Genomic DNA, 72089 nt, shown 5'->3' on the forward strand with positions numbered 1-72089 from the left:
CTCCGATACATTTCCACATGCCCGCTTCAAGTATTTATTACACTGATTTTACAAACCAATGAAAATGTTGGTTTTCTTTTGAAAAAAGAACCCGCGACTTCACGAGTTCTTTGCCAACATACGCTCACGCAGCAGTTAGTTCGAGGTGGAAGATGACCGCTAAAATAGGTGATAGTGCAGCTCTTGCTGCCCGCAATGATCCCGAGATTCCCGACACCGACAGGGATCACCCATGGCCATATCTCAAGGATATGTTTAAATTCACCGAAGTCAAGGGAGATTCTTATTGGCTGAAATGTCTTCTTTGCCTGCCACGGGGGAATGAAATTTCAGGAGGGCTGTGCAAAAAATCGAATGTGATTTTCATGCTCATCTCATCAGTAAAGACGCTCCTGTAATTAGAAGTATATCTCCAGCATGTGCGTTCAGTTCAGGGTTGCCAGGTTTTTACAACAAATCCTAACCAGTTGCTTCTCAAAACTAGTCCAAAACTAGTCCAAACGCATTTCCAGGAGGTTCCTCAATAAAACATTGCTTCCCGGGGTTAAAAAAAAACGATTATTGGAAGGGTTGCCTTGGTAAAATTCACATTTTAGGCCCTAAATATCAAGTTATTGGGATTGGGGTTTCTTCAACCGGTGGACATGAAAAACAACCACAGACTTGGCAACACTGGTTCAGGTGGAGCGTCAGTTACACAGATCCAGATTTCATTCCTTCAGGAAAGCGAATCATCTGTGCACTAAGGAAACCATCTCGCGTTCTCATCGTTTTTTCTTCGATCAGTGTTTAACTCTTCTTCGCGGACGCGATGAGTCAACGAAAGGTAAGAGCCGTATAATGGGTTTATCACAAGGAGGCACTCATGAGAGGTTCGTTAGCAGCCTCTCTACATGTTCTCTCTGTGATAGCCTACGGCTACAGAAAAAAAAAAAAGAATCTGCGATCTGGAGTGTATTTAAGTCGCCTCGCGTCTAACCCCCACCGTTTCACTTCTGCGGTCGCTGAGGCCCCGCATGAGGTGTTGGTTAGGGGCGATATGTGCGGCTTGACTATGAATACAGTGATGCACTGGAGTTTTCCACTTGCTCGCTCTCCCTGACTCGAGCGTATTAATCGGCAGATTTGCTTTTTCAAACTATGTTTGTCCACCGCGGCTTCGAACTCAGAGTAGGCTCTGGCTGGCACATGCAGTTCTCTCCCTCTGAGCGGACAGGAGAAATGCGCCTCCCCTTCCTCAGTGAGCAATTTAATGTGGTTACCCGCGTGGTGGACAAACTATCCCCCCCGTGAGCCGCTACCCTTCTTCATGGACCTCCACCAAGAGGTTTCGAGGTCCTGGAAGCAGCCTTAATCAACGCACGTCATGAACGGCGCGGGTTTCACCACCATTGCTGACATGGCGGACTGCTGTTACACTCTCTAGCCGAACGGATCGCGCCGAGTCTCGTCGAAGGCGTGTCGAGGCATGTCTAATCTCGACAAATTTACTTCACTTTATGGCAGCTCTTAACAAGAAAGCCTCTCGTCCTCAATCCCCATGCTCTAACATTGACTGTCTCGCAGCAAAGGCACCTTGAGCTTCATTTGAGCTATTTGTGCACACCCTCAGACACTCTGCACAATCCAGCCTTCAGAGTTTGAGGGACGGCACAAGAGGCTGACAAAGACGACCAGTTTATATCGACTCACAGCTGCCGCGTTCTCGCTAGCGGCATGGCCCGATGTTTATCTTGTCGGATTAAATCCTGCCGTGGATACGCTTCAGGATTATACCCTACGAAACGCAGTGAACGCATGCGCTTCCATTCCCGTTCGCCAGGGACTGTGCCCTCCATTAGAGAGCGCTGTTGGACTGCTAATGCACATCCAGCCCTCTCACTGCAGTCCCCACGCTCTAACACTGACTGCCTCGCAGCATCATTGGATCGAGCTATCACTTGAGCGCCCCCCTCAGACACTCTGCACAATCCAGCCTTCAGAGTTGAGGGACGGCACAAGAGGCTGAGTAAGACAGCCTGTTTATGACGGCTCACACAGCTGCTGTAATCACGCTAGAGGCGTGGCCCGATGTTCATTTTATTGGATTTAATTCTGACGCGGATTCTTCTTGTGGCTTTATCCTCCCTCAAGAGAGTTGCAGATTTACAGGCTTTTTCTGTTTCGCCCACGTACATGGATTTTGCACCAGGCTCTGTGAAGGTATTGCTGTGACCGAGGCCTAATTACGTCTCTAGGTCGCTTCGAACCCTGAGTATTTGCCCTGTCAGAGCGCTGAAGACTTATGTTGATCGAACAGCTCCATGGCGTGAGTCCGACCAGCTTTGTCTGTTAGGACACAAAATAGAGGCCATGCTGCCACAGAGCAGCGCATGTCACATTGGCTGATGGAGACTCTATCTTTAACCTATGAGGCGCACGGACTCGCTTCACCCTTAGGAGTTAGAGCTTATTCCACGAGAGCAGTGGCTTCATCACAAGCTTTCTCAGTGGTTCTTCTATATGATGTCTGTGCTGCAGCAGGATGTTCCTCACCGAGCACTTTTGTCAAGTTTTACAGTCTGGATGTGAGGATGGCTCCTGGCTCCCGGGTTCTGTCCGCTTGAGCAGATGCTTTCCTTGGATTCCAACTATCAGGTACGTCAGGCGTGATGGTATAGGGTTCCCATACCTGTGACGTCACCACAGCATCGAAGTGACCTATGAAAGGGAACATCTCGGTAACGTATGTAACCACGTTTCCCTGTATAGGGAACAAGATGCTGCGGTCCCGGCTGTTCCGTACCTTGATAGCATTTCTTCAGTTCATGATATCTGAGCGAAATAGCGCATGGCACTCAGGTATACGATGCATACGGTTACACGAGTTCCACCAATCAGATGCATCACTCTAGGATTGTGGGATTGTTCAGGATTGTGGATAATGAAGTACTTATCCAGGACATTGCAAATAAAAGGCATTTATCTCAAAACAAGGTTAGTGCCTCATGAAACTTTTGCGTTTATATCAGCATATACTATCGCTTAGTACAGCCGTAGCTGGTTTTACCCCAAATGTCAATGCAGAAATTGTATTGAATTTTTACTTCCGGCACCGGCTGTGGGCGGGACTGTGATGCTCCTATAGTGCTGCTATCATTATTCTTGTAACATTGATTCATTACCCTTTAGACACAACCACATATCATCCAAATCATCTCCGAGTGGATGGCAGCAAGGATCCAGGATCAAGAGATCATTCTTCATGGAGACTGTTCCACAGGAAGCAGTTTATCCTGGGTGAAAAACTAAACCTGGTTGTTTCAGCATCACTCAGGCAATACTAAATACATTTAAATTGATTTCAGTTGGTTATGTGTTTCAAATGGTGTGACGTCAAGCATGGTAAAATTAATTCTAGAAATTAATTCTAAATAGAAGTTGAAAACTTTTCAAGCGCCAATGCAGCCGTCCTCCAGACAGTATGTCTTATGCAAATACCCTAGCGCAGACGCAGGCAAATCGAGTGCATGCAATACCAGAAAACTAATGTGATTGGCTCTCACTATGAGAAGAGACAGTAATTCTGATCAGATATCAGTGTTGTTTTTTGCTTCTTTTTTTAATACATTTTTATTTATTAGTTTTAATTTTTTACAAAACACACAAAAAAAAAATTATATATATATATATATATATATATATATATATATATATATATATATATATATATATATATATAAATAAAAATAAAACTCTCTCCACAAAGCAAGATATAACACAAAATGCTTCATATTTGAGTTCACCTTCAGTAAGGTTACATCCCCCAGTAACCAAATCCTAGGGTCGGCGTCCAGAGCCTGTCCACAAACCCGAGAGGTTACTGCGATGATGTGAGTCCAGTATGGCTTCAAACGAGTACAACTCCATAGCATGTGCACAAGAGTTCCGACAGAGATGTTACAACTTTGACGTTGATCAGATATGTCATTTCCTAATTTACATAACCTATATGGCGTAAAATGTGTTCTATGGTAAATATTGAATTGAATTTGTCTGTGTTTAGAGGACACCAATTTTGTTTGTGCCAATTCCAATAATCTGTTCCAATTCTCCTCTGTGTAAAGTGCACCCAAGATCAGACTCCCACCTTGTTTTATTTGTATAATTGGCATAAGCCGGTAAGTTGTCATTTATGGTTTTATACACTGCAGATATTAAACCTTTAATTCTATTACATTTGGAGTTGAAAAGTAAAGATTCCTCGGGTGTATTTGGAAAATTATCTTTAGTTTGACTCTTGATCCAACTTCTAATTTGTAAATATTTGAAAAAGTTACTTTTATCTAGATCATAAATTTCTAACAATTGGCTGAAACTTAAAAAGACATTATTAGTATAAAGGTCACTAAACAATTTTTACTCCTTTTCTCAACCAGTTTTGTAAAATTCCATCCGCTAAGGCTGCTGGGATATTGGGATTGTTCATGAGAGGTGAATTTACCAATAATTTTATGTTTTGTCCAACTGTTACGTGCAGGGCCGTTTGAAGGAATTTGGGGGCCCCAAGCAAAACGGACATATAGGACATATGGCTATATAGAGGAAACATCAGCACTGAGAAGTGATGCATCTGTTGATGTTGAGGACGAAGTTGATGGTGTAGCTGGGAAAATAATTGAAACAAAAATCTGAAATTACCGGTGAAATACGTTTTACCATTTCACTGTTAGCATATTGAAAGAGGTTACTATTACCAGATCAGGGGTGCATTAAATGAACAACTAAGTTTCCTTTTTTAGTAAAAAATATTTTTATTTTTTAAATGCATAGAATGCAATGCATACATCAAGAATAAACATTTAATTATTAATAATTGTTTATCTGTCTGTACTTGTACTTTGAACAATGACAATAAAGTTGACAGATGAATTAAGTGCATTTAAGTGCCATTCAGGTGGGTTTTTAAATAAAGCATTTTCTGAGATGCACATTAAACACCAAACAATAATTTATCTTTTAATTATTGAAAATTAAGCAAACTTAACTTTTTGTTAAACAAAGGGCATTTACTATTAAAAATAAAAATTTGAAGAAATTTTGTGATTAAACCTTAAATTAAAAAAAAGTAGTAGGCTATGTACATTCTGCTGAACAATAGTAATACATCTCTGGCAAATACTTGTCTAAAACAGGACTTTTATTTTGACTGGTTGACGTACCTTTACAGCTCTGTGTTTGTGATGTGACTCTAATTTTACTCAAATCAAACGGTCAAATGCTCATGAAGTGACTGTCAGAGCAGTTCTGGAGATGTTGCTCATGTGTTCACGTCTTATTTAGTGAGACATCAGACGCGAGACTGAAATCACCGCGAGCGTCACGCGCGCTTCAGTGTGTTAATAAAGGAAGACGCGCTTCTGTTCCTCTCATTAACAGAGACACGCAGAACATGCAGGATTCATATTTAAACAGACTGTTCCGGCTTAATATTTACAGATATTAGTCCGTATCGTGGTTTGATGTAAGCGCAATGACCTATTTTTAATTAATTCATTCAAAATTTGGCAAATTACGTGTCATTCTGCTTTAAACTGTAAATTCGGTTTTTATGACTGGATTCCGTGATTCTTGCAATCGAAACAAGCCACGACGTTCTCTTTATGTTTGCCTGAGCCCTCAAATCAAAACAATGCTGACTCCTTGCAGTCAGCGATTTCTGATCTGCGTTTTCCTTATCCTGTTAAAAAAAACATATTACAGTAACCATATTCCTTCCGTTCGAAAAAAAAAAAAAGCAGAGATCACTTGGTTGGCTGGCTGCTGTCAGCGACTACTGAGAGGGGCCCCCTTGAGGGGGATCCCGATAACAGTGTCATCATTACACGTTACTGCATTGACGATCAAAGGGACGCTCACACAGTGTCGTTGCATTTTATTCTTAACCAGTCGTTGTCTTGGGGCCCCAGGTCAGCTCGGGGCCCCAAGCAATTGCTTGGTTTGCCTGCCTTGTCGTGACGGGCCTGGTTACGTGTAATTGCTGCCAGGCGTTAAATGTAGCAGAAATTATTGGGTTTTGAGTGATTGTTTTTAGTTTCTTTTTAGATTCCAAAAATGGTACGATTGTTATTGGATTGTCCTGTAATTCATGATGTTCGATTGACATCCATTTTACTTCATCTGCTCTGCAGTGAAACCACATCCACAGAGCGCGAAGTTGTGCAGCCAAATAATACAAGAGATTCAAGCCACCTTTGGAATAAGGCGCCTGTAATGTAAGGAGTTTGACTGTGCCACTGACAGTGTTTTGTTGTGCCACTGGAAGTAAGTAAGTGATTTATCTAATTCCTTAAAAAAGGATATAGGAACCTTCAGTGGTATACACTGGAATAAATAAATAAATTTGGGTAATAGATTCATTTTTATTGTATTAATCCTGCCAATCAGTGATAAAGGGAGATCCATCCATCTCAGTAATTCCTTTTTAGATTTAGTAAGCAAAGAGGCGTAATTTTCTTCATATATTTCATCACAGGTGCTACACATAGTGATTCCCAGGTGTTTGAAGCCCTCCGTACACCATTTAAATTTAACTGGAAGCAGACTTATGTAATGGTTTGACATGTTGATTGGGAAAGCTTCACTTTTAGAGTAATTAATTTTGTATCCCGATACAGCACTGTATTTTTTAAGATTAGTCAATAACGAGGGAAATGATGTGATAGGTTGAGATATAAATACTAATAAGTCGTCTGCATAGGGTGCGAGTTTATGCTCTTCCGTTCCAATTTTTATGCCGGTGATGGATATGTCTGATCGTAGGGCAATAGCCAGTGGCTCTATTGCAATTGAGAAGAGCGCGGGAGAGGAAGAACAGCCCTGACGACAGCCACGCGATAAGGAAAAGGCGTCCCACAGAACCCCATTTGTTAGGATCTGCGATCTGGGGGCGTCGAATAGGGTCCTGATGAAACACAGAAAATTTTCACCAAAATTCATGGTCCTCATGGTCTCAAGAAGAAAGTTTGGTTCTATCCTGTTTAACGCCTTCTCGGCGTCCATAGAGACGATCACGGCAGGGTGATCATGTTTTTTTGTGTGCTCTATAATATGAAATAGTCGCCTAACATTATCTGCACCTTGTCTGTTCTTGATAAAACCTGTTTGGTCTGTATTATTTTTGGGACTACTTTCTCTAAACGTTGTGCAATAATTTTCGATAAAATTTTATAATCAGAGTTAAGAAGGCTGAGGGGTCTATAATTGCTGCACTTTTGTGGATCCTTTCCAGGTTTTGAAAGTAGCGTAATAGTTGCCAACTCCAATGTTTTCGGGAGTGTTTCTTTTTGGAATGCTTCTCTAATCATGTTTGTTAGCGGCGTTAATATTTTTTCTGAGAAAGTTTTGAAGTATTCAATTGGGTACCCATCAGGTCCTGGGGCTCTATTATTTTGCAAGGACTTGATCGCTTGGTGAACCTCTTCTTCTAATATTGCTTCATCTAATAGATTCCTGTCTGTGACTGTGAGTTTAGGTATTGTTAATTTGTTAAGGAAGTCTTTGATATCAGTTTCCGTTGACTCTGTTTTATATAACGTTTCATAATATTTTTTGAATTCCAAGTTTATGTCCTTAGACTCTTCTAAATACTGATCGTCATCAGTTTTGATGCATTGTATGTATTTCCCTGTATCTTCTTGCTTTAGCTGCCAGGCAAGCAACTTGCTAGTTTTGTTACCAAACTCATAGTAATGATATTTAGTTCTCACCATGGCTGCTTCGGCTTTACTAGTACAAAGATTGTCATACAGAGTCCGTTTTTGTTTTAATGAACTAAGGGTTTTGGATTGTTTGGTTTGGGCATGTTGGATTTCAAGTATTTTTATTTCATGTTCTAGTTGCGGTAATTGGTCTGTCTTTTGTTAATTTTTATGGGATAAATATGAGATAATGTTACCTCTCATATATGCCTTAAGTGTTTCCCAAACAACTGAATGAGAAGCAGTATTTAAGTTAGTCTCCAAATATATATCTAACTTGTCGTTCATATAATTTACAAAATCGGGATCTTTAAGTAGGAATGTTTTAAATCTCCATCTATGGGCGGTAGGGCCTTCCTGGGGCATAGACACTTCCATCATTAGAGCATTGTGGTCTGATATGGTTGCAGCCAGATAAAGACATGTTTTAATGTGAGACAGTAATGTTTGTGAGGTCAAAAACAAGTCAATTCTAGAGTATGTATTGTGAACATTAGAGTAGAAAGAGAATTCCTTTTTACCCGGGTTTTGCAGTCTCCACACATCTTTTAACCCAAGTTCATTCATGCCTTGATACAATGCTGTTGCAGATTTTGACAAAGTAGTGTTCTTGGGGGCTGAGCGATCTAATGATGGGTTCAACACAAGATTGAAATCTCCACCCAGAATACATTGACCCTCTGCGGAAGCCAGTTTTATGGTTAATTTATTAAAGAAAATTGGATCATCTGTATTAGGGCCGTATATTGATGCCAGTGTCAACCTGTTCCTGTTAATTATACAGGAACAGGTATAACCTCGTTAACCTTAATGCTGCAAAATGAGTCTATTGCAGCAACACCCAGTCACCGGTATGACAGGATGTGCAAAAGTGTGTGTGTGTGTGTTTGTTTGTGTGTATACATAATGTATGTGTGCGTGTTAAATATATTTCTTTTAAATTTATAGCACAGTAATGAAGGCAGCAACATGTGGTAGATGGGACAGAACAAGAAAGACTTAATAATCTTTCATTGTGCTAATGTATTATAATACGGAAGGGTATGGCTCCTATACAGCGTGCAGCGCGTAAACACAACCAGTGCGCAGATTGATCGCTTGAAGCAACAAAGAGTCACAGCGTGTAGAATTACTTATAGAAATGTTCAAAACACCAAGGGAAGAGATATTGATGTTGTGTATTATGTGTGTGCAATATTTTGAGCCTTTTCTTTTAACAGTTTTAAATCTCAGTTATTGTGCGCTCTTGAAGAGAGTTTCATTGTTTTGACTATAGTAACTAGGGCTGGGATGATATGCTAATCTGCCAATTCAATACTATCCCGATACTTGTGTGCTGATTCAATATATATTTATAATTATATATATATAATTGAGTATTGTGATTATAGTTATATAACTATTGCAATTTGTGACTTATCCAAATTGTCTAAGGAGGTCTGTGAATGACTGAAGAAGACAGCAGTGAGGGAAGGAAGTAATCACCAGAATGTAAGTTCTTTGAGAATGTGTGCATTGTTTATTACAAGTTGAGTTTTCATTTAAATGTAGCAATGTACACAGTGAGTCAAAAGTTTTAAATATATTTTAAAAGTAACGTTTATTTCTATAATGCACAGCTATATTTTCAGCATTAATTACTCCAGTCTTCAGTGTCACATGATCTTCAGAAATCATTCTAAATTATGGTTTACTGCTCAATAAATTTTTCTGATTATTACTAGCGTTGAAAACAGTTGTGCTGCCCAAACCTTTTCTCTACACTACAGTTAAATTTTTTTTTTTTTTTTTGGGGGGGGGGGGGGATGCTAACAGCAAGGATGCATAAAATTGAATACCATTGGTAAAGAACACTTTTGTAATTTCACAAAAGATTACTTTTTTTCAATGTTTTGAACTTTGTTTTTATAAAATAATCATGAAGAAAAAAAGTGACTCTCCAGAAATGCTAAGTTTTCTTCCCCATCATTTCTAATATGGGGTACGTTTCCCTAAAACCAACTGTGGTCACAAGTTCCTTCGTTACCAATAGAGTTCAGTGGAACTAATGACTGTAGTAAGCTAACTGCAGATGTGATTCACATCATTCATGTACGTCATGAGCAGATTTACACTTTGATCATAGTGGCAATAATGTGATTAGGTGCATGTAAATGCACTGATTGATGATAATCAGCAATGTTTATGAAAAAGCAGCAAATCAGTATATGAAAAAGATCATGTGACACTGAAGATTGGAGTAAAGTTATTGAAAAATTCAGCTTTGCCTCATAATTATTTCAATAAATAAGTTTGAAAGTATATTTGAAAAAGAGTATGAAAACTGTTATTTCTTTCTTTTTTTTTACTTTTACAATATTAATTTTTTTTGTTGTTGTAATTTTGATCAAGTTAATTTAGCCTTGGTGAGCAGAAGAGACTTCTCTTGAAAACCATAAAGAAAAGATTGCAGATTTTTGACTGGTTGTGAACATACAAGTCCTTCTCAAAAAATTAGCATATTGTGATAAAGTTCATTATTTTCCATAATGTAATGATAAAAATTAAACTTTCATATATTTTTGATTCATTGCACACCAACTGAAATATTTCAGGTCTTTTATTGTTTTAATACTGATGATTTTGGCATACAGCTCATGAAAACCCAAAATTCCTGTCTCAAAAAATTAGCATATTTCATCCGATCAATAAAAGAAAAGTGTTTTTAATACAAAAAAAGTCAACCTTCAAATAATTATGTTCAGTTATGCACTCAATACTTGGTCGGGAATCCTTTTGCAGAAATGACTGCTTCAATGCGGCGTGGCATGGAGGCAATCAGCCTGTGGCACTGCTGAGGTGTTATGGAGGCCCAGGATGCTTCGATAGCGGCCTTAAGCTCATCCAGAGTGTTGGGTCTTGCTTCTCTCAACTTTCTCTTCACAATATCCCACAGATTCACTATGGGGTTCTGGTCAGGAGAGTTGGCAGGCCAATTGAGCACAGTTATTCCATGGTCAGTAAAGCATTTACCAGTGGTTTTAGCACTGTGAGCAGGTGCCAGGTCGTGCTGAAAAACGAAATCTTCATCTCCATAAAGCTTTTCAGCAGATGGAAGCATGAAGTGCTCCAAAATCTCCTGATAGCTAGCTGCATTTTGACCCTGCCCTTGATAAAACACAGTGGACCAACACCAGCAGCTGACATGGCTGACATTCATCCGAAAAAAGTACTTGGGAGCAACAGTCCAGTGTTGCTTCTCTGTAGCCCATTTCCTGCACACCTGTGCACGGTGGCTCTGGATGTTTCTACTCCAGACTCAGTCCACTGCTTCTGCAGGTCCCCCAAGGTCTGGAATCGGTCCTTCTCCACAACCTTCCTCAGGGTCCGGTCACCTCTTCTCGTTGTGCAGCGTTTTTTGCCACACTTTTTCCTTCCCACAGACTTCCCACTGAGGTGCCTTGATACAGCACTCTGGGAACAGCCTATTCGTTCAGAAATTTCTTTCTGTGTCTTACCCTCTCGCTTGAGGGTGTCAATGATGGCCTTCTGGACAGCAGTCAGGTCGGCAGTCTTACCCATGATTGCGGTTTTGAGTAATGAACCAGGCTGGGAGATTTTAAAAGCCTCAGGAATCTTTTGCAGGTGTTTAGAGTTTACTAGTTGATACAGATGATTAGGTTAATAGCTCGTTTAGAGAACCTTTTCATTATATGCTAATTTTTTGAGACAGGAATTTTGGGTTTTCATGAGCTGTATGCCAAAATCATCAGTATTAAAACATTAAAAGACCTGAAATATTTCAGGTTGGTGTGCAATGAATCTAAAATATATGAAAGTTTAATTTTTATCATTACATTATGGAAAATAATGAACTTTATCACAATATGCTAATTTTTTTTAGAAGGACCTGTACATAAGCAACATTAACAAGGTGATCCTCCCTTTCAGCTCAGAGAAGGATGTTGACCGTGCAGGCCCAGGATGAAGAAGAGGAGGAAGAACACATTTAACAATTTTCTCATAAACTTTCCATGTGTTATAATAAAAACAATGAACATGACTACAGTAATATGCTAAATGTTATTAAAAGATTCTAGTTTGCAAGAAATCTAAGTGTCTGACTCTACACTAGAGGAACTCTTTTCTGAAGAAGATCGGGTGCTGAGAAGGAGCATTGTTCTACAGCAAAACACTGCATCAAGCCTCCTGTCCTTCCCTCAGAAGAGCCTGTCTTCTGCTGCTGGGGTAAGAAACACACTCTTCCTCTTCTCTATCAGCTGTCCTGCACCTAACTCTGCCTCCTCAGCACTGTCTGAAAGAGTCATCTCCACAGTCAGTAATCAGAGATCACAGATTCTTCTGAGAAAGTCAATACGCTCATTTTCTTTAAAACTGTTTTCGTGTGGGACAAATAATACAGTAGAGATGCTAGAAATCTCTATATTGTTCATTTTTCATATCTTTACGCTTTATGAATGCTTTTTATCTGAGAAGCTCAAGAATTATGGTTCTTTGGAAATTGCTATATTGTTTAGGTTTATCCTCTGATAGTGAGCACAGAGCCCTGATCATGACATGCAAGAAAAAAAAGAAGTCATGTCCATGATTTACTAATTCGTTCCCTCGATGTACTAAAACGTGCAAGCTTACTTTTACATTTCATTGATTTGCTAAATCGTATGCACAATTTACTAATTCGTTCTCTTGATGTATAAATATTGTACATGATTTAGCAAATCGAGGGAATGAAATAGAAAATAGTGCGCATGAATTAGCTAAATTTTTTCCTGCATGCCATGTAATTAAAGCACATCACCACCAGACATTTATACCAGGAGCCTCATATACAACGCTCAAGAAACAGTTTTACTTTGTGCAGTATTTCTGTGCAGTATCTGCTGAATTGTTTCATATCTATTTATCATGTATTTTTTGCTGCACCAAATTATGTAGAGTTGTATCAATTATTATACTGATAATTATATATAATTTTCACTGATAACTTCATTAACTTTCCCCATCCTTAAGACAAACATTATCTGTTGTTTATATTGTGTAATCTATGAATTTATGTATTTAGTTTTCTGTGCTCATGACAATGTTTTTTTGGCTTAATATTTGTAGAAAGTAGTGCTGAATAAATGTTGATTTGTGAATGAATGCAGTGTGTTTTGTCTATTTTATATTAGAATGTAATGTTTTTGTATTTGCTTGCATTGAATGTATGTAATTAATGTATTTACAATGAATCCCTTATAATTAGATTACAATTAGATTTCGTAAGGTTTATTTTTTACACTAGAGATGGATTGAGTTTATTAGTTCTTTATGTATTTCAAGGTAATGGTGAGGTGAAAATATGTTGTTGCTACCAATATTATCCGGTAAGGTCACGTCCTCATAACGTGCCAGTTTGTTCGTTAGGAGGTTACTATTCACATTCCACGTTTGTGGGAATCACAAGTTACGTCGCTGGAACGTTATTTGGGACATCGCTGCAACGAATATGGTCTGGTCCAGTTACGTCGTCACGAGCTGGGCGTCACTTCTGAGCCTGTTCGCGACCCTGTTGATTCAGATCGGCACTTCGGAGCCTGTTCGCGACTCGGTTGATTCAGATCGGCACTTCGGAACCTGTTCGCGACTCGGTTGATTCAGATCGGCAATTCGGAGCATGTTCGCGATTCGGTTGATTTGGATCGGCACTTCGGCGCATGTTCGCGACTCTGTTGATTCGGATCGACACTTCGCCGCATGTTCGCGACTCGGTTGATTCAGATCGGCACTTCGGAGCCTGTTCGCGACTCGGTTGATTCAGATCGGCATTTCGGAGCATGTTCGCGATTCGGTTGATTTAGATCGGCACTTCGGCGCATGTTCGCAACTCGGTTGATTCAGATCGACACTTCGGCGCATGTTCGCGACTCGGTTGATTCAGATTGGCACTTCGGAGCCTGTTCGCGACTCGGTTGATTCAGATCGGCACTTCGGAGCCTGTTCGCGACTCGGTTGATTCAGATCGGCATTTCGGAGCATGTTCGCGATTCGGTTGATTTAGATCGGCACTTCGGCGCATGTTCGCAACTCGGTTGATTCAGATCGACACTTCGGCGCATGTTCGCGACTCGGTTGATTCAGATCGGCGCTTCGGAGCCTGTTCGCGACTCGGTTGATTCAAATCGGCGATTTGGAGCATTTTCGCGACTCTGTTGATTCAGATCGGCACCTCGGAGCATGTTTGAGATTTTTTTTTAATTCAGATCAGGACATCGAAGCAGGAAGTGTTTGTCAAACAGTTAATTGGTGATAAATGAATATTTGGACTTGAGGCTTTTTTTTTTTACCTGTCGATTCAGCATGGACATGGACCCACACACAAAGGTGGACACACTCTAGACTTAATCATCAGTAGGGCTCTAAACTTTTCATCCATTGTTATTAAGGACGTAGTGTCACGGATCGCAAGAGGCGAAGACTCAAGTGCAGGCAGATGGGAAGATTTTATTTATACGTCACCAAAATAAACAGAAACACAACTGAAACCAGAGGAGCGTTCAAAGTTACGAGACATAGAATGAAGTCAGATTCCCAGTGAAATGCTCTCAGACAGCAAATGCAATGAGTTTGCATCCTTCTTTTCTGAGAAGATCATCAATATCAGGAAGGCGATTAGCACATCCTCAAGTAATGCAGAGGTCAGACAGATTCAGCCACAATATAAAAAAAATACTGTCTATTTTTGAAGCAATTGATAGCAACATTCTGGAAGACACAGTGCAGCACCTAAAATCATCAACCTGTTATCTTGACACACTTCCCACATCTTTTTTCAACAGTGTGCTTAACTGCTTAGAAGCAGATCTCTTAGAAGTGGTGAACATTTCACTTCTTTCTGGGACATTTCCAAACTCCTTAAAAACTGCAGTTGCAGATATGCTCACTGAATATAAACCTAACAGAGCACTCAGATCATTAGGATCGAGTCAGTTAGAAATACCAAGGATTCACACAAAACAAGGGGAATCTGCTTTTTAGTTTCTATGCCGCTCGCAGTTGGAATCATCTTCCAGAAGAGACCAGATGTGCTAAAACACTAGTCACATTTAAATCTAGACTAAACACTAATCTATTTAGCTGTGCATTTATTGAATGAGCACTCTGCAATGTCTGAACTGATTGCACTATATTTTCACAGTTTTTTTTCCAAGTAAACAAATTTTGTAACTGTTTATAAATTCATTTTAAATTAAGTAAATTTTTAATCATTTTAAAAGTTTTAAAATTGCTTGGTTAATTTGTTTTATAATTTTCCTTTATGATTATTTTACTTTCTTTTATGTAAAGCACTTTGAATTACCATTGTGTATGAAATGTGCTATATATATAAACTTGCCTTGCCTTGCCTAGTGTGTTAGTGGGCATATATATATATATATATATATATATATATATATATATATATATATATATATATATATATATATATATATAAACACACACAAACACACACTACCGGTCAGAGTTTGGGATCAGAATGATTGTTTATGTTTTTTTACAAGAATTTATTTTACTCATCAAGACAGCATTTATTTGATAAAAAATACTGGAAAACATGTAATATTGTAAGATATTATTAACATTTTTCTATTTTAATATACATGAAAGTGTAATTTATTCATGTGATGTGCAGCTGTATTTTCAGCATCATTCCTTCAGTCTTCAGTGTCACATGATCTTCAGAAATCAGAATAATATGATGATTTATTATTAGAATTATCAACAATTTTGCTGATAAATATTATTTTGTAATCTGTGATACTTTTTTCAGGATTCGTTGATGAATAAAAAATTAAAAAGAAGAGCTTTTATTTAAAATATAAATATTTTCTAACAATATTCGCTACAGTTCAATAGTTTGGGCTGAGTAAATTTTTATCCTTTTTTTTTTATAAGAAATTGTATTCTTTATTAGATCTTAGAATCTTTTATTCAGGATGTGTTACATTGATGAGAAGTGATATCAAAGATTAATATTTTAGAAGAGATTTATATTTTGAATAAACGCTGATCTTTAAAATAATTATACATCAAAGAATCCTGAAAACATTATTGCAGATTCCAAAATAATATTTGGTAGCACAACTATTAATAATTGTATTAATAAATCACCATAATTTCATGATTTCTAAAGATCATGTAACACTGAAGACTGGAGGAATGATGCTGAAAATACAGCTGCACAAACACAGAAATAAATTATATTTTAAAGGATATTAAAATAGAAACCATTATTTTATTTTATTTTGATAATTTTGAATTATTACTGAAATACAACCTTTTTTTTGTTTCAAACAGTTCATTGAACAATAATAAATGAAGTACCTGAAGCTGACAATGAAGTAAATGTATAATAATTAGCAAAGATGATTAATTTAGCGTTGTAAACCCGCGTGTGAGCGAGGTGAAGACGCGCCTGAGGACCAAACACAGCACAACGGTAGGAAACTTCACTCCTCTCATTATTTCTCTTTTACTATAGAGATTTATTTTTAGATACGTGATCTAGGTCTTTCATATAGTTGTAGAGTTATTAGAGAAATAGAGTTATTTTTTACATTCTTTGGTTGAAGTTTTCAGATCGGCACTTCGGAGCCTGTTCGCGACTCGGTTGATTCAGATCGGCACTTCGGAGCCTGTTCGCGACTCGGTTGATTCAGATCGGCACTTCGGAGCCTGTTCGCGACTCGGTTGATTCAGATCGGCACTTCGGGGCCTGTTCGCGACTCGGTTGATTCATATCGGCACTTCGGAGCATGTTTGCGATTCGGTTGATTAAGATCAGCACTTCGGAGCCTGTTCGCGACTCGGTTGACTCAGGGCGACACTTCGGCGCATGTTCGCGACTCGGTTGATTCAGATCGGCACTTCGGAGCCTGTTCGCGACTCGGTTGATTCAGATCGGCGCTTCGGAGCATTTTCGCGACTCGGTTGATTCAGATCGGCACCTCGGAGCATGTTTGAGATTTTTTTTAAATTCAGATCAGGACATCGAAGCAGGAAGTGTTTGTCAAACAGTTAATTGGTGATAAATGAATATTTGGACTTGAGGCTTTTTTTTTTACCTGTCGATTCAGCATGGACATGGACCCACACACAAAGGTGGACACACTCTAGACTTAATCATCAGTAGGGCTCTAAACTTTTCATCCATTGTTATTAAGGACGTAGTGTCACGGATCGCAAGAGGCGAAGACTCAAGTGCAGGCAGATGGGAAGATTTTATTTATACGTCACCAAAATAAACAAAAACACAACTGAAACCAGAGGAGCGTTCAAAGTTAGGAGACATAGACTGAAGTCAGATTCCCAGTGAAATGCTCTCAGACAGCAAATGCAATGAGTTTGCATCCTTCTTTTCTGAGAAGATCATCAATATCAGGAAGGCGATTAGCACATCCTCAAGTAATGCAGAGGTCAGACAGATTCAGCCACAATATCAAAAAGATACTGTCTATTTTTGAAGCAATTGATAGCAACATTCTGGAAGACACAGGGCAGCACCTTAAATCATCAACCTGATGATTAAATTTATTATTAGAATTATCAACAATTTTGCTGATAAATATTATTTTGTAATCTGTGATACTTTTTTCAGGATTCGTTGATGAATAAAAAATTAAAAAGAAGAGCTTTTATTTAAAATATAAATATTTTCTAACAATATTCGCTACAGTTCAATAGTTTGGGCTGAGTAAATTTTTATCCTTTTTTTTTTATAAGAAATTGTATTCTTTATTAGATCTTAGAATCTTTTATTCAGGATGTGTTACATTGATGAGAAGTGATATCAAAGATTAATATTTTAGAAGAGATTTATATTTTGAATAAACGCTGATCTTTAAAATAATTATACATCAAAGAATCCTGAAAACATTATTGCAGATTCCAAAATAATATTTGGTAGCACAACTATTAATAATTGTATTAATAAATCACCATAATTTCATGATTTCTAAAGATCATGTAACACTGAAGACTGGAGGAATGATGCTGAAAATACAGCTGCACAAACACAGAAATAAATTATATTTTAAAGGATATTAAAATAGAAACCATTATTTTATTTTATTTTGATAATTTTGAATTATTACTGAAATACAACCTTTTTTTTGTTTCAAACAGTTCATTGAACAATAATAAATGAAGTACCTGAAGCTGACAATGAAGTAAATGTATAATAATTAGCAAAGATGATTAATTTAGCGTTGTAAACCCGCGTGTGAGCGAGGTGAAGACGCGCCTGAGGACCAAACACAGCACAACGGTAGGAAACTTCACTCCTCTCATTATTTCTCTTTTACTATAGAGATTTATTTTTAGATACGTGATCTAGGTCTTTCATATAGTTGTAGAGTTATTAGAGAAATAGAGTTATTTTTTACATTCTTTGGTTGAAGTTTTCAGATCGGCACTTCGGAGCCTGTTCGCGACTCGGTTGATTCAGATCGGCACTTCGGAGCCTGTTCGCGACTCGGTTGATTCAGATCGGCACTTCGGAGCCTGTTCGCGACTCGGTTGATTCAGATCGGCACTTCGGAGCATGTTTGCGATTCGGTTGATTAAGATCAGCACTTCGGAGCCTGTTCGCGACTCGGTTGATTCAGATCGGCACTTCGGGGCCTGTTCGCGACTCGGTTGATTCATATCGGCACTTCGGAGCATGTTTGCGATTCGGTTGATTAAGATCAGCACTTCGGAGCCTGTTCGCGACTCGGTTGATTCAGATCGGCGCTTCGGAGCATTTTCGCGACTCGGTTGATTCAGATCGACACTTCGGAGCCTGTTCGCGACTCGGTTGATTCAGATCGACACTTCGGCGCATGTTCGCGACTCGGTTGATTCAGATCGGCACTTCGGAGCCTGTTCGCGACTCGGTTGATTCAGATCGGCGCTTCGGAGCATTTTCGCGACTCGGTTGATTCAGATCGGCACCTCGGAGCATGTTTGAGATTTTTTTTAAATTCAGATCAGGACATCGAAGCAGGAAGTGTTTGTCAAACAGTTAATTGGTGATAAATGAATATTTGGACTTGAGGCTTTTTTTTTTACCTGTCGATTCAGCATGGACATGGACCCACACACAAAGGTGGACACACTCTAGACTTAATCATCAGTAGGGCTCTAAACTTTTCATCCATTGTTATTAAGGACGTAGTGTCACGGATCGCAAGAGGCGAAGACTCAAGTGCAGGCAGATGGGAAGATTTTATTTATACGTCACCAAAATAAACAAAAACACAACTGAAACCAGAGGAGCGTTCAAAGTTAGGAGACATAGACTGAAGTCAGATTCCCAGTGAAATGCTCTCAGACAGCAAATGCAATGAGTTTGCATCCTTCTTTTCTGAGAAGATCATCAATATCAGGAAGGCGATTAGCACATCCTCAAGTAATGCAGAGGTCAGACAGATTCAGCCACAATATCAAAAAGATACTGTCTATTTTTGAAGCAATTGATAGCAACATTCTGGAAGACACAGGGCAGCACCTTAAATCATCAACCTGCTATCTTGACACACTTCCCACATCTTTGTTCAACAGTGTGCTTAACTGCTTAGAAGCAGATCTCTTAGAAGTGGTGAACACTTCACTTCTTTCTGGGACATTTCCAAACTCCTTAAAAACTGCAGTTGCAGATATGCTCACTGAATATAAACCTAACAGACCACTCAGATCATTAGGATCGAGTCAGTTAGAAATACCAAGGGTTCACACAAAACAAGGGGAATCTGCTTTTAGTTTCTATGCCGCTAGCAGTTGGAATCATCTTCCAGAAGAGACCAGATGTGCTAAAACACTAGTCACATTTAAATCTAGACTTAAAACTCATCTGTTTAGCTGTGCATTTATTGAATGAGCACTCTGCAATGTCCGAACTGATTGCACTATATTTTCACTGTTTTTTTTTTTTTTTTCAAGGAAACAAATTTTGTAACTGTTTTTAAATTCATTTTAAATTAAGTAAATTTTTTAATCATTTTAAAAGTTTTAAAATTGCTTGGTTAATTTGTGTTATAATTTTTCTTTATGATTATTTTATTTTCTTTTATTTAAAGCACTTTGAATTACCATTGTGTATGAAATGTGCTATATATATAAACTTGCCTTGCCTTGCCTAGTGTGTTAGTGGGTATATATATATATATATATATATATATATATATATATATATATATATATATATATATATATATATATATATATAAACACACACACACACACAAACACACACTACCGGTCAGAGTTTGGGATCAGAATGATTATGTTTTTTTACAAGAATTTATTTTACTCATCAAGACAGCATTTATTTGATCAAAAATACTGGAAAACATGTAATATTGTAAGATATTATTAACATTTTTCTATTTTAATATACATGAAAGTGTAATTTATTCATGTGATGTGCAGCTGTATTTTCATCATTATTCCTCCAGTCTTCAGTGTCGCATGATCTTCAGAAATCAGAATAATATGATGATTTATTATTTATTATTTTGCTGATAAATATTATTTTGTAATCTGTCATACTTTTTTCAGGATTCTTTGATGAATAAAAAGTTAAAAAGAAGAGCTTTTATTTAAAATATAAATATTTTCTAACAATATTCACTACAGTTCAATAGTTTGGGCTCAGTAAATTTTTATACTTTCTTTTTTTTATAAGAAATTGTATTCTTTATTAGATCTTATAATCTTTTATTCAGGATGTGTTACATTGATGAGAAGTGATATCAAAGATTAATATTGTTAGAAGAGATTTATATTTTGAATAAACGCTGTTCTTTAAAAAAATTATACATCGAAGAATCCTGAAAACATTATCGCAGATTCCAAAATAATATTTGGTAGCACAACTATTAATAATTGAATTAATAAATCATCATAATTTCATGATTTCTAAAGATCATGTTACACTGAAGACTGGAGGAATGATGCTGAAAATACAGCTGCACAAACACAGAAATAAATTATATTTTAAAGGATATTAAAATAGAAACCATTATTTTATTTTATTTTGATAATTTTGAATTATTACTCAAATACAACCTTTTTTTGTTTCAAACAGTTCATTGAACAATAATAAATGAAGTACCTAAAGCTGACAATGAAGTAAATGTATAATAATTAGCAAAGATGATTAATTTAGTGTTGTAAACGCGCGTGTGAGCGAGGTGAAGACGCGCCTGAGGACCAAACACAGCACAACGGTAGGAAACTTCACTCCTCTCATTATTTCTCTTTTACTATAGCGATTTATTTTTAGATACATGATCTAGGTCTTTCATAGAATTGTAGAGTTATTAGAGAAATTGAGTTATTTTTTACATTCTTTGGTTGAAGTTTTCAGATCGGCACTTCGGAGCCTGTTTGCGACTCGGTTGATTCAGATCGGCATTTCGGCGCATGTTCGCGACTCGGTTGATTCAGATCGACACTTCGGCGCATGTTCGCGACTCGGTTGATTCACATCGGCACTTCGGAGCCTGTTCGCGACTCGGTTGATTCAGATCGGCACTTCGGAGCCTGTTCGCGACTCGGTTGATTCAGATCGGCGCTTTGGAGCATGTTCGCGACTCGGTTGATTCAGATCGGCGCTTTGGAGCATGTTCGCGACTCGGTTGATTCAGATCGGCACCTCGGAGCATGAAGTGTTTGTCAAACAGTTAATTGGTGATAAATGAATATTTGGACTTGAGGCTTTTTTTTTTACCTGTCGATTCAGCATGGGCATGGACCCACACACAAAGGTGAACACACTCTAGACTTAATCATCAGTAGGGCTCTAAACTTTTCATCCATTGTTATTAAGGACGTAGTGTCACGGATCGCAAGAGGCGAAGACTCAAGTGCAGGCAGATGGGAAGATTTTATTTATACGTCACCAAAATAAACAAAAACACAACTGAAACCAGAGGAACGTTCAAAGTTACGAGACATAGACTGAAGTCAGATTCCCAGTAAAATGCTCTCAGACAGCAAATGCAATGAGTTTGCATCCTTCTTTTCTGAGAAGATCATCAATATCAGGAAGGCGATTAGCACATCCTCAAGTAATGCAGAGGTCAGACAGATTCAGCCACAATATCAAAAAGATACTGTCTATTTTTGAAGCAATTGATAGCAACATTCTGGAAGACACAGTGCAGCACCTAAAATCATCAACCTGCTATCTTGACACACTTCCCACATCTTTTTTCAACAGTGTGCTTAACTGCTTAGAAGCAGATCTCTTAGAAGTGGTGAACATTTCACTTCTTTCTGGGACATTTCCAAACTCCTTAAAAACTGCAGTTGCAGATATGCTCACTGAATATAAACCTAACAGAGCACTCAGATCATTAGGATCGAGTAGTTAGAAATACCAAGGGTTCACACAAAACAAGGGGAATCTGCTTTTAGTTTCTATGCCGCTCGCAGTTGGAATCATCTTCCAGAAGAGACCAGATGTGCTAAAACACTAGTCACATTTAAATCTAGACTTAAAACTCATCTGTTTAGCTGTGCATTTATTGAATGAGCACTCTGCAATGTCCGAACTGATTGCACTATATTTTCACTGTTTTTTTTCCAAGTAAACAAATTTTGTAACTGTTTATAAATTCATTTTAAATTAAGTAAATTTTTAATCATTTTAAAAGTTTTAAAATTGCTTGGTTAATTTGTGTTATAATTTTCCTTTATGATTATTTTACTTTCTTTTATGTAAAGCACTTTGAATTACCATTGTGTATGAAACGTGCTATATATATAAACTTGCCTTGCCTTGCCTAGTGTGTTAGTGGGTATATATATATATATAAACACACACACACACACAAACACACACTACCGGTCAGAGTTTGGGATCAGAATGATTGTTTTTTTACAAGAATTTATTTTACTCATCAAGACAACATTTATTTGATCAAAAATACTGGAAAACATGTAATATTGTAAGATATTATTAACATTTTTCTATTTTAATATACATGAAAGTGTAATTTATTCATGTGATGTGCAGCTGTATTTTCAGCATCATTCCTCCAGTCTTCAGTGTCACATGATCTTCAGAAATCAGAATAATATGATGATTTATTATTAGAATTATCAACAGTTTTGCTGATAAATATTATTTTGTAATCTGTGATACTTTTTTCAGGATTCTTTGATGAATAAAAAGTTAAAAAGAAGAGCTTTTATTTAAAATATAAATATTTTCTAACAATATTCACTACAGTTCAATAGTTTGGGCTCAGTAAATTTTTATACTTTCTTTTTTTATAAGAAATTGTATTCTTTATTAGATCTTATAATCTTTTATTCAGGATGTGTTACATTGATGAGAAGTGATATCAAAGATTAATATTTTAGAAGAGATTTATATTTTGAATAAACGCTGTTCTTTAAAAAAATTATACATCGAAGAATTCTGAAAACATTATCGCAGATTACAAAATAATATTTGGTAGCACAACTATTAATAATTGTATTAATAAATCATCATAATTTCATGATTTCTAAAGATCATGTAACACTGAAGACTGGAGGAATGATGCTGAAAATACAGCTGCACAAACACAGAAATAAATTATATTTTAAAGGATATTAAAATAGAAACCATTATTTTATTTTATTTTGATAATTTTGAATTATTACTGAAATACAACCTTTTTTTGTTTCAAACAGTTCATTGAACAATAATAAATGAAGTACCTGAAGCTGACAATGAAGTAAATGTATAATAATTAGCAAAGATGATTAATTTAGCGTTGTAAACGCGCGTGTGAGCGAGGTGAAGACGCGCCTGAGGACCAAACACAGCACAACGGTAGGAAACTTCACTCCTCTCATTATTTCTCTTTTACTATAGCGATTTATTTTTAGATACGTGATCTAGGTCTTTCATATAGTTGTAGAGTTATTAGAGAAATAGAGTTATTTTTTACATTCTTTGGTTGAAGCTTTCAGATCGGCACTTCCCCAGATAGCAAAATTTCTCTGGCCCACCTCTGGGCCATATCCTTGCTCTGGTTCTGGCCCAGTTCTGGCTGGGTCCCCGGCCCAAAACTGGCCCATTTACTGAAAGCATACATAAACAGTTTCCTCTGGCCCAGAAGCGGCCCACACCCTGTAAAAAGACTTAGTGTTTTTATCTGGCCCAGGTCTGGCCCAAATACACTAAGACACTTCTGGCTGAGAGTCGGCTTGGTCCCCGGGCCAGATGTGGCCCAGAAACTGCCAAACATACTTAAATTTATCAGGAAAACACAAATACAACCATTTACATTTTTTAAGGGATTTTATTAAAATAACGAACAAATACATATTTTAGAACATATACATGAACAAATGCAAAACAAATGCAGAAACCCTTTCATGCCCACCCACCCCTCAACACAGACAGAGACACAAGTGCACTTTAGACAGCTGCCTTCTCCAAAAGCCGTCTCTTGCGCCCGCCCTCTCGATCGGCTGCTAGCTGGAGCCACCTTCTTATGGTCCCTTCAACCTCCATTTCAGCGGCATTAGCAGTTATGGGGTTTCTCCGAACTGCACCTTTTGAAATAAAGAAATACATGTTGTAAGGTCTCTATGAAATTTAAAATCCCTAGGAACAATTTCTCAATACTTTGGTTATCATTGCTCTTTTATACATAGATCTTTTATATGACTGGATGAGATTTTTTTTCTCTTTCACTCAAATGTAATCACTTCCAAACATACGTAAATACGTAAATACAGACCAGAAGACCAAATTCAAAGACCATAATATAAAACTGAATAAAACATTAATTTGCTATTTCTACAAGTATACCATTCAGAAATATATTCCAAATCTAAAATTACAAAAGAATTAAAGCCTTTCAATTTCATTACCATTTATACAAGCTTAGTAATAATATTGTACTGTAATATATGTTAACATGGACCATGTAACATACACCTACTGCAGTAAATTCTAATCAGTAGGGAGTTTTATAAATACATTTTATAAAATAAAAAATTGTGTTATGCTTCTCATTGCTCTGAGTAATGCACTTTTCATTATATTGACTTCCATTAACATGCACACAAATGTGGGAAACGGTAAATGCAAGCACAACATCATTTTGTTGCATTCTAAATTTACTTAATTTATATTATATATTTTACATTATTAATATAATATTAAGATTGATAAAATAATTTCCTATTAATATTAAGCATAATTTTGATATTTTGATCAGTATAATAATAATAATAATAATAACAATAATAATAAAGTAAAATGACAAAACTAATATTTATGGTAGTAATGGCAATTATTTATTTTAAAATTAATTAATATTTATATTATTTTAATTTATTTTATATATTATTTTGCATTATTAATAATTAATATAATATTCAGATTGATTAAATCATCTACTATTTATATGAAATATAATCTTTATATTTGTATTATTATTATTATTATTATTATTATTACAACAGTAAAACTACAAAGCTAATATTTATGGCAGTAATGAAAATTCTTTACTTATGTTTAATTTTAAAAATACTTAATATTGTACATTATAATTCATAATTAATATAATATTACAATTTATTAAATAAGCGACTAATAATATTAAATATCATTTTAATAGTTTAATCAGTACGATGTTGATGATGATGATGATAATAATAATACAGTAAAACTATGGTAGTAATGACAATTCTTTATTATTTGTTTAGTTTTAGAATTAATTAATAATTATATTGCTTCAATTTATTTTATACATTATTTTACATTATTATTTATAACATTCAGAGTGATTAAATAATCTATTAATATGAAATATAATTATTATTATTTTATTATTACAGTAAAAATACAAAACTAATATTTATGACAGTAATTAAGTTTACTGCTTATTAATAATATATTATTTTAAATTATTGTAAATAATTGTTATAATATTCAGATTGATTAAATACAAATTATTATAGAAAAAAAATTATAATAACAACTGCAAATGTGTTAGCAAGTAAACTGCATTTACTCGTACCCACTACAGAAATAGCTAACTTTGTATGTAAACATATATAGGCCTGGTTTCACAGACAGGGCTTAGACTAAGCCAGGATTAGTCCATAGTTCAATTAGGACATCTAAGTAATTTTTTTTATAAATGTGACTTAATAAAAAAATAATTGTTATGCAGCTTGAGACAAAACAAAGGCACTGATATATTTAAAGATCAGTCAGTACAAGTTTCTTTCAGTTGAAATAGCTCAGAATTACATTTTAGTCCGGGACTAGGCTTAAGACTTGTCTGTGAAATCGGGTATACTGTCTCCTTACCAATCACAACCTCTCTGAGTTGAAGAGTGGCCACTGAAGTCTTTCCATTGACTCCTCTCCAATTAAGGTTCTTCGCCAGAGAGTTGGCAATCAACCTCTTTAATATGCGCCAGGTGCAGTCGCGCACATCTGCCCCACCAATGAGCCCCAACCAGTTTATCTGAAATAGAATTAAAAAAAGAAAAAAATTCTCAATAAAACATTTTTGTATATCCATTGTTTAAATATGTATATTTCAACAATTAATTAAAGTACAAAAAATATATAATTAAAGAAAGGTTGTTATAAAAACGGTCAGGAAATTATCCAAAGATATTTGAAATTGGACAAAGATGTTTGTTTTGCTGTTTCCACCCCCTTTCTATTACTACAAGTGCCATTCCTGAAGGCACAGAGGTGCTGACATTGATCAAGTCCTGTGTCAACATGTGTACACATCGATGGTCTTCTGATTGTCACCTTTTGCACAGTGGGTGAAGCTGTAATCTGCTGAATAGTCACTTTGAATGTCTCACATTTGGTTTTTATACACATGGCCAAAGAAGGGATAAAAGAAGATTGTAACTGTTGCTCTGTCACTTTCCTCTGCTGCCTCCTTTCTTTGCTGGAGCTCTTCTTGGGGCTCTGCTTTCTCTCCCTCTTTTTCTCTAACTAGTGATTCAAGGTTAATAGTGAAGTTGCAATACAATATACTCCCTCAATGCTCTCCCACATATTTAGCTATTCTAACGGCACTTATTTCCAATGTTGGTATAAGTGGCAGTGCGTGGTAATAGACGAGAAATGCACAGTTTTATACCATTGTGCTGATAACGCTTCTTAGTCCTTTGGCTATCCTACAGCCTGAACCACTGTAGAGAAACCACCCTTACAGCCTGGGTCCTGGAGGGTTTAGCTCCAACCCTTATCAAACACATCTGAACACACTTATCAGTGTCTTCAGGATTACTGGAAGGCTATAGGCATGTGATATATACTAGGGTTGGAGCTAAACTCTGCAGGGATATCGGCGCTCCAGGAGCAAGTTTGCCCATACCTGGTATGGTAATATACATGGTCAATTGCATAACAATTTGGCACCCAAGAATTACGACAAGATTGATTCCAGAGAGCGTATCATTACAGCCCTAATTTATGTACCAGTTAAAACAAAACAAAAGATCAGTAACCGTGTAATTGTGCAAACAATTGTAAAAAAAAAAAAAAAAAAAAAGAAAGCATCTTACCAGTTTTTGCTTGTAATCTGGGCTCTGCTGAATCCTTTGCTCAAGGCTGAGCAGTCGTGGAAGGTCTTGCAGGGGCAGCAAACCTTCCTCAATGTCCAAAAGCTGTCCCTGGTCTTCCCGCAGCTGCAACAATCTGAGGATGGTGGTTTGCTGGTCCAGCACCATCTCTAATTTTGTTAAAACCTCCCTCAGCAGGGCTAAGTTAAAGACATTTACAATATTTTACAATTATAATACACACTACAAAACTGTACAATGTCATCCTCAGTCTTATTTAAAAAACGATAAACTTAAAAGTAAGATGACTGAGTGGAAATCACTGTAGGACCAACCTGGTTCTGATGATTGCTGGGGGGCAATTCGGAACGTCTGACAACTCCGCAGCGCTATAAAAGAATTTGTGAATTGAGGAAAAAGTCTTACAAATGAAATACTTACAAAAGAAAGTCAAATAAAAAGCGAAGGAATACACTCACGTGGGACATCGTCCATCGGCTGCCAATTTTGCAACATCTCTGTATATGACCCTTGTGGTGGTGGTGGTGGTGGTGCTGCTGCTGCTGGCAATGTGGTGATGGGAACAGGGGTGAAAGTGGTGTTTGGGATGACTACAGGGAGGTTTACAGTGGGGGCAGGTGGAAGAAGTTGCTTGGGGGGTGGGCCAGACTCCTCCTCTGAATCCAGTAAGCAACCTCCAGGTGGGCCAATTCGAACACTCTTCCTATTTTAAACAAAAAAATAATTAATCAAAATGAAATGTAAACTTCTAAATCGCCTTCTTAACTTCTTGCTAATTCTAAAAAATAAATCTGGAAAACAGGTCTTTAAATACAGCCTGAACGCATCAAGAAATAGCACCAGTGACATGCTGAACAAATATCTGTACATTTTACGCCTTGGTGGTTTCTGTCCAGACATTTCTGCGTCTGACTGGAGGTCTGACCAGGTCTCTGCCTCTTTAGCCTTCCTTCTGCCCTCTTCATAGCTGTCTGCAAAATTCAGTTGAATTTAACGTTTTCAAAATTTCTTCGGGATCACTCAATTAGATAAAACTTAGTACTTCAGTAGGCTAATCTTATGAATTACACATACAACATATCAACACAGTGCTGAGCCTAATAATGGTCTGTTAGGCTGCTGAGTGGACAATATAATCTAATAATGGACTACAGAATTCTATGATCCCACATTAAATAACAATTAACTTATGATCAAGAATAAATGAAGTTACAATAATGTGGAAGAAAAAGTGAAACCTAGCATGAAAATGTAAAATTTACCTGTTGAAAACATTGTTCGGACTTCCCAACTTCCCCAGTCACAGTTAGGAGGTGTCTTGTTTTTAATGGCCAGGTGAAGGGCCATACCCCTCAGTGAATTAGGCCAATAGCACTGGCCATTCTCCACCCAAATGGCTGGAACCAGCTCCACCTCATGTGACTCAACAAATTCGACAATTTTGAACATGTCTGTTTGGAAAAAAAAGAAACAAGTGTAGTATTTACAAGTATATACACAGGTGTCAACTTTTTTTTTGCACACATTCACTACATTGCCAAAAGTATTTGCTCACCCGCTTCCAGTGAACAGGTTTGACTACTTTAGTCATTTCCATTAATACAAATCTTAATGTTAAAGCTAATTTTATAGCAACAGTTTGGACAGGACCCTTTTCTATTATAATTTGACAATGCCTCTATGTATGAGGCAATCTTGGTGTTTGGTGATGAGTTTTTAGCTCAAGGTCTGCATTTAAAGTCACACCAGAAGTGTTCAGCTGCGATTAGGAGTTGGCTTTCTGCAGACCAGTCAAGTTCTTCCACAATGACTCAATCAATCATTTATTTTTTAAGATTTTTTTAAGCCTCATACACAGAGGCATTGTCATGTTATAATAGAAAAGGGTCATGTCCAAACTGTTACTATAAAATTAGAATATCATTATATGCTTTAACATTAAGATTTGTACTCAAGGATATTACTAAAGTAGTCAAACCTGTTCACTGGAAGAGGGTGAGCGAATACTTTTGGCAATATAGTGTATGTGTTTTTTATTTTTCTGCCCTGACACCCAGATGACACCCAAAAATGAAAATTTTCTGTTACTTTTTTCTTGAGCAAAACATTAAAGACGATTTTTAGCTGAAGATTTTTGTGTTCCTTGGTTATTCACAGAATGCAAGTCAAAGAATAACATCCCTTTTAGAATCAAAATAAAAACTATACAGGCAAACCAAGATTAATACCCATGTGTACGTCGTTATGCAACAAATTAGTAAATTTACAGCAGAATTAAATTTTCGGGTGAAATGTCCCATTAAAGCACAACTCCACTTCCAGAATAAAAATAAGTCCACCACTGAAGTACACTATAAAGAGAAAAATACTGGAATGTTTTCCTAAATAAAATTAATTTCTTTGCAACTGAAAATGACTATGCTGCACAACATTGCCAACCAGACAGGTCTTAATATCATTACCACCAAGACCCAAGTTATGTGCATCAGTCCAATTGGATCACAGTTGATGGCAGCTTGTGAGGAATTCACCTACCTGGAAAGTTCATTTGGCACTGACAATGCAGTTGGCAAGATATTAATACACATCTTGGGAAGGCTCATAGCACCTTTGCTAGACTCTGGCCGACCTGTAAGTTATGTACTGTAGAGCTATACAGAAGAACAGTGTGGTGGTTGAGATCAAATGCAGACGGTTGAGATGGCTTGGGCATTTATTAAGAATGGACCAGCACCACATCCCGAATGTGGCACTTAAAATGGACAGCACCTGGTAAGAGAAGACAAGGAAGACCAAAGATCACCTAGAGGAGGACAGTGACATCAGAGCTGGAAGAAATGCATCTCACCTGGAGCGAGCCACAATATGAGGTCAGATGATAGTGGCCTTATGTCCCTATCCTTATGGGAATAAAGAGGATTAAGTAAGTAAGTAATGTTATTTGCTGTACCACACCACCTAAGATGCAGATGAGTTTGTTTCTTCATGGAAATAGATTTGGTAAAGTGTAGCTTCACATCACATGCTCATTAATGGATACTTTGTAGAGAAACAAAGGATAAAAACATCAAAATAATCCACACCACTCCAGTCCAGTCCACCAATTAATATTTTGTGAAGCCAAAAGCAGCACGTTAGTCTATCATCAAGACATTTTTAACTTAAAACTGTTACTTTTGGATGAAATACAAGTCTATAATGAAATGTCAGGAGATAAATCTGCACAAATCAAGCACTGTTTACACGCAGAAACAGTCTAAAACAGTGGAGTTTATGACTTAAGCTGTTAGAAGCGTGCAACCTTTTTCTTCAAGACATTAACTGATGGACTGGATTGGTGTGGACTACTTGTGGATTGTGATGTTTTTATTAGCTGTTTGGACTCTCATTCTGACGGCACCCATTCACTGCAGGGCATCCATTGCTGAGACAATGATGCAGAGACACATTTCTCCAAATCCGTTCCCATGAAGAAACAAACTCGTTTACATTTTAGAAAGGGTGAGTACAATTTCAGAAAGCTGCTTAAAAAATATTGAACAAGTAAAACATGAAAGACATTAGAAGTAGATGTGATTATGAACAAAGCTTGATGAAAATTAAGTGAACTTTGTTCAGTTCAAATGAATTTTGCAAAGCCCTTTTAAGAAAAGGGGAGAGCACAGCTTAAAAAAAAAGCTGCACAATAAGAAACGGCTAAATGAAATCAGTGGCACAAGTGCAGCAATGGCACTGCAACAAATTTGTCTTGATTTGGCAACCTCACATACTTCTCAACATGGTCAAATAACTGAATGGTTTTCAGCCTCGATGAGATTTTTCCAACCAGGTAGATGCCCAAATCACTTGAACTCAGAGGATACTCAAAAAATGGTTCCATTAATTCATATTCTCTGAAGACAATATATATTTTGTCCTGACACTGAAGGATATTGTCAATCAAAGCAATGCAGCCACCAATCTTAACACATCTGTCTCCCTCGCTTGATGCATCTATTTTGGTACCACCTATGACAAGCTCCTGGAACTGAAGTACAGATATGTTCATCATAGAGGGTGGAAGTGGGCCAGAATCATGCTCCTTCTGCAACCTTTTCTTTCCATGTGAAGCTTCATCATTTCCTGTAAAAGGATCCATTTCAGAGATTCGCCGAATAACCTGGGCTAGTGGATGATGCGGGGTTCTTATCATCTTTTTCATCTTACCTAGATAATCCTCAAATGGAAATCCGGATATTAGGTCAAGATTTCCATGTATTCGAACATCCTCAGAAAGATGGGTTAATCCATGAAGATTGTAAGTGACAAATTCTGGACCATACAGTTTGCCAAAATGTGTCACAAATGACACAAGTAATGTGTGTGCAAAGTCATGAAGATCTGCAGACAATGAAGGACTTGCAAGGATGAAAATGGCAACTGATAACAACATGAAATTGTTGTAGACTGAACCCGACAGCACATTTTGGAGAACCACTGGCCCCGTGTACAACAAGAACTGTCGCAACTCTGTGGCTTTCCACCGGAGTCTTTCTAAAAGCCCTCTTGGTTTACGAGCGAAATCCGTAGGAATGAAACCTCTTAAGCCTACGAGTGCACTAGAGATAAGCTTCATCTGATGAGAAGACAAGCGGGATGGCAAAGGCCCTGATGCAATCCATAAATCCAACAGTCTCCGCACTACCCCAAGACAGACAAGGTGCATGTAATCATGAGGAAAGCATGACACCATGCCTATACCTACATCAGTTAATGGTGACTTTGTCACGTGATGATCTTCATCATTCAGCATTTTGAAAGACAGATCTGTCCGGAGTGCACTGTTGACTTCTGGAAAAGTCATTCTGTGTTTAAGATAAACACCTGTTTGAACACACTTGTCACATCCTGAGTAACCAGTATGACTTTTCGTTCCTTTAATGAAAGCTCTTGCTGGCGCATCACAGATGACAGAATTGACCTTCAAGAAGCACTGTTTCCCTTTGATGAAGAATCCTTTGCTTAGTTCTTGCAACTCACTGACAAGATCTTGTAAATATGCAACCAGACAACTTGGCTTTGAGACACCACAAAACAGAGCAATGACAACTGGCTTTTTCACAACACCCTGTAGCAAGCCAAGGATTGGCCAGAACTGTACTGAGGAACTCTTAAACAGAGGTAGTCCATCTACGTTCAGCTGCAATTTAAATTCATGCCTGTTTGGAATGTGAGACCAGATGCGATCCATGCTTTTTGCAAAAGCTTTCAAAATGCCGACATAGTGGTAGGTACCACCAGCAACAACTTGGATGCTGTAGGAGGTAGTGGTATGTAGAAGAGTTCTGGCATCCTTTGGTAGGAAAGGATGATGAACTCTCAAGATGGCCAGAAGTGCAGCCAAAGCTACTAAAGACACTCTGAAATGAACTGCCCAGTCGCACAAAGAGTCAGTTAGTGATGTACTGACATTTACTATGTCATCATCACTCTGCGAATCATCTTCACTGTCAAATTTATGTGATGCCTGACCCTGATCACCCTGATTCTGGTCCTCCTCTGTGATATTCACAGTGGCATTCTCTGCAGCTCCAGTGATCTGCATCTCATCAGGAAAGGAAGAAAATAAAGAACTCACCCTTTTCACTGCTCGTTTTCTAAGACTACGTCTATCCATGTTTTTACCTTTTTCTTTCTCCAACCTAAGGAAAAATACAAGTGAGAAATAAACATTAATCAACATTGACGTTAACTAAATCATACACTTGTTTTAAAAACACTCATTTATTCACTGTGTATTGTAAATATATTAAACCAGTGGTGCAACCAGTGTAAAGGTATATGCAAGCTCCATTATACTCAAATATTATGTGGAAGCTGATCATCAAGATACATCAAGATATTTACATTTATGCCTACATTTAATCATGACAGACACTTATCCAAACCAAGTTACAAATGAGCACAATAGAACCAAAACATGAACAAAATGTTAAGTAAGTGCTATGATATTTAAGTCAGGTAGCCTAGTTAATATTAAAAAAAAAAAAAAAGTATATATATATATATATATATATATATATATATATATATATATATATATATATATATATATATATATACACACACACATACATAAATACACACTGTATATGTTTTTAAAATGGCACAGATTTTTAAATACCTGAAAGTACACTCTTAATAGTCAGTGAAGCATTATAATGTGATATCTGGATAATCAAGTAATTTTAATAATGAAAGAACTTTAGTAATTATAATTAAAACTTGGAAACTGTATGAATGCAGAAATTTTAACTAAATTTAGAACTGATGGTGGTTCTTTGTTGATCATTCAGTGTTTCTGTAAAAAAGGGGGGGGGGCTAGCAATAATACTGATAAGATGATAATAATAATAATAATAATAATAATAATAATAATAATAATAATACGAATTCTACTAATAAGAACAGTAATGGATTCATGAATATTAATCAGGTTGTCTGCATTCGGTCAAACTGATTTGCTCTGTAGGTGAGCACCAGCCAATGAGATTCCGCTTGCGCATTAGTTCCGCCCACTACTAAGGAACTCCGTTATTTCTACAGAAAAATACAACAAAGAATATAATTCTGCATGTAATTAGACTCTCTCGCTCGTCCTCTCTCTCAATCTCTCAATTTGCGCGTGTAAGAAAAAGCTACGGCGAGTGGTCCGTCTTCACACTAGAGCTCACCGTACGTCAAACACAGGTGCACTGCGCGTGAATTGAGCTGAACTGAGAAATTGCACAGATTTCTCGACGAGATAAAAATCAGAAGTACACAATCAGAATGTTAAGCGCAGAATTTACACTTTATCTTCAACTCACACGCTGGCGAGTAAATCTAATAATATATTAGTCAATGGCTAATATTAGATATCATTTAGTCGCCAGAGTCAAGATATAGTCGCATATGCTAGTGCTTTACTCGCAAAGGGATGTCCCTGAGAAGAATCAACAGCACATTACGCATAACAGTTCCAAATGATTGAATGCATACAAATATTTACGGCTCATCTGCTTGCCTGCATCACCAATGGAAATATAGCTACAAAATTTGCTTTTTTAATTTCCTTTTAATGCGTTCAAATGAAGTATTGTTGTTTTTTTATAGTGAACTTATTTAAATACTGTAACGGGTGCTGTAAACTTGCAGTTTATTCACATAATTTTGTTTTTATTCTTTTAACGCTCGTGCTGCAGTTCTATGCCCTCCACCGCTTCGCACCAAGTTAGCGTTGAAAACTATATGATGTACACTTATGCAGTCAAAGTTCACTAAACCACTCAAGTAAGTTAATATTAAACCATAAATACTTTAAGGCAACACATATGTTTATTGTTGGCTTAAATCTAGTTAAATTATGCCTATATCTGGCCTGACTTTTTTTTTTTTTTTTTTTACATCCAACATAACGTTAGCTAAGCTAACGTTAATAACTGTACTAATAACTGTACTAGACGGAAGGAAAAATACAGAAAAATATACTTACTAAAGTGTGTATTTTATTTCTATGTCAAAAGATATTTAAGAATTCCTGCAACGCTAAAATGTGTTGACTAATTAACGTTACCCTAACAAATTGGAGAGTTCCGGTTTAGCTAACAATTTGTTGACAAATTTATTAACCGTTTTGATTGTGCTATATATATTACAAGACTATAGAATACCCTTAATAGTCTTAAAGAGACTTTGGTATTTCACATCTTACAAAATTAAATAATGCTCCACTTACCAGTTCAGGCGTCGAAGTGAGGTCCCTTTTCCCGCTCTGTGGGATTAGAATTGATGACGAAAGTCGTCTTGTGGCCGTTTCAAAGCAAGTGAGCCGACTGTCGCTCCACAGAATCGGGCCGTGTGCTTGATAGATATCCGTCTGCCGCATAATATTTATAAATGGCGCCAAACAGCGTGACGGCTGGTCTGTCAGTTCCAGTCGGGCAGCGTATGTCCATCCACAAAGACAATGCAATGTGCATGTTTATGTACCCTTTTTTAATTGTTTTTGTTGTTTCTGTAAATATTATTCTGTTATTATAATATTTAATAATAATTATTATTATTTTATCATGATTTTATCATCATCATGAAAAATCAACTGGGTAAAAATGGACATTACAAGTATTATAGGCCAGTTTTTGTTGTTGATATCATCATCATCATCATCATCATTAATTTCCAAGTCATTGCACCAAACAGCTCAGTCACACTTCAGCCGTAATAGGGCCAGATACAATGCAATGTACCTAATACAACTACAAGACGCCAGTCTTGGTGCGACCACGTGAGACAGTATGTCAGCCGACCCGGACTCCAGCCGATTGTGCCGACACTCAGCCAGAATCGGGCCGACTATGCTTGCTATCTGGGTCGGAGCCTGTTCGCGACTCGGTTGATTCAGATCGGCACTTCGGAGCCTGTTCGCGACTCGGTTGATTCAGATCGGCACTTCGGAGCATGTTTGCGATTCGGTTGATTAAGATCAGCACTTCGGAGCCTGTTCGCGACTCGGTTGATTCAGATCGACACTTCGGCGCATGTTCGCGACTCGGTTGATTCAGATCGGTGCTTTGGAGCATTTTCGCGACTCGGTTGATTCAGATCGGCACCTCGGAGCATGTTTGAGATTTTTTTTTTAATTCAGATCAGGGGGGTATTCCAAAAAGCAGGTTATGTGACATACCTGGGTATGTATAAGGGTAAGTTCGTGGATAACCTCAACGTTCGGTTCCAAAAACAGAGGTAACTTTCTGGGTATGTATGTAACCATAGCAACTGACTCTCTGAAGATAACCTCGTTATGTTTCAGTGTAACTTCGTTTCAGAAGGTTGGTGAGCATGGCGTGCCCTTTTGACGAGGATCCTGTGGACGTTGAAGCACAAATTATACGAGGTTTTTTTCATCGGGAGAGGGTTATAAGACCGCGTATTGATGTGTTTGCTTACCCTAATGAATATTTAAAAGAGCGTTATCGTTTTTCAAAAGATTCATTAGTTTATTTAACACGTCTTTTAAAACCGCATATCGCAAATGTGACAAACCGCGGCTCTGCGCTTAGCACAGAAAACATTCTGTGCATAGCACTTAGGTTTTTTGCGTCTGGCCATTTTTTGTACAGTGTGGGCGATTCAGAGCATGTGGGAAAGGCAACTGTGTGTAGAGCCGTTCGTACAGTGTGTCTGGCACTTAAACAGTTGTTACCCACGTTTGTACAGTTCCCTGGCCATAAACCTCTGCTTGTTATTAAAGACGAATTCCACAGAGTGGCAGGTTTGTCCTTTGTAGTAAAATATATGACGCATATTTAATATTTAGTCATATTATTAATATCTATACATGTATTCCTTATGCACACACTTCATACTTCCAAAACTTTCTGTTTCAGGGTTTCCAAATGTAATTGGGTGCATTGATGGCACTCACATTCCTATTAAAGCTCCATCAATAAATGAGGGAGACTATGTTAATAGGAAATCTATTCATAGTATCAATGTGCAGGTAACAACTTAATTTTTTCCCCTTCTTAAAATCATCAAAGTCATTACTTTTTCCACTAACTATAGGTAATATGTGAGGCAACCCAAATCATCACCAATGTCGAGGCAAAATGGCCAGGATCTGTGCATGATGCCAGAATTTTCCGCGAGTCATCATTATGCCAGACATTTCAGCAGGGTATGATTTGCTTTATACAATTTTTGTTTTTTCGTTATTACTATATTTGTGTTGTACACTTCAATCATTACAGGACAGTACAATGGTTACTTGCTGGGGGACAGAGGATACCCTTGTCTGCCCTATTTAATGACACCCTACCCTGAACCTGAGCCTGGACCACAGACACGGTTTAACCTGGCTCACAGCCGAACACGGGCCAAGGTGGAGATGACTATAGGGATCCTCAAATCTCGGTTTCAGTGTCTGCGTGGGCTCCGGGTTAGTCCAGAGAGGGCATGCGACATTATTGTGGCTTGTGTTGTGCTTCACAATATTGCCACTATAAGAGGAGAGAGCCACCCTCCTTGTATTGAGGAAGATGGCCCAGAGGAACACCGACAGATTTTAGAGGCCAACAGAGACGGAAGACTTTTGAGAGACAGGATTTGTCAAAATTACTTTTATTAGTTTTTTTTGCACTGGTCTGCCAGGCAGTTTATTTCTTCATTTCCTGAAAAACAATAAAAGTAAAATTCATTAAAATGTTTTTTTTTTTATATTGCTTTACACATACATACATACATACATACAGATAGATAGATAGCTAGATAGATAGATAGATAGATAGATAGATAGATAGATAGAGACAGACAGACCACTTTTAACATGCAACAGATTAATATTCAGACAAGTTCTCACCTTAAGGCGATTCTCAAGTAATTCTATTTCAAGTGCTGCTTTTTTAATGAGGAGCCTTTTCTCTTCCATTTGAAGCTGTATAAGGTCCATCTCCATGTCACTTTTTCTTATTTGTTTTTGAAGATGGACCTTATACAGCTCCTTTGCTGGCAACTAAGGTGGAAAAATGTAATAAATGAGATTGTTTGGTCAGACAATAAAATTAAAATATGGACACATGGACACAAATTCTTACCCTGCTTAGATTGTGTGCTGAGGCTGAAGGACCCTCATCTGTGGGCAAATCCCTAGGTATGTACTATGAAAGGACAATGACAGTTTGTTACTCTAATGCAAAAAGGGGCCATACATCATAATGGTATGCATCATACCTCAGTGGATCTACCAGCATTGTCCACTTCTGTCACAGCAGATGTGGTCTCTTCATCATCATCATCATCTTCATCCTACAAGACAAATATTCAAGTATACATTATTTGGCAAAAAAAACCCTAAAAGTACCTGACAACAAATCACTTACAACTGTGACAGACTGTGTTCTTTCTGGAGAGTCCAATAATACAATCCGTCCATCAGTATCTATAAGAACACACAACCCGTTAAATTCTCAATATTATCAAAGAAAATAATACATCATATGCAGTTAAATAAAATAAGCCTACATAAATTAATCTTGTTCAAAAAGCCTTTAAGTGACAGAGATAGTAATTTATCAGGATAAAAAATGAAAACAAATCATAGAGGTAAACTTACATTTCACCCTTTTTTCACCATCACTTGTGGTGCATAGTATGTGTGATGAACTGCCCCCTGGAATGCCAGCAACCACTGGTCGCCCTTTATTAAGGGACAGAGCCAGCTCCTCAGATGGGGTGAGGGGAGGTGGTGGTGGCCCCCCGCCAGTTAGACGGGCTTCAGTCTTTTTTCTGTTAGCTGCATGACAGAATGAATATACTAAATCCTGTTATAATAATAGTTCAGTAATTGTGTAATCAAATATTACCTTTTTGCAGAATGTTTTTGTGTTTCATTTTGACTTGGCTTAAAGTTCTTGTGGCTCCAGAAGGATTACACCTTATTAAATAAGAAATATACATTATTATTTCAAGCTAAAGAAATAAAATGGCAGGAAAAGTAAATGCTTTCATAGTGATTTAACATATTCAAAAGTATATAAGTCATACTTCATTATTTTGCATTTCAATAAAACGGGAGCCAATAACAAATTTGTAATTTAATACACTCACGCATTTACTCTGTCCGTTATTTTTTGCCAAGCCAGCTCTCTTGCTTTAGCCGATGCAGCTGTATTGCTTCTTTTTAATATTATTGGCTTAAACTCCTCGTAAGCATGCATTAAAACTTCCAACTCCGCCTCTGTGAAATACGCGGCTCTCTTTTTTTCGCTTTGAGTTTCCATGGTGACTCGTGAAATCGGCGATCCATTGAAAATGTCTTTATACATGCACCGTGCACGCGCATTAACTCTGGGTAACCAGTCAGAGGTTGATTAAGCTAACTCTTCTCAGGTGTTTTGGAACCGACATACTCATGGTATGCCTGTTTGGGGTAAATCAACCCAGAGGTTATAGTTTATCAAATGGTAAGTTAACCAAGCTTTCTGGAATACCCCCCAGGACATCGAAGCAGGAAGTGTTTGTCAAACAGTTAATTGGTGATAAATGAATATTTGGACTTGAGGCTTTTTTTTTTTACCTGTCGATTCAGCATGGACATGGACCCACACACAAAGGTGGACACACTCTAGACTAAATCATCAGTAGGGCTCTAAACTTTTCATCCATTGTTATTAAGGACGTAGTGTCACGGATCGCAAGAGGCGAAGACTCAAGTGCAGGCAGATGGGAAGATTTTATTTATACGTCACCAAAATAAACAAAAACACAACTGAAACCAGAGGAACGTTCAAAGTTACGAGACATTCTGCACGAAACGTCATGCCAATAAATAAGAAATATTGCTGACTTGTGCGTTTCCAGCGCTCTCTTTACGTTCGTCCGTTATTCGATGTTGAAAAAGCAAACGTCTTTTTTGTAGACATGGAAAATCGATTCAATAAACACTTATGTCTTAAAAATCGAAAATGATTTTTTCACAAAAGTGACAGTCCTAGTAGTAGGGAGATGAGTGAAGTAGCCTACTTTTACTCGCTAAGAAGTACGAGGATAAACGACATACAAAAGAGGATGACAATCGATCCTTCCCGCACAGATTTCTTTTGATTCATTTCTTCCAGTTTTGACGTCTTCGTAAAACATCATACACCAACAATAATGCCTTCTGTTTATTCTTCTTATTCTTTTTATTACTAGGTATATGGGGCTACGTCTTAACCTCAGTCGTTACATAGTTCATTTGTCTTATTCAGTTTTACATGACCAGTTGTTTTTATTATTAGGCTATTATTTTATTACAGTTCCATCAACTAATGCACAAATCGTTATAGAATTAGGCCGAGAAGGATGGGCATATCTTCATTTTGAGCAAATGCAATATACGTCTGCCTGTTTTGTCGTCATGTAGGACCAGCACTGATCCAAATGTCTCATTCATCCTAATCAGTAATGCTTTTTTCCAGGTGCTGAAGCTGAAATATGGAGGCATGCTAGGTGGTTTGCCCTTTCGGCGGACAGGAGAGGAGGGCGCGAGGAGAGACTGGCGCGTCAGCAGCAGGAGCAGCAACAGCCACAGCTGCCACAGCACCTATAGTGAATTTGTTTAAGTGCATGTTTTTTTTTTCTTCCACGTTGTGTTTATAGCCTGTGCGGTTTTTTTTTATCCATTAATTATGTGTATGTTCATGACTTTGTTGTTCGTTTTTTATAATTAAAATATGAATTCGTGGTCATTAATTCTGTGTTTGTTAACTTTGTTCACGTTGTTTTTAGTATGACAAAAATGCCGAAAAGGCAAAAGGTCAATCCAGTGGTGATTTAAGCGGATTCGTAACACATTCGGCACAGCTCCGGTAGGCGGAATCGTTTCACGCACCCGTTACGTATCTGTAACGGGATGATCAGGCGGTGCTGGATCGGCGCTGGCACATATCCGCAACAACCCCTAAAAACAGACCAGAAACGGCTTCGGCCCGATGTGCGTTTTGACTCAGACAACGAGTCCGTGAGGCGGATGCGTGCCAGACCCGGCTCTATCGTTTTGCGGTTGCGGCCCTGTTCCGTTACAGCGTCCAGTGGCTATCTGGGGTGACACTGAAGACTGGAGGAATGATGCTGAAAATACAGCTGCACATCATAGAAATAAATTATATTTTAAAGGATATTAAAATAGAAACCATTATTTTATTTTATTTTGATAATTTTGAATTACAGAACAGCAGAACGGTAGGAAACTTCACTCCTCTTATTATTTCTCTCTGAGTCTTTCATAGAGTTGTAGAGTTATTAGAGAAATATAGTTATTTTTTTACATTCTTTGGTTGAAGTTTTCAGATCGGCACTTCGGAGCCTGTTCGCGACTCGGTTGATTCAGATCGGCACTTCGGAGCATGTTCGCGACTTGTTGATTCAGATCGGCACTTCGGAGCCTGTTTGAGATTTTTTTTAATTCACACCTGGACATTAAAGCAGAAAGTGTTTGTCAAACAGTTAATTTGTGTTAAATGAATATCTGACCTGAGGCTTTTTTTTTTTTACCTGTCGATGTGATTTTAAAATGATTTCAATGGCTTTTGGAAGTCAAGCCTTCTTGTACCTCAGTTGCATGTGTTGTGTTTTATGAATTGTGGATGGATTTATCAACTGAGAAATAAAGTTGACCATAAATGATCATGAACTCTTAAAGATGATGATGAAAATAAAAGGTTATGTTGCATAGAAAATTATATCTAAGTATGAACTAAGTTGCGCAATACAGTAATTATTCTTACTCAGTGAAAAAATGTTTGGCTCAGTTTACAGAAAAGTGTACGTCACACATCCTTTCATTATGATGCAATATAGTTTCCTCCTCAGATAAATATTTAATATCTTCAGTACTGCAGAAATGTTTCTGATGTTTTTTTTTTTGTATGTGCTTTTTACAATACAAATCGTTACAAAGCAACTTTACAGAAAATTATGTTTCTACAATATTTAGTAATAGCTTATAAGTGGTGACTGTCAATTTGTGCACGTATGACAGGATTTTTAGAAAATTAATACAGGACGTAGTCAGCCAGACGATGAACATTATTAATATTATTAATAATTAATAATTATAATATGATGCAGTCACACTTGTAGCAATATTTGTTAGTTTCTGTTGTTGATTCAGGGTTAGCATCATCTGAGGTCCTCTGATGATTAGCATCGTCTCTTCTCAGCTGATACAGAACTTATTTTTTTAATTTAGCAAAAAAAAAACTTTGCACAAGACAGAATTTCATAAACTGTCCCAGTTACCCTTAAATCACCTATGCTTTATAATTTCAGCTGAACAGAACTCTGTAGTCCTATTTGTTAGCTTTTATATGGTATTGTTAGTGTGCTTTAAAAATGTCTTTTAAAAAATAAAAAATAACCTTGTGGGGGTTAGCTTGTGAGGGATTGCTTCCGGCTTTGCTACCGTTCGGACGTTCTAGCTTACTGCTCTGTGCTTTGCTTCTTATTTCTGTACTTTTACTGGTATATAAGTCACTAAATGACCTAGGACTGAAATATATTGCAGATATGTTCACTGAATATAAGCCTAACAGAGCACTCAGATCACTAGGATCAAGTCAGTTAGAAATAACAAGTGTTCACACAAAACAAGGGGAGTATGCTGCCTGCAGCTGGAATCATCTTCCAGAAGAGACCAGATGTGCTAAAACACTAGTCACATTTAAATCTAGACTCAAAACTCATCTGTTTAGCTGTGCATTTACTGAATGAGCACTGAGTGATGTCCGAACTGATTGCACTTTATTTTCAGTTTTATTTTATGTAAAATCATTTTCTAACTGTTTTAAATTCATTTTAAGTAAGTAATTTTTTTTTGTCATTTTAAAAGTTTTAAAATTGCTTGTTTTATTTTTATTATTTTTCTTCATGATTATTTTACTTTCTTTTATGTAAAGCACTTTGAATTACCATTGTGTACAAAATGTGCTATATAAATAAGCCTTGCCTTGCCTAGTGTGTTAGTGGGCTTATACACACACACACACACACACACACAAAGAAGAGCATTTATTTAAAATATAAATATTTTCTAACAATATTCACTGAAGTTAAATAGTTTGAGGTCAGTAAATGTTTATTCTTTCTTTTTTTATATAAGAAATGTTATTCTTTATTAGATCTTAGAATCTTTTATTCAGCAAGGATGTGTTAAATTCATAAGAAGTGATATCAAAGATTAATATTGTTAGAATATATTTATATTTTGAATAAACGCTGTTCTTTAAAAAAAATTTATAGATTGAAGAATCCTGAAAAAGGTATTGCAGATTCCAAAATAATATTTTGTAGCACAGCTATTAATAATTCTAATAATAAATCATCATATTAGACTGACTTCTGAAGATCATGTAACACAGAAGACTGAATGATGCTGAAAATACAGCGGCACATCACAGAAATAAATGATATTTTAAAGGATATTAAAATAGAAACATTATTTTATATATTTTATTTTGATAAGTGAATTATTACTGATTTTTGACTGTAGCATCACTACCAATAGCCGCGTATCGACAGCAGGTGGCGCTGTTGATCTATAATCCCCTGCAGAGACACTGAAATGCAACCTTTTTTGTTGTTTTTGTTTCAAACAGTTCGTTGAACAATAATAAATGAAGTACATGAAGCTGACAATGAAGTAAATGTATAATAATTAGCAAAGATGATTAATTTAGCGTTGTAAACGTGCGTGTGAGCGAGGTGAAGACGCGCCTGAGGACCAAACACAGCACAACGGTAGGAAATTTCACTCCTCTTGTGAATATCTTATTTGCATATGAAGTGATATTATAAATCCTGTAAACATATAGAAGGTAATATTTGGACTTCTCCGGTTCTCTGCACTGACTTTAAGCACAACCGGAAATATCTACGCACACACTCGCAAGACCGGAAATCCAAGATGGCGGAGATATGCAACTAGCCCATTAGTGGTTATAGTTCTGTTTGTTTGAGTGAAAAACTCATCCGTCACGACAGACATAAGTTTAAATTAGCCGCTGATTTAGTGGTTAGTGTTTTGCATGGACTTTGCTGATAAACTAGCGGCCAGCGACCTTAATTAGTTAAGCCTGTGTGAAAATATGAAACCGACGATGATCAAAGACTTTCCCGGATACGGATAGCGTTGTCGAGCGATGGACTTTGCTGAGATAGTCAACCATATGAACCTTCTCTTCATCCTCTCCTCCTGTCTTCTGCTGCTGACGCCGTTGATCCGAAGCATTTGATCCGAAGAGATTACATGCACATTGAAGAAAGGTAAAATTTGTTTGTTTGGCCTGCATGGTGAAACAGCCATTGGGTTTAAGGCTACAACGTACCCGAGCTACATTCAGGCCTGCATCATTTGAACACTTGTATGGTATTTCATTTTAAGATAGGTTTCTGCCGGCTATTTTATTTTCTTGGGCCCTTATTTGTTTAATGTGAATTTAAATGCATCTGTGATGTGAGAAGTGAGTTTGACCAGACATATTTAATTTCTGACATTCTTTTCTAAATAAATCTGTTTTATATATTTTTAAACCTTTGTGGTTACTGACTCTTTTGATATTTCAAGTTAATTAAGAAAAAGAGTAAAATTTGGGTTAAATTTGAAATTGTTTATAGGAGAAGAGTAATTCCAAGACTTTTAATTTCCTGTTAAAGTGTGAATATTACTGCTTAAATTGTGATTTAAAGGGGGATAGTATTTCATTTAAAAAGATAGTAATCACACACACACACACAAGTCAGATACTCATACATTTATTTGTGAATCCTCACTTATTTGATTTGAAAGATATTTAAAGAACTCAAAATAGCCACCTCTCATTATAGTTCAGCACGCTAGAGAGGCGCTACATTCAGATCGACACTTCGGAGCATGTTCGCGACTCGGTTGATTCAGATCGACACTTCGGAGCATGTTCGCGACTCGGTTGATTCAGATCGACACTTCGGCGCATGTTCGCGACTCGGTTGATTCAGATCGACACTTCGGCGCCTGTTCGCGACTCGGTTGATTCAGATCGGCACTTCGGAGCCTGTTCGCGACTCGGTTGATTCAAATCTGCACTTCGGCGCATGTTCGCGACTCGGTTGATTCAGATCGGCACTTCGGAGCATGTTCGCGACTCCGTTGATTCAGATCGGCACTTCGGAGCCTGTTCGCGACTCGGTTGATTCAAATCTGCACTTAGGCGCCTGTTCGCGACTCGGTTGATTCAGATCGAGACTCCGTAGACTATTTTTTTTTTTTTTTTTTTTTTCTTCATATCTGGATATCGGAGCAGGAAGTTTTTGTAAAACAGTTCATTGTTTATAAATTATTATTTGACCTGAGTCTTTTTTTTTTTTTTAACCTGTAGATGTGATTTTTTAAATATTTTCAATTAGAGCTGCTCGATTAATCGTTAAAAGATCGCGATCTCGATTCAGACACCTTCTCGATCTCATTTCTAAAAGACAACGATTCCCCGAGTCTGTTAAACCTTTGACAAAGTCTTACCGGATCATTCAAATCCGTGCGCGCACTGCCGCTGACACAGAGAGAGCTCTTACCATGTTTGGTTAAGAAACATCTTCACAAACAGTCTTTTCAACTACACAGTATTATATCTGTCTTACAGTCATTTATATTATCACAGAAATACTGGGATAAAGTTTATAGTTTAAATATAAACATTGATGTATGGCAGCGATCAAAATATAACAAATCCCCTTTTGAAAGTACTGCGCTTTAAATAACGTTTGTGTCGATTGCATTATTTCACCAACAGGTGGCGACAAGTGTCTTAATTTATTTGTCAATGAATTAATTTTTCATTCAAGAGAATCGTTCAAAAACGCTGATTCATCCAGAAATGAAACAAGTGTAGTAGGTTTATGAGTGAGTCGTTGAATCAGTGATCTAAACAACTTTTTCATCATTCTAATATTAAAAAAACTGGGGTTTTAAATATATTATATATACACTACCAGTCAAAAGTTTTTGAACCATAAGATGTGTAATGTTTTTTTAAAGTCTCTTCTGCTCACCAAACTATATTTATCTGATCCAAAGTACAGCAAAAACAGTAAAGTTTTGAAATATTTTTACCATTTAAAATAACTGCTTTCACTTGAATGTATTTTAAAATGTAATTTATTTCTGTGGTGTGCAGCTGTATTTTCAGCATCATTACTCCAGTCTTCAGTGTTACATGATCTTTAGAAATCAGAATAATATGCTGTTTTGCCGTTCAAAAAAAACATTATTATTATTATTATTATGTTGAAAACAGATGAGTAGATTTTTTTCAGGTTTCTTTGATAGAAAGTTCAGAAGAACAATAATTGTGTGTAATAGAAATATTTTGTTATAAATGTCTTTGTCACACTTGATCAATTTAAAGAATCCTTGCAAAATAAAATAATTTATATACTTGTGATAATGATAATGTTAATAGTAATAATAATAATAAAGAATCGTAGGAGAATCGTGATCTCTATATGAGATCAAAAAATCGTGATTCTCAATTTATCCAGAATCGTGCAGCCCTAATTTCAATGACTTTTGGAAGTCAAGCCTTCTTGTACCTCAGTTGCTTGTGGTGTTTTATGAATTGTGGATGGAATTATCAACTAAGAAAAAAAGTTGAACAGAAATTATCATGAAATCTTAAAGATGATGATGAAAATGAAAGGTAATATTACATATAAAATTATATCCTCCTATATAAATTATATTCCTCCTCGGATGGGTATTTAACATGTTTATTATTGTGGGGCATTAGTGTGTAAGTAAGTGCTACACACACACACCTGTCAGAGTTTGGGATCAGAATGATTTTATTTATTTTTTTCACAGAAGTAAATGATGTTTTAAAGGATATTAAAATATAAACTTAATTTATATATTTTATTTTAAGTTTGAATTATTAATTATTTTTGACTGAAGCATTACTATCAATAGCCGCGTGTCGACAGCAGGTGGCGCTGTTGATCTATAATCCCCTGCAGAGACACTGAAATCACAGGTGAATTATGGTCGTTCTGCAGACCTTGGATTAACGCTGAATGAGGTGTTGACATTGAAAAGTTACTCAACGTTGATGACACGATGTTGTTTCACCGTCGTACCTGGCACCATGTATAAATACACACTTGTATGTTCAATTAGATCCTAGTTTGCATTTAGATCAACAGTACATGATAAAGGCTAACAATCAAATGACTGGCAGCAATGGCTTTACAATCAGCTTCAATAAACTATCACGTGCTCAAAACTGTAAAACCGCAGTTTTATTTTGGAAACATGCTGTATAAAACAGATGAAAGTAATCCCAAACTTTATTATGCAGAGTATGCTTGGATGTATTGTTAAAAACATGAAGTAGAACAATCCAAATACAATAATATTTAAAGGTTTTTGAAAAATATTTTGCAGCACTTGCAAAAGAAACCCTTGTACCTTTATGACTGAAACCAGTTGATCTTTTATTTTGGTGGAAAATTACAGTTTCTGTAAAAAAAACATGTTTTAGTAATGTCTAATGACAAGAGATGTGTACATTTGTTCAGTGAAAATGTGTTGCACACAGGGGCGTCGCACCCGTGGGGGATGTGGGTGTTTTAACACCCACACTTTTCCCGGTGAGAGGGTTCGACACCCGCACATTTTCTGCAGTTTTTCCGCAGTTTTGCACAAACGCCTTACTACAGTCGTTCCTCCGTTTCTCTGGCCGTTCTGTGTCTGCGCTCGCCGCGGCTGCCTCCTCCCCCCTCCCTCTCAAACTTGACACCGGCTTTGAGTGTGACCGGCTGATGATTGGCTGTTCTGCCTTAAGTCCCGCCCCTCTTGGGGTGTTATCGGTCAGCTCGTGCTGAGGAGGCGGGAACTTATGGTTATTTACATCTCCCTTTTCCATGTACTTTGAGTGTTTATGCTTTCGAGGTTATTAAATAAGCTTGATATGTGTTTGGGAAGATGTTCTGTTAATCGTTTTGTTGACATGTCGAGTGTTTTCGGTATTATATTTCGTTTTTTAGACTAATGCTAATTGCTATTATTGGGATATTGTTTGCATACCTGTTGAAGAACTATGAAATAAAAGTGTATATTATTTTAATGTTTAAAAACAGTAAATTGTTACATTATTTATACCACCAGAGAAAAAGCTTTGTGTGGGCGTTTTTTCTCCCCTTTTCTGATTTTTTTTTTCTTTTCTTTTTTTTAATGTAGGATTATTTTTTTCCCAGCCAAACGCTGCAAGCCGGAAATCCCGCACAGTGCCAGAGAACTTTAAGCCCTGCATTTTGTACCCCTCTGTCAATGTGTTCATCATTTTTATTGTTTATAAACAAACCACATCCATCCCCCACACTTTTGAAAAGCTGGACCAAAGGCCCAGCGTTAGAGAGGGCATCCCGAGGGGGTACTGTGTCTTCTTTACCGTGGGGAATGCAGAATGAGATTTCTACTGAAGAAGACTCTAAAATGTTAGAACCAACCATTTCATTTATTCAGATGAAAGTTTACAATTCACAAATTATTCATAAGCAGTGTTTTCAGAGCCCCCAGTTACGCTGTTTTAATCACAACACTAACATTACAGTGTAGTAAAACAAATAAAATCAAATTCAGTACATTTTTATTAAACTAAGTACAATCAAAACCTATCACAAAAGGTCAAAGCATCTCTAGCAGAAGTGACAGTGCAATGTAGCAGATGAACAATTTCTTACTAATGTTTCAAAAATAAACTGGATCCTCGATGACTCTACAAGGGGAAAGAAATGGTTTACTGAAAAGTTCTTAAAAAGCAGGATTTCATTTTATACCATTTCTTTAAAACATTGGTTCTCAAACTTTTTTATACCAAGGCAAGTACCACTTCAGAAAATATGTTATTAAATAGTTCCACCATAATGTAGTAGGCCTAACTATTCAGCTACAGCTCTACAGTTAAAAAATGAGGCAGTTTTATTCTAATAATAATATTAATTGTTTTCAGACACTTTACCATGGTAAATAGAGTTTGAAAATTAACACTACATTGTGCTTATGTACAGGTAAATGAAAACTTGGTTTAAATTAAAATGTAATTTTAAATGTAATTTTCACAAAAGTTACAAAACTGTACTGTACATTAACTGTAACATATTTAAATGTGAAAAAAAACCTTATTCAAAGATTAAATGTATTAAAGAGTAACCAAACCCTAAACCAACTTTTTTTTAGTTAAAGATCTGCAAGAATGGGGCTTTATTAGTGCTGTTCATTGATTTGAGTAACCTTTTTGACATTTGAATATAAAGTGTTTTAATTTATTTCAGTGTTTTTATTGTTTTAAATGTACATAACACAAACCGACATTCTTTTATGTCATGAATGTGCCTATGCTTGGGCATGACCAAAACATGTGAGCCAGAGAGGCAGGGGCTTGGTGACAGCGCGTACAGTTGGGATCCACATTAGTATATATTTTGGCCAATTTGGTCCTAGAGAGATGCAGGCGATTAAATACTTTGAATTGTATCAACCGGTGCCTAACACAGATAGACGATGTGTATATTTTATGTATAGCTCTTTGCCAAATTTCATCCGTCAATTCTATGTTTAGATCCTCCTTCCACTGTACCTTAAGAGACAAAAGAGATGGGCATTTCATGGCCTGAATAGCAGTATACAGCTGGGAGACACCACCCGAAAGATGGGGCTTGACCGTCAGACAATGATCTAGAGGGCCGATATTTGGTTTTAAGGGGAATGAACGAAACTGGGAGCGGACATTCTCCTTACGTCTCTCGAGAACTGTTTTCCGTACGCGAGGTATAGTTTTGTTCCATATAAATGTACTGATATGCCTGTCAAGCTCTTTAAAGAATGATTTGGGTATGAAGATCGGGACTGTTTGGAATAAGTACAAGATTTTAGGTAGCGTTACCATCTTTATTGAATTAATGCGTCCAGCTAGGGACAGGGGCAGATCAGACCAGCGATTAAGGTTCTCCTTGATTTGTCCTAAAGCTGGTTTGAAGTTATTTTGGAATAGGTCCTTATATCTACTTGTGACACTTACTCCCAGGTATGTCATGGGGCCCTCTGTAGTCCTGAATGGGTATGAGTCGAAGGATTGATTCCGAGCCAAAACATTAATTTGGAACAAAACACTTTTGGTGAGGTTAATCTTGTACCCAGAGGATTTACCAAATTGAGAAATGGTGTCTAATGAGTTGACTATTTCTGGCGAGTGAATCGAATGTTTAGAATATATTATGTTAAAGAGCCGACGTAAATTATGAAAAGACTGCCTGCCTTTTACAAAGCCTGTCTGGTCAGGATGCACAATTTTTGGTACTATAGGTTCCAATCTTAAGGAGAGAATCTTTGTAAGTATTTTATAATCACATGTGAGTAGGCGATAAGACTCACATTTAGTGGGGTCTTTGTCCTTTTTGGGAAGCACAGATATTGTGGCTTGGGTCATAGATGTAGGCAGCTTTCCTTGTTTGAGTGATTCATTATAGACAAGGCACAGTAAAGGTATCAACTTAGAGGCAAAAGCCTTATAAAACTCAATTGGATACCCATCAGGGCCTGGTGCCTTTCTATTTTTCATTAACCTAATTGCTTGACTAATCTCAGTTTCAAATATCGGCTGTTCAAGGATGGCCTTATCCTCCTCAGCTATAGTCGGGAGAGTTTAATTTTCAAGGAATACATGGCCCAGGATGAAGAAGAGGAGGAAGAACACATTTAACAATTTTCTCATAAACTTTCCATGTGTTATAATAAAAACAATGAACATGACTACAGTAATATGCTAAATGTTATTAAAAGATTCTAGTTTGCAAGAAGTCTGAGTGTCTGACTCTACACTAGAGGAACTCTTTTCTGAAGAAGATCAGGTGCTGAGAAGTAGGCCTTGTTCTACAGCAAAACACTGCATCAAGCCTCCTGTCCTTCCCTCAGAAGAGCCTGTCTTCTGCTGCTGGGGTAAGAAACACAATCTTCCTCTTCTCTATCAGCTGTCCTGCACCTAACTCTGCCTCCTCAGCACTGTCTGAAAGAGTCATCTCCACAGTCAGTAATCAGAGATCACAGATTCTTCTGAGAAAGTCAATACGCTCATTTTCTTTAAAACTGTTTTTTCGGGTAGGACAAATAATACAGTAGAGATGCTAGAAATCTCTATATTGTTCATTTTTCATATCTTTAAGCTTTATGAATGCTTTTTTTCTGAGAAGCTCAAGAATTACGGTTCTTTGGAAATTGCTATATTGTTTAGGTTTATCCTCTGATAGTGAGCACAGAGCCCTGATCATGACATGCAAGAAAAAAAAGAAGTCATGTCCATGATTTACTAATTCGTTCCCTCGATGTACTAAAACGTGCAAGCTTACTTTTACATTTCATTGATTTGCTAAATCGTATGCACAATTTACTAATTCGTTCTCTTGATGTATAAATATTGTACATGATTTAGCAAATCGAGGGAATGAAATAGAAAATAGTGCGCATGAATTAGCTACATTTTTTCCTGCATGCCATGTAATTAAAGCACATCACGACCAGACATTTATACCAGGAGCCTCATATACGACGCTCAAGAAACAGTTTTACTTTGTGCAGTATCTCTGTGCAGTATCTGCTGAATTGTTTCATATCTATTTATCATGTATTTTTTGCTGCACCAAATTATGTAAAGTTGTATCAATTATTATACTGATAATTATATATAATTTTCACTGATAACGTCATTAACTATCCCCATCCTTAATAAGACAAACATTATCTGTTGTTTATATTGTGTAATCTATGAATTTATGTATTTAGTTTTCTGTGCTCATGACAATGTTTTTTTGGCTTAATATTTGTAGAAAGTAGTGCTGAATAAATGTTGATTTGTGAATGAATGCAGTGTGTTTTGTCTATTTTATATTAGAATGTAATGTTTTTGTATTTGCTTGCATTGAATGTATGTAATTAATGTATTTACAATGAATCCCCTATAATTAGATTACAATTAGATTTCATAAGGTTTATTTTTTACACTAGAGATGGATTGAGTTTATTAGTTCTTTATGTATTTCAAGGTAATGGTGAGGTGAAAATATGTTGTTGCTACCAATATTATCCGGTAAGGTCACGTCCTCATAACGTCCCAGTTTGTTTGTTAGGACGTACTATTCACGTTCCACATTCGAGGGAATCACAAAGTTACGTCGGTGGAACGTTATTTGGGACATCGCTGCAACGAATATGGTCTGGTCCAGTTACGTCGTCACGAGCTGGGCGTCACTTTGGAGCCTGTTCGCGACCCTGTTGATTCAGATCGACACTTCGCCGCATGTTCGCGACTCGGTTGATTCAGGGCGACACTTCGGCGCATGTTCGCGACTCGGTTGATTCAGATCGGCACTTCGGAGCCTGTTCGCGACTCGGTTGATCCAGATCGGCACTTCGGAGCCTGTTCGCGACTCGGTTGATTCAGGGCGACACTTCGGCGCATGTTCGCGACTCGGTTGATTCAGATCGGCACTTCGGAGCCTGTTCGCGACTCGGTTGATCCAGATCGGCACTTCGGAGCCTTTTCGCGACTCGGTTGATTCAGATCGGCGCTTCGGAGCATTTTCGCGACTCGGTTGATTCAGATCGGCACCTCGGAGCATGTTTGAGATTTTTTTTAAATTCAGATCAGGACATCGAAGCAGGAAGTGTTTGTCAAACAGTTAATTGGTGATAAATGAATATTTGGACTTGAGGCTTTTTTTTTAACCTGTCGATTCAGCATGGACATGGACCCACACACAAAGGTGGACACACTCTAGACTTAATCATCAGTAGGGCTCTAAACTTTTCATCCATTGTTATTAAGGACGTAGTGTCACGGATCGCAAGAGGCGAAGACTCAAGTGCAGGCAGATGGGAAGATTTTATTTATACGTCACCGAAATAAACAAAAACACAACTGAAACCAGAGGAGCGTTCAAAGTTAGGAGACATAGACTGAAGTCAGATTCCCAGTGAAATGCTCTCAGACAGCAAATGCAATGAGTTTGCATCCTTCTTTTCTGAGAAGATCATCAATATCAGGAAGGCGATTAGCACATCCTCAAGTAATGCAGAGGTCAGACAGATTCAGCCACAATATCAAAAAGATACTGTCTATTTTTGAAGCAATTGATAGCAACATTCTGGAAGACACAGTGCAGCACCTAAAATCATCAACCTGCTATCTTGACACACTTCCCACATCTTTTTTCAACAGTGTGCTTAACTGCTTAGAAGCAGATCTCTTAGAAGTGGTGAACATTTCACTTCTTTCTGGGACATTTCCAAACTCCTTAAAAACTGCAGTTGCAGATATGCTCACTGAATATAAACCTAACAGAGCACTCAGATCATTAGGATCGAGTCAGTTAGAAATACCAAGGGTTCACACAAAACAAGGGGAATCTGCTTTTAGTTTCTATGCCGCTCGCAGTTGGAATCATCTTCCAGAAGAGACCAGATGTGCTAAAACACTAGTCACATTTAAATCTAGACTAAAAACTAATCTGTTTAGCTGTGCATTTATTGAATGAGCACTCTGCAATGTCCGAACTGATTGCACTATATTTTCACTGTTTTTTTTCCAAGTAAACACATTTTGTAACTGTTTATAAATTCATTTTAAATTAAGTAAATTTTTAATCATTTTAAAAGTTTTAAAATTGCTTGGTTAATTTGTTTTATAATTTTCCTTTATGATTATTTTACTTTCTTTTATGTAAAGCACTTTGAATTACCATTGTGTATGAAATGTGCTATATATATAAACTTGCCTTGCCTTGCCTAGTGTGTTAGTGGGCATATATATATATATATATAAAAACACACACAAACACACACTACCGGTCAGAGTTTGGGATCAGAATGATTGTTTATGTTTTTTTACAAGAATTTATTTTACTCATCAAGACAGCATTTATTTGATCAAAAATACTGGAAAACATGTAATATTGTAAGATATTATTAACATTTTTCTATTTTAATATACATGAAAGTGTAATTCATTCATGTGATGTGCAGCTGTATTTTCAGCATCATTCCTCCAGTCTTCAGTGTCACATGATCTTCAGAAATCAGAATAATATGATGATTTATTATTAGAATTATCAACAGTTTTGCTGATAAATATTATTTTGTAATCTGTGATACTTTTTTCAGGATTCTTTGATGAATAAAAAGTTAAAAAGAAGAGCTTTTATTTAAAATATAAATATTTTCTAACAATATTCACTACAGTTCAATAGTTTGGGCTCAGTAAATTTTTATCCTTTCTTTTTTTTAAAAGAAATTGTATTCTTTATTAGATCTTAGAATCTTTTATTCAGGATGTGTTACATTGATAAGAAGTGATATCAAAGATTAATATTGTTAGAAGAGATTTATATTTTGAATAAACGCTGTTCTTTAAAAAAATAATACATCGAAGAATCCTGAAAACATTATCGCAGATTCCAAAATAATATTTGGTAGCACAACTATTAATAATTGTATTGATAAATCATCATAATTTCATGATTTCTAAAGATCATGTAACACTGAAGACTGGAGGAATGATGCTGAAAATACAGCTGCACAAACACAGAAATAAATTATATTTTAAAGGATATTAAAATAGAAACCATTATTTTATTTTATTTTATTTTGATAATTTTGAATTATTACTGAAATACAACCTTTTTTTGTTTCAAACAGTTCATTGAACAATAATAAATGAAGTACCTGAAGCTGACAATGAAGTAAATGTATAATAATTAGCAAAGATGATTAATTTAGCGTTGTAAACGCGCGTGTGAGCGAGGTGAAGACGCGCCTGAGGACCAAACACAGCACAACGGTAGGAAACTTCACTCCTCTCATTATTTCTCTTTTACTATAGCAATTTATTTTTAGATACGTGATCTAGGTCTTTCATAGAGTTGTAGAGTTATTAGAAAAATAGAGTTATTTTTTACATTCTTTGTTTTGAAGTTTTCAGATCGGCACTTCGGAGCCTGTTCGCGACTCGGTTGATTCAGATCGGCACTTCGCCGCATGTTCGCGACTCGGTTGATTCAGATCGGCACTTCGGAGCCTGTTCGCGACTCGGTTGATTCAGATCGGCATTTCGGAGCATGTTCGCGATTCGGTTGATTTAGATCGGCACTTCGGAGCATGTTCGCGACTCGGTTGATTCAGATCGACACTTCGCCGCATGTTCGCGACTCGGTTGATTCAGATCGGCACTTCGGAGCCTGTTCGCGACTCGGTTGATTCAGATCGGCATTTCGGAGCATGTTCGCGATTCGGTTGATTTAGATCGGCACTTCGGCGCATGTTCGCGACTCGGTTGATTCAGATCGACACTTCGGCGCATGTTCGCGACTCGGTTGATTCAGATCGGCACTTCGGAGCCGGGTTCGCGACTCGGTTGATTCAGATCGGCACTTCGGAGCCTGTTCGCGACTCGGTTGATTCAGATCGGCGCTTTGGAGCATTTTCGCGACTCGGTTGATTCAGATCCGCACCTCGGAGCATGTTTGAGATTTTTTTTAAATTCAGATCAGGACATCGAAGCAGGAAGTGTTTGTCAAACAGTTAATTGGTGATAAATGAATATTTGGACTTGAGGCTTTTTTTTTTTACCTGTCCATTCAGCATGTACATGGACCCACACACAAAGGTGGACACACTCTAGACTTAATCATCAGTAGGGCTCTAAACTTTTCATCCATTGTTATTAAGGACGTAGTGTCACGGATCGCAAGAGGCGAAGACTCAAGTGCAGGCAGATGGGAAGATTTTATTTATACGTCACCAAAATAAACAGAAACACAACTGAAACCAGAGGAGCGTTCAAAGTTAGGAGACATAGACTGAAGTCAGATTCCCAGTGAAATGCTCTCAGACAGCAAATGCAATGAGTTTGCATCCTTCTTTTCTGAGAAGATCATCAATATCAGGAAGGCGATTAGCACATCCTCAAGTAATGCAGAGGTCAGACAGATTCAGCCACAATATCAAAAAGATACTGTCTATTTTTGAAGCAATTGATAGCAACATTCTGGAAGACACAGTGCAGCACCTAAAATCATCAACCTGCTATCTTGACACACTTCTCACATCTTTTTTCAACAGTGTGCTTAACTGCTTAGAAGCAGATCTCTTAGAAGTGGTGAACACTTCACTTCTTTCTGGGACATTTCCAAACTCCTTATAAACTGCAGTTGCAGATATGCTCACAAAAATACTGGAAAACATGTAATATTGTAAGATAGTATTAACATTTTTCTATTTTAATATACATGAAAGTGTAATTTATTCATGTGATGTGCAGCTGTATTTTCAGCATCATTCCTCCAGTCTTCAGTGTCACATGATCTTCAGAAATCAGAATAATATGATGATTTATTATTAGAATTATCAACAGTTTTGCTGATAAATATTATTTTGTAATCTGTGATACTTTTTTCAGGATTCTTTGATGAATAAAACGTTAAAAAGAAGAGCTTTTATTTAAAATATAAATATTTTCTAACAATATTCACTACAGTTCAATAGTTTGGGCTCAGTAAATTTTTATCCTTTCTTTTTTTTTTATAATAAATTGTATTCTTTATTAGATCTTAGAATCTTTTATTCAGGATGTGTTACATTGATGAGAAGTGATATCAAAGATTAATATTGTTAGAAGATTTATATTTTGAATAAACGCTGTTCTTTAAAAAATATATACATCGAAGAATCCTGAAAACATTATCGCAGATTCCAAAATAATATTTGGTAGCACAACTATTAATAATTGTATTAATAAATCATCATAATTTCATGATTTCTAAAGATCATGTAACACTGAAGACTGGAGGAATGATGCTGAAAATACAGCTGCACATCACAGAAATAAATTATATTTTAAAGGATATTAAAATAGAAACCATTATTTTATTTTATTTTGATAATTTTGAATTATTACTGAAATACAACTTCTTCTTTTTTTCAAACAGTTCATTGAACAATAATAAATGAAGTACCTGATGCTGACAATGAAGTAAATGTATAATAATTAGCAAAGATGATTAATTTAGCGTTGTAAACGCGCGTGTGAGCGAGGTGAAGACGCGCCTGAGGACCAAACACAGCACAACGGTAGGAAATTTCACTCCTCTCATTATTTCTCTTTTACTATAGCGATTTATTTTTAGATACGTGATCTAGGTCTTTCATAGAGTTGTAGAGTTATTAGAGAAATAGAGTTATTTTTTACATTCTTTGGTTGAAGTTTTCAGATCGGCACTTCGGAGCATGTTCGCGATTCGTTTGATTTAGATCGCCACTTCGGAGCCTTTGAATTACCATTGTGTATGAAATGTGCTATATATATAAACTTTTCTTGCCTTGCCTAGTGTGTTACTGGGCATATATATATATATATATAAACACACACAAACACACACTACCGGTCAGAGTTTGGGATCAGAATGATTGTTTTTTTACAAGAATTTATTTTACTCATCAAGACAGCATTTATTTGATCAAAAATACTGGAAAACATGTAATATTGTAAGATATTATTAACATTTTTCTCTTTTAATATACATGAAAGTGTAATTTATTCATGTGATGTGCAGCTGTATTTTCAGCATCATTCCTCCAGTGTTCAGTGTCACATGATCTTCAGAAATCAGAATAATATGATGATTTATTATTAGAATTATCAACAGTTTTGCTGATAAATATTATTTTGTAATCTGTGATACTTTTTTCAGGATTCTTTGATGAATAAAAAGTTAAAAAGAAGAGCTTTTATTTAAAATATAAATATTTTCTAACAATATTCGCTACAGTTCAATAGTTTGGGCTCAGTAAATTTTTATCCTTTTTTTTATAAGAAATTGTATTCTTTATTAGATTCTTAGAATCTTTTATTCAGGATGTGTTACATTGATGAGAAGTGATATCAAAGATTAATATTTTAGAAGAGATTTATATTTTGAATAAACGCTGTTCTTTAAAAAAATTATACATCGAAGAATCCTGAAAACATTATCGCAGATTCCAAAATAATATTTGGTAGCACAACTATTAATAATTGTCTGAAAGTCTATTCTTTAGCGCTGAAGTTTTCTAAGCGCGTGAACGCTCCATCACGTGAAATGCGCCTGGACAGAGAATGTAGTGCGCTGCTCAGTTGTTCGCGCGCTCAGGGATGACGAGAGAAAACGCTGAGACCCTTTTCTTTACTTTTGTGTGCGTTTTATGAAAAGCAAGTAAGTTTTTACTACTGTTGCATGCTTGTACTGCATTGTGATGAATGTTTGAGATTCATGTATGTTCATGCGAACTAGTTTTATTTGTTGAACTGCGTGACTAATTAGTGTAGTCATGATGCCAGAGCGTGATATAATATGCAACATGTTTCCTGTGTGCAATAATTAGCCCTCTATATGTCGATTTAGACTTTATTTGTGTTAGTTATTTAGCGATATGCTTCTGTGTTTCAGTGCAGTGCATTTACTGTTTATTTGGTGCTATCTGCATCGAGTGTTATAGTGAGACAGTCTCAGGCTGCATAGCCAATTAAAGGTGCAGCGGTATAGATATTAAAAGGTATAATAGTAACATATTTTGTTGCACTGTATTAACATAAATTATTATTTATGTACTGTACTGTTGTGAATTATGACAATGAGCATAGTATAGTATTCCTTTATTTGTTTATTAATCAGTTATTCTTACCATTGCATTATTTCTTTTTCCTTTTCTCTCTGTTTAGACCACATAGACACTTATAAGAACTTGTATATTGGCATCCTGATCTTGAAAATAAAGCTGATAAAAGGATTCTCTGGCCGGAATCTTTCTGTAGTGCTCCCATCCTAAACGAACCACTAGTCCATACTTTACAATAATTGTATTAATAAATCATCATAATTTCATGATTTCTAAAGATCATGTAACACTGAAGACTGGAGGAATGATGCTGAAAATACAGCTGCACAAACACAGAAATTAATTATATTTTAAAGGATATTAAAATAGAAACCATTATTTTATTTTGATAATTTTGAATTATTACTGAAATACAACCTTTTTTTTGTTTCAAACAGTTCATTGAACAATAATAAATGAAGTACCTGAAGCTGACAATGAAGTAAATGTATAATAATTAGCAAAGATGATTAATTTAGCGTTGTAAACGCGCGTGTGAGCGAGGTGAAGACGCGCCTGAGGACCAAACACAGCACAACGGTAGGAAACTTCACTCCTCTCATTATTTCTCTTTTACTATAGCGATTTATTTTTAGATACATGATCTAGGTCTTTCATATAGTTGTAGAGTAATTAGAGAAATAGAGTTATTTTTTACATTCTTTGGTTGAAGTTTTCAGATCGGCACTTCGGAGCCTGTTCGCGACTCGGTTGATTCAGATCGGCACTTCGGAGCCTGTTCGCGACTCGGTTGATTCAGATCGGCACTTCGGGGCCTGTTCGCGACTCGGTTGATTCAGATCGGCACTTCGGAGCATGTTTGTGATTCGGTTGATTAAGATCAGCACTTCGGAGCCTGTTCGCGACTCGTTTGATTCAGATCGGCACTTCGGCGCATGTTCGCGACTCGGTTGATTCAGATCGACACTTCGGCGCATGTTCGCGACTCGGTTGATTCAGATCGGCACTTCGGAGCCTGTTCGCGACTCGGTTGATCCAGATCGGCGCTTCGGAGCCTGTTCGCGACTCGGTTGATTCAGATCGGCGCTTCGGAGCATTTTCGCGACTCGGTTGATTCAGATCGGCACCTCGGAGCATGTTTGAGATTTTTTTTTAATTCAGATCAGGACATCGAAGCAGGAAGTGTTTGTCAAACAGTTAATTGGTGATAAATGAATATTTGGACTTGAGGCTTTTTTTTTTACCTGTCGATTCAGCATGGACATGGACCCACACACAAAGGTGGACACACTCTAGACTTAATCATCAGTAGGGCTCTAAACTTTTCATCCATTGTTATTAAGGACGTAGTGTCACGGATCGCAAGAGGCGAAGACTCAAGTGCAGGCAGATGGGAAGATTTTATTTATACGTCACCAAAATAAACAAAAATACAACTGAAACCAGAGGAACGTTCAAAGTTACGAGACATAGACTGAAGTCAGATTCCCAGTGAAATGCTCTCAGACAGCAAATGCAATGAGTTTGCATCCTTCTTTTCTGAGAAGATCATCAATATAAGGAAGGCGATTAGCACATCCTCAAGTAATGCAGAGGTCAGACAGATTCAGCCACAATATCAAAAAGATACTGTCTATTTTTGAAGCAATTGATAGCAACATTCTGGAAGACACAGTGCAGCACCTAAAATCATCAACCTGCTATCTTGACACACTTCCCACATCTTTTTTCAACAGTGTGCTTAACTGCTTAGAAGCAGATCTCTTAGAAGTGGTGAACATTTCACTTCTTTCTGGGACATTTCCAAACTCCTTAAAAACTGCAGTTGCAGATATGCTCACTGAATATAAACCTAACAGAGCACTCAGATCATTAGGATCGAGTCAGTTAGAAATACCAAGGGTTCACACAAAACAAGGGGAATCTGCTTTTAGTTTCTATGCCGCTCGCAGTTGGAATCATCTTCCAGAAGAGACCAGATGTGCTAAAACACTAGTCACATTTAAATCTAGACTAAAAACTAATTTGTTTAGCTGTGCATTTATTGAATGAGCACTCTGCAATGTCCGAACTGATTGCACTATATTTTCACTGTTTTTTTTCCAAGTAAACACATTTTGTAACTGTTTATAAATTCATTTTAAATTAAGTAAATTTTTAATCATTTTAAAAGTTTTAAAATTGCTTGGTTAATTTGTTTTATAATTTTCCTTTATGATTATTTTACTTTCTTTTATGTAAAGCACTTTGAATTACCATTGTGTATGAAATGTGCTATATATATAAACTTGCCTTGCCTTGCCTAGTGTGTTAGTGGGCATATATATATATATATATAAAAACACACACACACACAAACACACACTACCGGTCAGAGTTTGGGATCAGAATGATTGTTTATGTTTTTTTACAAGAATTTATTTTACTCATCAAGACAGCATTTATTTGATCAAAAATACTGGAAAACATGTAATATTGTAAGATATTATTAACATTTTTCTATTTTAATATACATGAAAGTGTAATTCATTCATGTGATGTGCAGCTGTATTTTCAGCATCATTCCTCCAGTCTTCAGTGTCACATGATCTTCAGAAATCAGAATAATATGATGATTTATTATTAGAATTATAAACAGTTTTGCTGATAAATATTATTTTGTAATCCGTGATACTTTTTTCAGGATTCTTTGATGAATAAAAAGTTAAAAAGAAGAGCTTTTATTTAAAATATAAATATTTTCTAACAATATTCACTACAGTTCAATAGTTTGGGCTCAGTACATTTTTATCCTTTCTTTTTTTTATATAATAAATTGTATTCTTTATTAGATCTTAGAATCTTTTATTCAGGATGTGTTACATTGATGAGAAGTGATATCAAAGATTAATATTGTTAGAAGAGATTTATATTTTGAATAAACTCTGTTCTTTAAAAAATATATACATCGAAGAATCCTGAAAACATTATCGCAGATTCCAAAATAATATTTGGTAGCACAACTATTAATAATTGTATTAATAAATCATCATAATTTCATGATTTCTAAAGATCATGTAACACTGAAGACTCGAGGAATGATGCTGAAAATACAGCTGCACATCACAGAAATAAATTATATTTTAAAGGATATTAAAATAGAAACCATTATTTTATTTTATTTTGATAATTTTGAATTATTACTCAAATACAACCTTTTTTTTGTTTCAAACAGTTCATTGAACAATAATAAATGAAGTACCTGATGCTGACAATGAAGTAAATGTATAATAATTAGCAAAGATGATTAATTTAGCGTTGTAAACGCGCGTGTGAGCGAGGTGAAGACGCGCCTGAGGACCAAACACAGCACAACGGTAGGAAATTTCACTCCTCTCATTATTTCTCTTTTACTATAGCGATTTATTTTTAGATACGTGATCTAGGTCTTTCATAGAGTTGTAGAGTTATTAGAGAAATAGAGTTATTTTTTACATTCTTTGGTTGAAGTTTTCAGATCGGCACTTCGGAGCCTGTTCGCGACTCGGTTGATTCAGATCGGCACTTCGGAGCCTGTTCGCGACTCGGTTGATTCAGATCGGCACTTCGGAGCATGTTCGCGATTCGTTTGATTTAGATCGCCACTTCGGAGCCTGTTCGCGACTCGGTTGATTCAGGGCGACACTTCGGCGCATGTTCGCGACTCGGTTGATTCAGATCGACACTTCGGCGCATGTTCGCGACTCGGTTGATTCAGATCGGCACTTCGGAGCCTGTTCGCGACTCGGTTGATTCAGATCGGCGCTTCGGAGCCTGTTCGCGACTCGGTTGATTCAGATCGGCGCTTCGGAGCATTTTCGCGACTCGGTTGATTCAGATCGGCACCTCGGAGCATGTTTGAGATTTTTTTTAATTCAGATCAGGACATCGAAGCAGGAAGTGTTTGTCAAACAGTTAATTGGTGATAAATGAATATTTGGACTTGAGGCTTTTTTTTTTTACCTGTCGATTCAGCATGTACATGGACCCACACACAAAGGTGGACACACTCTAGACTTAATCATCAGTAGGGCTCTAAACTTTTCATCCATTGTTATTAAGGACGTAGTGTCACGGATCGCAAGAGGCGAAGACTCAAGTGCAGGCAGATGGGAAGATTTTATTTATACGTCACCAAAATAAACAGAAACACAACTGAAACCAGAGGAGCGTTCAAAGTTACGAGACATAGACTGAAGTCAGATTCCCAGTGAAATGCTCTCAGAAAGCAAATGCAATGAGTTTGCATCCTTCTTTTCTGAGAAGATCATCAATATCAGGAAGGCGATTAGCACATCCTCAAGTAATGCAGAGGTCAGACAGATTCAGCCACAATATCAAAAAGATACTGTCTATTTTTGAAGCAATTGATAGCAACATTCTGGAAGACACAGTGCAGCACCTAAAATCATCAACCTGCTATCTTGACACACTTCCCACATCTTTTTTCAACAGTGTGCTTAACTGCTTAGAAGCAGATCTCTTAGAAGTGGTGAACACTTCACTTCTTTCTGGGACATTTCCAAACTCCTTAAAAACTGCAGTTGCAGATATGCTCACTGAATATAAACCTAACAGAGCACTCAGATCATTAGGATCGAGTCAGTTAGAAATACCAAGGGTTCACACAAAACAAGGGGAATCTGCTTTTAGTTTCTATGCCGCTCGCAGTTGGAATCATCTTCCAGAAGAGACCAGATGTGCTAAAACACTAGTCACATTTAAATCTAGACTTAAAACTCATCTGTTTAGCTGTGCATTTATTGAATGAGCACTCTGCAATGTCCGAACTGATTGCACTATATTTTCACTGTTTTTTTTCCAAGTAAACAAATTTTGTAACTGTTTATAAATTCATTTTAAGTAAATTTTTAATCATTTTAAAAGTTTTAAAATTGCTTGGTTAATTTGTTTTATAATTTTCCTTTATGATTATTTTACTTTCTTTTATGTAAAGCACTTTGAATTACCATTGTGTATGAAATGTGCTATATATATAAACTTGCCTTGCCTTGCCTAGTGTGTTAGTGGGTATATATATATATATATATATATATATAAACACACACACACACACAAACACACACTACCGGTCAGAGTTTGGGATCAGAATGATTGTTTATGTTTTTTTACAAGAATTTATTTTACTCATCAAGACAGCATTTATTTGATCAAAAATACTGGAAAACATGTAATATTGTAAGATATTATTAACATTTTTCTATTTTAATATACATGAAAGTGTAATTTATTCATGTGATGTGCAGCTGTATTTTCAGCATCATTCCTTCAGTCTTCAGTGTCACATGATCTTCAGAAATCAGAATAATATGATGATTTATTATTAGAATTATCAACAGTTTTGCTGATAAATATTATTTTGTAATCTGTGATACTTTTTTCAGGATTCGTTGATGAATAAAAAGTTAAAAAGAAGAGCTTTTATTTAAAATATAAATATTTTCTAACAATATTCGCTACAGTTCAATAGTTTGGGCTCAGTAAATTTTTATCCTTTTTTTTATAAGAAATTGTATTCTTTATTAGATCTTAGAATCTTTTATTCAGGATGTGTTACATTGATGAGAAGTGATATCAAAGATTAATATTTTAGAAGAGATTTATATTTTGAATAAACTCTGTTCTTTAAAAAATATATACATCGAAGAATCCTGAAAACATTATCGCAGATTCCAAAATAATATTTGGTAGCACAACTATTAATAATTGTATTAATAAATCATCATAATTTCATGATTTCTAAAGATCATGTAACACTGAAGACTCGAGGAATGATGCTGAAAATACAGCTGCACATCACAGAAATAAATTATATTTTAAAGGATATTAAAATAGAAACCATTATTTTATTTTATTTTGATAATTTTGAATTATTACTCAAATACAACCTTTTTTTTGTTTCAAACAGTTCATTGAACAATAATAAATGAAGTACCTGATGCTGACAATGAAGTAAATGTATAATAATTAGCAAAGATGATTAATTTAGCGTTGTAAACGCGCGTGTGAGCGAGGTGAAGACGCGCCTGAGGACCAAACACAGCACAACGGTAGGAAATTTCACTCCTCTCATTATTTCTCTTTTACTATAGCGATTTATTTTTAGATACGTGATCTAGGTCTTTCATAGAGTTGTAGAGTTATTAGAGAAATAGAGTTATTTTTTACATTCTTTGGTTGAAGTTTTCAGATCGGCACTTCGGAGCCTGTTCGCGACTCGGTTGATTCAGATCGGCACTTCGGAGCCTGTTCGCGACTCGGTTGATTCAGATCGGCACTTCGGAGCATGTTCGCGATTCGTTTGATTTAGATCGCCACTTCGGAGCCTGTTCGCGACTCGGTTGATTCAGGGCGACACTTCGGCGCATGTTCGCGACTCGGTTGATTCAGATCGACACTTCGGCGCATGTTCGCGACTCGGTTGATTCAGATCGGCACTTCGGAGCCTGTTCGCGACTCGGTTGATTCAGATCGGCACTTCGGAGCCTGTTCGCGACTCGGTTGATTCAGATCGGCGCTTCGGAGCATTTTCGCGACTCGGTTGATTCAGATCGGCACCTCGGAGCATGTTTGAGATTTTTTTTAATTCAGATCAGGACATCGAAGCAGGAAGTGTTTGTCAAACAGTTAATTGGTGATAAATGAATATTTGGACTTGAGGCTTTTTTTTTTTACCTGTCGATTCAGCATGTACATGGACCCACACACAAAGGTGGACACACTCTAGACTTAATCATCAGTAGGGCTCTAAACTTTTCATCCATTGTTATTAAGGACGTAGTGTCACGGATCGCAAGAGGCGAAGACTCAAGTGCAGGCAGATGGGAAGATTTTATTTATACGTCACCAAAATAAACAGAAACACAACTGAAACCAGAGGAGCGTTCAAAGTTACGAGACATAGACTGAAGTCAGATTCCCAGTGAAATGCTCTCAGAAAGCAAATGCAATGAGTTTGCATCCTTCTTTTCTGAGAAGATCATCAATATCAGGAAGGCGATTAGCACATCCTCAAGTAATGCAGAGGTCAGACAGATTCAGCCACAATATCAAAAAGATACTGTCTATTTTTGAAGCAATTGATAGCAACATTCTGGAAGACACAGTGCAGCACCTAAAATCATCAACCTGCTATCTTGACACACTTCCCACATCTTTTTTCAACAGTGTGCTTAACTGCTTAGAAGCAGATCTCTTAGAAGTGGTGAACACTTCACTTCTTTCTGGGACATTTCCAAACTCCTTAAAAACTGCAGTTGCAGATATGCTCACTGAATATAAACCTAACAGAGCACTCAGATCATTAGGATCGAGTCAGTTAGAAATACCAAGGGTTCACACAAAACAAGGGGAATCTGCTTTTAGTTTCTATGCCGCTCGCAGTTGGAATCATCTTCCAGAAGAGACCAGATGTGCTAAAACACTAGTCACATTTAAATCTAGACTTAAAACTCATCTGTTTAGCTGTGCATTTATTGAATGAGCACTCTGCAATGTCCGAACTGATTGCACTATATTTTCACTGTTTTTTTTCCAAGTAAACAAATTTTGTAACTGTTTATAAATTCATTTTAAGTAAATTTTTAATCATTTTAAAAGTTTTAAAATTGCTTGGTTAATTTGTTTTATAATTTTCCTTTATGATTATTTTACTTTCTTTTATGTAAAGCACTTTGAATTACCATTGTGTATGAAATGTGCTATATATATAAACTTGCCTTGCCTTGCCTAGTGTGTTAGTGGGTATATATATATATATATATATATATATAAACACACACACACACACAAACACACACTACCGGTCAGAGTTTGGGATCAGAATGATTGTTTATGTTTTTTTACAAGAATTTATTTTACTCATCAAGACAGCATTTATTTGATCAAAAATACTGGAAAACATGTAATATTGTAAGATATTATTAACATTTTTCTATTTTAATATACATGAAAGTGTAATTTATTCATGTGATGTGCACCTGTATTTTCAGCATCATTCCTTCAGTCTTCAGTGTCACATGATCTTCAGAAATCAGAATAATATGATGATTTATTATTAGTATTATCAACAGTTTTGCTGATAAATATTATTTTGTAATCTGTGATACTTTTTTCAGGATTCGTTGATGAATAAAAAGTTAAAAAGAAGAGCTTTTATTTAAAATATAAATATTTTCTAACAATATTCGCTACAGTTCAATAGTTTGGGCTCAGTAAATTTTTATCCTTTTTTTTATAAGAAATTGTATTCTTTATTAGATCTTAGAATCTTTTATTCAGGATGTGTTACATTGATGAGAAGTGATATCAAAGATTAATATTTTAGAAGAGATTTATATTTTGAATAAACGCTGTTCTTTAAAAAAAAATATACATCGAAGAATCCTGAAAACATTATCGCAGATTCCAAAATAATATTTGGTAGCACAACTATTAATAATTGTATTAATAAATCATCATAATTTCATGATTTCTAAAGATCATGTAACACTGAAGACTGGAGGAATGATGCTGAAAATACAGCTGCACAAACACAGAAATAAATTATATTTTAAAGGATATTAAAATAGAAACCATTATTTTATTTTATTTTGATAATTTTGAATTATTACTGAAATACAACCTTTTTTTTGTTTCAAACAGTTCATTGAACAATAATAAACGAAGTACCTGAAGCTGACAATGAAGTAAATGTATAATAATTAGCAAAGATGATTAATTTAGCGTTGTAAACGCGCGTGTGAGCGAGGTGAAGACGCGCCTGAGGACCAAACACAGCACAACGTTAGGAAACTTCACTCCTCTCATTATTTCTCTTTTACTATAGCGATTTATTTTTAGATACATGATCTAGGTCTTTCATATAGTTGTAGAGTAATTAGAGAAATAGAGTTATTTTTTACATTCTTTGGTTGAAGTTTTCAGATCGGCACTTCGGAGCCTGTTCGCGACTCGGTTGATTCAGATCGGCACTTCGGGGCCTGTTCGCGACTCGGTTGATTCAGATCGGCACTTCGGAGCATGTTCGCGACTCGGTTGATTCAGATCGGCACTTCGGAGCCTGTTCGCGACTCGGTTGATCCAGATCGGCACTTCGGAGCCTGTTCGCGACTCGGTTGATCCAGATCGGCGCTTCGGAGCATTTTCGCGACTCGGTTGATTCAGATCGGCACCTCGGAGCATGTTTGAGATTTTTTTTAAATTCAGATCAGGACATCGAAGCAGGAAGTGTTTGTCAAACAGTTAATTGGTGATAAATGAATATTTGGACTTGAGGCTTTTTTTTTTTTTACCTGTCGATTCAGCATGGACATGGACCCACACACAAAGGTGGACACACTCTAGACTTAATCATCAGTAGGGCTCTAAACTTTTCATCCATTGTTATTAAGGACGTAGTGTCACGGATCGCAAGAGGCGAAGACTCAAGTGCAGGCAGATGGGAAGATTTTATTTATACGTCACCAAAATAAACAGAAACACAACTGAAACCAGAGGAGCGTTCAAAGTTACGAGACATAGACTGAAGTCAGATTCCCAGTGAAATGCTCTCAGAAAGCAAATGCAATGAGTTTGCATCCTTCTTTTCTGAGAAGATCATCAATATCAGGAAGGCGATTAGCACATCCTCAAGTAATGCAGAGGTCAGACAGATTCAGCCACAATATCAAAAAGATACTGTCTATTTTTGAAGCAATTGATAGCAACATTCTGGAAGACACAGTGCAGCACCTAAAATCATCAACCTGCTATCTTGACACACTTCCCACATCTTTTTTCAACAGTGTGCTTAACTGCTTAGAAGCAGATCTCTTAGAAGTGGTGAACACTTCACTTCTTTCTGGGACATTTCCAAACTCCTTAAAAACTGCAGTTGCAGATATGCTCACTGAATATAAACCTAACAGAGCACTCAGATCATTAGGATCGAGTCAGTTAGAAATACCAAGGGTTCACACAAAACAAGGGGAATCTGCTTTTAGTTTCTATGCCGCTCGCAGTTGGAATCATCTTCCAGAAGAGACCAGATGTGCTAAAACACTAGTCACATTTAAATCTAGACTTAAAACTCATCTGTTTAGCTGTGCATTTATTGAATGAGCACTCTGCAATGTCCGAACTGATTGCACTATATTTTCACTGTTTTTTTTTTCAAGGAAACAAATTTCGTAACTGTTTTTAAATTCATTTTAAATTAAGTAAATTTTTTAATCATTTTAAAAGTTTTAAAATTGCTTGGTTAATTTGTGTTATAATTTTTCTTTATGATTATTTTATTTTCTTTTATTTAAAGCACTTTGAATTACCATTGTGTATGAAATGTGCTATATATATAAACTTGCCTTGCCTTGCCTAGTGTGTTAGTGGATATATATATATATATATATATATATATAAACACACACACACACACACACACAAACACACACTACCAGTCAGAGTTTGGGATCAGAATGATTATGTTTTTTTACAAGAATTTATTTTACTCATCAAGACAGCATTTATTTGATCAAAAATACTGGAAAACATGTAATATTGTAAGATATTATTAACATTTTTCTATTTTAATATACATGAAAGTGTAATTTATTCATGTGATGTGCAGCTGTATTTTCAGCATCATTCCTCCAGTCTTCAGTGTCACATGATCTTCAGAAATCAGAATAATATGATGATTTATTATTAGAATTATCAACAGTTTTGCTGATAAATATTATTTTGTAATCTGTGATACTTTTTTCAGGATTCTTTGATGAATAAAAAGTTAAAAAGAAGAGCTTTTATTTAAAATATAAATATTTTCTAACAATATTCACTACAGTTCAATAGTTTGGGCTCAGTAAATTTTTATCCTTTCTTTTTTTTATAATAAATTGTATTCTTTATTAGATCTTAGAATCTTTTATTCAGGATGTGTTACATTGATGAGAAGTGATATCAAAGATTAATATTGTTAGAAGAGATTTATATTTTGAATAAACGCTGTTCTTTAAAAAATATTTACATCGAAGAATCCTGAAAACATTATCGCAGATTCCAAAATAATATTTGGTAGCACAACTATTAATAATTGTATTAATAAATCATCATAATTTCATGATTTCTAAAGATCATGTAACACTGAAGACTGGAGGAATGATGCTGAAAATACAGCTGCACATCATAGAAATAAATTATATTTTAAAGGATATTAAAATAGAAACCATTATTTTATTTTATTTTGATAATTTTGAATTATTACTGAAATACAACCTTTTTTTTTTGTTTCAAACAGTTCATCGAACAATAATAAATGAAGTACCTGAAGCTGATAATGAAGTAAATGTATAATAATTAGCAAAGATGATTAATTTAGCGTTGTAAACGCACGTGTGAGCGAGGTGAAGACGCGCCTGAGGACCAAACACAGCACAACTGTAGGAAATTTCACTCCTCTCATTATTTCTCTTTTACTATAGCGATTTATTTTTAGATACGTGATCTAGGTCTTTCATAGAGTTGTAGAGTTATTAGAGAAATAGAGTTATTTTTTACATTCTTTGGTTGAAGTTTTCAGATCGGCACTTCGGAGCCTGTTCGCGACTCGATTGATTCAGATCGGCACTTCGGAGCCTGCCCAGCTAACACAGTTACGTTGTGACGACGTAACTGGACCAGACCATATTCGTTGCAGCGACATCCCAAATAACGTTCCAGCGACGTAACTTTGTGATTCCCATATCCGTCGTGGCGACGTTATAGTGGAACGTCGCTGGAACGTGAGGAGTACGTCCCAGCGACCAAACTGCCACGTTATGAGAACGTTACTATAAAGTACCATATTGGTCGCAGCGACGTACCATATAACGTTCCAGTGACGTAACTTTGTGATTCCCATATCCGTCGTGGCGACGTTATAGTGGAACGTCGCTGGAACGTGATGAGTACGTCCCAGCGACCAAACTGCCACGTTATGAGAACGTTACTATAAAGTACCATATTGGTCGCAGCGACGTACCATATAACGTTCCAGTGACGTAACTTTGTGATTCCCATATCCGTCGTGGCGACGTTATAGTGGAACGTCGCTGGAACGTGATGAGTACGTCCCAACGACCAAACTGTCACGTTATGAGGACGTTACTATAAAGTACCATATTGGTCGCAGCGACATACCATATAACGTTCCAGTGACGTAACTTTGTGATTCCCATATCCGTCGTGGCGACGTTATAGTGGAACGTCGCTGGAACGTGAGGAGTACGTCCCAGCGACCAAACTGCCACGTTATGAGAACGTTACTATAAAGTACCATATTGGTCGCAGCGACGTACCATATAACGTTCCAGTGACGTAACTTTGTGATTCCCATATCCGTCGTGGCGACGTTATAGTGGAACGTCGCTGGAACGTGATGAGTATGTCCTGACGACCAAACTGGCACGTTATGAGGACGTGACATTACAGGATCATATTGGTAATTCATATTTTCACCTCACCATTACCTTGAAATACATAAAGAACTAATAAACTCAATCCATCTCTGGTGCAAAAAATAAACCTTATGAAATCTAATTGTAATCTAATTATAGGGGATTCATAGTTAATACATTAATTACATACATGCAATGCAAACAAATACAAAAACATTACATTCTAGTATAAAATGGACAAAAACACACTGCATTCATTCACAAATCAATATTTATTCTGCACTACTTTGTACAAATACGAAGCCAAAACATTTTGAACATCGCACCTGTTCTTTTAAACATGCAAAAAGTTATGAGCACAGAAAACTAAACACATCAATTCATAGATTACACAATATAAACAATAGATTATTTTTGTCTTAAAGATGGGGAGATGGTTAATGACGTTATTAGTGAAAATTAAAAATAATTATCAGTAAACTTATTGATACAACATAATTTAGTGCAACAAAAAATACATGATAAATAGATATGAAACAATTCAGCAGATACTGCACAGAGATACTGCACAAAGTAAAACTGTGAGCGTCGTATAAGAGGCTCCTGGTATAAATGTCTGGTGGTGATGTGCTTTATTTACACGACATGCAGAAAAAAATTTAGGCTAATTCATGCGCACGATTTTCTATTTCATTCCCTCGATTTGCTAAAACGTGTACACTATTTATACATCAAGAGAACGAATTAGTAAATTGTGCATACGATTTAGCAAATCAATGAAATGTAAAAGTAATCGTGCACGTTTAGTACATAGAGGGAACGAATTAGTAAATCATGGACATGATTTCTTTCTTTTTCTTGCATGTCATGATCAGGGCTCTGTGCTATCAGAGGATAAAACTAAACAATAAAGCAATTACCAAAGAACCATAATTTTTGAGCTTCTCAGAAGAAAAACATTCATAAAGCGTAAAGATATGAAAAATGAACAATATAGAGATTTCTAGCATCTCTCCTGTATTATTTGTCCCACCCGAAAAAACAAAGTTTTTTAAGAAAATGAGCATATCGACTTTC

General features: G+C 36.4%; 4 protein-coding genes across 4 annotated transcripts; 1 reads left to right on the top strand and 3 right to left on the bottom strand.

Annotated features, from left to right (window-relative positions):
* Positions 1 to 24041: 24041 nt before the first annotated feature.
* LOC128014663 (uncharacterized) lies at positions 24042 to 28900 on the bottom strand. Its single transcript, XM_052598376.1, has 7 exons — positions 28595 to 28900; positions 28201 to 28303; positions 27791 to 28035; positions 27647 to 27700; positions 27315 to 27511; positions 26089 to 26248; positions 24042 to 24317 (listed from the first exon to the last, which is right to left on the bottom strand). The coding sequence occupies exons 1-7, from the start codon at positions 28779 to 28781 to the stop codon at positions 24181 to 24183; spliced, it is 1083 nt and encodes a 360-aa protein (XP_052454336.1). The 5' UTR covers positions 28782 to 28900; the 3' UTR covers positions 24042 to 24180.
* A 503-nt stretch (positions 28901 to 29403) lies between these two features.
* LOC128014656 (uncharacterized) lies at positions 29404 to 35727 on the bottom strand. The gene is made up of 2 exons (XM_052598362.1): positions 35089 to 35727; positions 29404 to 33013 (listed from the first exon to the last, which is right to left on the bottom strand). Exon 2 carries the CDS (start codon positions 32986 to 32988, stop codon positions 31039 to 31041), a length of 1950 nt encoding a protein of 649 aa, XP_052454322.1. The 5' UTR covers positions 32989 to 33013; positions 35089 to 35727; the 3' UTR covers positions 29404 to 31038.
* Positions 35728 to 36014: 287 nt separating this feature from the next.
* LOC128014668 (putative nuclease HARBI1) lies at positions 36015 to 37554 on the top strand. Its single transcript, XM_052598383.1, has 4 exons — positions 36015 to 36052; positions 36740 to 36852; positions 36918 to 37029; positions 37103 to 37554. Exons 1-4 carry the CDS (start codon positions 36043 to 36045, stop codon positions 37477 to 37479), a joined length of 612 nt encoding a protein of 203 aa, XP_052454343.1. The 5' UTR covers positions 36015 to 36042; the 3' UTR covers positions 37480 to 37554.
* On the bottom strand, positions 37457 to 38853 carry LOC128014667 (uncharacterized). The gene is made up of 7 exons (XM_052598382.1): positions 38714 to 38853; positions 38464 to 38643; positions 38231 to 38289; positions 38082 to 38156; positions 37946 to 38008; positions 37711 to 37863; positions 37457 to 37522 (listed from the first exon to the last, which is right to left on the bottom strand). The coding sequence occupies exons 1-7, from the start codon at positions 38805 to 38807 to the stop codon at positions 37508 to 37510; spliced, it is 639 nt and encodes a 212-aa protein (XP_052454342.1). The 5' UTR covers positions 38808 to 38853; the 3' UTR covers positions 37457 to 37507.
* Positions 38854 to 72089: the final 33236 nt, after the last annotated feature.

The sequence above is a fragment of the Carassius gibelio genome, chromosome B25 (genome assembly GCF_023724105.1).
Source record: "Carassius gibelio isolate Cgi1373 ecotype wild population from Czech Republic chromosome B25, carGib1.2-hapl.c, whole genome shotgun sequence".
Classification (NCBI taxonomy): Eukaryota; Metazoa; Chordata; class Actinopteri; order Cypriniformes; family Cyprinidae; genus Carassius; species Carassius gibelio.

Excerpts from the sequence above, each read along its gene's own strand:
- LOC128014656 (XM_052598362.1), bottom strand. The coding sequence starts at position 32,988 with ATGGATAGACGTAGTCTTAGAAAACGAGCAGTGAAAAGGGTGAGTTCT.
- LOC128014668 (XM_052598383.1), top strand. Across the intron at positions 36,853-36,917 it reads TTCATAGTATCAATGTGCAG|GTAATATGTGAGGCAACCCA; the intron begins GTAACAACTTAA and ends CACTAACTATAG. Across the intron at positions 37,030-37,102 it reads ATGCCAGACATTTCAGCAGG|GACAGTACAATGGTTACTTG; the intron begins GTATGATTTGCT and ends CAATCATTACAG.
- LOC128014667 (XM_052598382.1), bottom strand. The coding sequence starts at position 38,807 with ATGTATATTTCTTATTTAATAAGGTGTAATCCTTCTGGAGCCACAAGA. Across the intron at positions 38,157-38,230 it reads GAACACAGTCTGTCACAGTT|GATGAAGATGATGATGATGA; the intron begins GTAAGTGATTTG and ends TTTGTCTTGTAG. Across the intron at positions 38,009-38,081 it reads ATGCTGGTAGATCCACTGAG|TACATACCTAGGGATTTGCC; the intron begins GTATGATGCATA and ends GTCCTTTCATAG.
- LOC128014663 (XM_052598376.1), bottom strand. The coding sequence starts at position 28,781 with ATGTTCAAAATTGTCGAATTTGTTGAGTCACATGAGGTGGAGCTGGTT. Across the intron at positions 28,036-28,200 it reads AAACCACCAAGGCGTAAAAT|GAAGAGTGTTCGAATTGGCC; the intron begins GTACAGATATTT and ends TGTTTAAAATAG. Across the intron at positions 27,701-27,790 it reads GCCGATGGACGATGTCCCAC|CGCTGCGGAGTTGTCAGACG; the intron begins GTGAGTGTATTC and ends ATTCTTTTATAG.